The following is a 72,089-nucleotide window of genomic DNA, read 5'->3' as shown; positions in this document are numbered from 1 at the left end:
TTATGGCATGCTCTGAATCCACAGACAGGATGACCAACTTGACCTTTAATAACTATTCTCGAGCTTCAACGTCCTGTAAAAATTTGAACCTGAAACTTCCACATAAACTCAGATTTCCAAGTCCTAAAGTCGGAGCAACAACAACCCCGACTTAACAATCCAAGACGGCAGCAGTGATTGTAAGGAGCAGTTAAACTGTAAGACTCTGAATCAGCTGTTTGTGTGTGAGTCGCTGTGCAAACCACACACAGCAGTGCACAGGCTCAGTCTGTGACTGTGCTGCAGTGCTGTTAAGCACAAACAAACAAAAGTTAAAACCTTTCTTATGCTGTGGTGTTTGGATGATTCTACGTGCTGATAAGCAAAACAAATCCTGTTTTTCGTGTTTTTCCTGGAACATCCGAAATCCGATTTTGAACACGGCAGCTGTCAGTAACTACAGGAACAACAGTGAGGCGTGTGTGGGAGCTCTGCTTCATCCAGGGTCACCGGACTTTGTGGCTGCTGTGGTTTATAAAGGAGGATGAAGATGTTGCTGTTTCTCCTCCTGAGCGGTAAGAAACTCTCTGAGCTCCGTTTACCTGTTTAACCGGCGCTCAGTCAGCACAGCGCCATAAATTCATTCATTCCCAGAAAACAGCGACCTAATGACGTTTGAATTACCTGTGAGAGTGTGAATGATGTCTGAGAGGCTCAGGACCAACAGACTGCGGGCTTTCAGGTGAAAGTTTCTAGCAAGAGACACGAACGATACCAGCTATGTGCTACAGTAGCTCAGTGTGCGTGGGCGACGCTGATATGAGACATGCGCGCAGGGCTGATAAGCGTTAAGTCCCATGTGATTATTAACAATGTTTGGAGACAACGACATGAGGTCAGTGTGTTGCTTTCGGTCATCAGAAAGCAAACATCTCTTCTCTTCCCTGCTCTGCTGTGTGGGTTTCCTGCGATCTAAAGCTATTTTACAAATGCGGACATCCAAACCTAAAGAAATACTGATTACGCAATATATTAAAAACCTGAATGCATGTGAGGACGCTATGAGCTACCTGGATGTCCTAAAAACTCACTGAAAAGTCTTCAGCTAATCCAAAATGCTGCAGCAAGAGTCCTGACAGGGACTAGAAAGAGAGAGCATATTTCTCCTGTTTTGGCTTCCCTTCATTGGCTTCCTGTTAAATCCAGAATTGATTTCAAAATCCTGCTCCTCACATACAAGGTCTTAAATAATCAGGCCCCATCTTATCTTAATGACCTTGTAGTACCATATCACCCTATTAGAGCACTTCGCTCTCGCTCTGCAGGCCTACTTGTTGTTCCTAGAGTATTTAAAAGTAGAACGGGAGGGAGAGCCTTCAGTTTTCAGGCCCCTCTTCTGTGGAACCAGCTTCCAGTTTGGATTCGGGAGACAGACACTATCTCTACTTTCAAGATTAGGCTTAAAACTTTTTGCTAAAGCATATAGTTAGGGCTGGACCAGGTGACCCTGAATCCTCCCTTAGTTATGCTGCAATAGACGTAGGCTGCCGGGGATTCCCATGATGCATTGAGTTTTCCTTTCCAGTCACCTTTCTCACTCACTATGTGTTAATAGACCTCTCTGCATCGAATCATATCTGTTATATGATTGTTGGGTTTTTCTCTGTATCTACTGTACAATATGAAGCGCCATGAGGCGACTTTTGTGATTTGGTGCTATATAAATACAATTGAATTGAATGTGCACCAATGGCCTGATACTCACAGATCACATCAATTTCTAATTAAGTTTGAATCAACAGATTTCTAGTTATTTACAAATTGAAACAATAAAGGGCCGTTAAGTTCTAGATTTCATTTTTGTTTGGTCATTTGTGTGTTTGTACATCTGGTTTCTGCCTATAATGTCACTTTTCATTCATCATTTAAACTCTGGGTCAAACCCACAACATGTATTTGATTCATGTTTCTCTTTGTGTGTCCTCAGTTTCCCAGCATGCTCTGGCTGTGGTGGTGGAGGTGAATGAGGGGGAAAGGTCTGTCCTGCTACCCTGTCTGTTCTCAGGTATTACACCTGAGGACACCACAGTGATGTGGACTCGCAGTGACCTTGATCCCAAATTTGTTCACCTACAAGGAGAAAAAGGAGGAGACGATGTTAGAGGACAAAACCAGCGTTACAGCAGACGCACATCAATGAATCGTTACGCTTTCATCATTAAAGATTTCAGCCTCACTCTGAGGAAACCCACAAAGACTGACAGCGGCAACTACACCTGCTCCATCAGTGCTGGAGGAAAAGAACGGAGACTCAGAGACATCCAGCTGCAGGTCAAAGGTCAGCAACAAGCCCAACACCTGCTGTAATTACAGGTCAATACTCTAGTCGAAGGTCAGAGGTCAGACTGACACAAAGTCTTGTAAAAATACAGATGAAACCAGCAGCATCATTTAGCACAGATGTAACCTCAGTGTAAACAACAAAGCAGGAGATGACTGCAGAGAACTGCTGCAGCCTCTGGAAAATGTGATGTTAGACTCATGTAGGTCCTTCAGCTTGTGTGCAGAGTGCTGTGTGTTTACCACACACATTTCTGTACATATGTAAATAAATGACATTCTATGCATCACCCAGCACAAAACACTCAGAGCAATTTTGCTGCTGCTTCTACAGTTGATGTTGTGGTTTCTTGTCCTCTCAGACCAGCAGGTGGAGGTGAATGTGAGGGAAGGGTCACAGTCTGTCATCCTGCCCTGCAAAACAACACCTGACCTGCCCGAGGGCACCACAGTGGAGTGGACTCGCTCTGACCTCGGACTCATCACAGTCCATGAGTTTTCAAACAGAAATGATGACCTTATGACTCAGGATGAAGTTTACACAAATAGAACAAAGATGAACAAAGACCTGCTGAGAACTGGAGACCTCAGTCTGACCCTGAAATACCCCACAGTGAGAGACAGTGGGAGATACATCTGCACGATCTACAGGGACAAAGACATCCTGACACAGAAAGTAGTGCTGCAGGTCAAAGGTCAGTGCTGTAAGTTGAGGTCAGAGGTCAATTTTTTAGATACAGGTCACAGGTCAGAAATCTTTTTTTATGCTTCTCCACAGAACCTTTTCCTTCCTGGTCCAAAGTTTTAGTGGGTCTCCTGGTTCTCCTGGTTGTTCTAGGGGTTTCTGGAGGTCTTTATTTTCATTTGCGGCAGTATTTCATGTCAGGTGAGTGTCTCCTACTACACTACCCATAATGCCGATGGTTAGCAGGTGTCTGCTCATGTTTCAAACCTCTTTTCCCCACTCTGCGACACACCCGCCGGGGATAAAACCCTGGTTTGTGGCTCTATAAAAGGAACTCCGTAAACCTTTGACATCCTAGTATTCATCATTGACTGTAGAAAATTAAAAAATACTCTAAGTTTCTCTTCAGAACTGTAGCCAGGCTGACAAAAAGTCAGAGCACTCTTGAGACAACCATTCATTTAGTGTTAATGGTGATAACTTCATCAATTTATTCACAAATACAATAGAGAAAGAATTACCCACAAGATCAAGGTAGCACAGATAGAGGTTAGCCAAATATTGAAGGTGCAGAAAGGTGCTACAAGAAGGTGCCTAAGAAGTCCAGCAAGCTGTCGATGTGTGAGGCCTTGCAAACTGTCAACCAAATACTCACAGACTTGGCCAACTGCCAAAAAATATAGTCACATGGTAACAAAGAGAGGGAAGGTTGTCAGAACTGAGGGGACTGAACAACCAGAAGGCAACATTGCAGACATAGAGGACAGGTACAAGTACTTGGGGATCCCACAGGCAAATGGGAACCATGAAGAGGCTGCTAGGAAAGCTGCAACCACCAAGTACCTGCAGAGAGTCAGGCAAGTCCTGAGGAGTCAGCTAAACGGTAAGAACAAGATCGTCTATGAACACCTACGCCCTGCATAGGTACCCTGCTGGGATAATAAGCTAGCCAAAGGAGGAGATAGAAAGCTGGACTGAAAGACAGCACAGAGGCACTAATCATGGCAGCACAAGAACAAGCTGTGAGTACAAGATCCATAGAGGCTGGGGTCTATCACACCAGGCAAGACCCCAGGTGCAGGCTGTGTAAAGATGCCCCAGAGATAATCCAGCACATAACAGCAGGGTGCAAGATGCTAACAGGCAGGGCATACATGGAGCGCCATAACCAAGTGGCCGGCATAGTATTCAGAAACATCTGTGTGAGTATAACCTGGAAGTCCCAAGGTCAGAAACAGAAGAAGACGGCTGTAGTGATAGATGTAGCGGTACCGAGCAAGCTCAGGGTATGCAGTGTTATTGCATATGTATGTTTCTGCTTTAATCTGCTGATACTGCTTTGGGCTTGGTGGAATTTAAACACAACAACATTGCTGGCAGAGGTAAAGTGTAAATTGCATAAACCAGCACATCAAACAGGAAGTCTAGATTGATTCTCTCTTTAACAAAACCTAAACTCTGATCCAATTCAAAGCTTAGACTGATCTGATAGTTGAGTGGATTCGACATGTTCTCATTGCCTTGAAGCCTTCTAAATGTCTTCCTTTCTTCTTCTGATGAAAACCCAGACGTCCTGAGTAGTCTTTCAGGCATGGCATTCATCAGCCCCAGGCTGAGGCTCAGTCTGCCTGTGCTTGTGCTCTTCATCCAACATGTCTGCAGCACTTTACAGGACGCTGCAGACTAGTTACCAAAGAACGAGTCAAGAACACATCAGGAACAAACTGAGACACAATCTGAAGGAGACTAGAAGACAAGGAGGGGACAGGAAGGTCATGTGACCATCACAGCTGCTGCTGATGTCATCATGTTGTGCTTTGTTGTCCCCTCAGGTTACAAGGTGGTGGTGGAATCAGGGGAGGAGTCTGTCCGGCTGCCCTGCAAAGCTATAGTCCAATTACCCAACGCTGCTAAAGTGGAGTGGACAGACAATTCCATTTCCAACAGGAAGGTCCATGTGTCTGACCAGGTTGGAGAACAGGACGAGGTTTACAAAAACCGAACAGAGATGAAGAAGAACCTGCTGAAACCTGGAGACTTCAGTCTGAACCTGAAATACCCCACAGACAAAGACTCAAACACCTACACCTGCTCCGTCTACAGCCACGAAAGAAATCGACTAATCATGAGCAAGAAAGTGGAGCTCATTGTCAAAGGTCAGTTGTCTGTGTATATTCAGATCTCACATGTATTTCATATAATCCACATTTGTGACCTTTTACACACTAATTTCACTCCATGCTTATCCCCCAAACCAATGAAGGTTCTCGGTGAAGAGAAAAAGGTAGAACTTATTGATCAGTAGCTGGTTGGATGAAATACGCTAGCTTAAAGCCAAAGGTTGTTGGTTTGGTCTTCTCCAGTCTGCATGGGGCAAGATACTGAGGTTGTTTTATTCATGTGTGAATCCAGGTTAGTAGAGCAAACCAATAAATGACAGGACCCAGAACCATCCACAAGACTATAATACCCTCTGAAATCTGGGTTTCATTGTTAATATGTTGGTGAGATCTGACTCTGAAGCAAGAGTTAAAGATAGATAGATTTATTTTATAAACTTTTCTTCTGACGATGCTGTCTGTGTTGAGAGCTCAGTGGATCTGCGTTTGACTACTCACCTAGGCTACACTTTCGAGCGCAGATCCACTGAGCGCAGCGCAAGCTAGCGAGACAGAAGCTAAGCTCGTTGCAACATGGTAACTGCCTCAACCCTAGCCGAAACTGAACTTCCCCCACCCTCATTCAGATCCGGCGTTTGGAACTATCTTTGTTTTCATGTGAAGTATGACCCTGACGGTAAGCGCGTCATGGACAAAAATAAAACAGCCCCACGCAATAGGGCTGGGCCATATTGTACCGTTCACAGTAATACCTGTACAATGCTAAAACAATGATAAGAAAATGAAATATCACAATAGAATATAGGTAAAACGCGCATGCGCAGTGCCGAATAAGCACTGCGGTAAAGGAGATTGGTTGAACTTTGGTTAAACTTTCAGCAAGGAATTTGCATTTGCACTGTTAAATGTTTATAAAGCTTTAATGCACATAAAAAAACAGCAGCTTGTTTAAGTAAAATAATTGTGTTGCGCTAGTAAAGTTGTGGAGCTGTATTTTGTCTTGCAGAAATGATATCGTCAGTTATATCGTCATCGCAAAATTTCCAATATATATCGTGAAATATATTTTTGGCCATATCGCCCTGCCCTACCACACAGTGGGCGATCTGCGGTAGCTTGTTCAGGGAGATTTGTTGCGTCATGGCATTAACGTCATTTCAACAAGATTAACGCTGACAGCACTAGTGGGAACACAACGATTATGACTGCACATTTATGCCGACATCATCCTAGTGCAAAGACAAGTGGAAGCAGACAAAAACAACAAGCACGCATGCTACAAACTTTACCTGAGTCATTTAGACAGCCGTTAGCACATGATTCTCCTTATGGGGACCTGATATGTTTAATATGCTGCTGAGAATATATCCCAGAAGAGGCATATAGTATAGCTTTTATTTTGGAAAGAGCCATTTCTGTGTAATACACTCTCTTTTCCAAAGATGAGTCAGTCAGTGAGGGAGATCACCATGGTAACTGATGCTGAACACATCAGCTCGTCTGCAGCAGGTTATGTTCCGAGTTTGATGCTGAAATTGGCTCAAAGTGTCCGTATCTGACTAACAGCACCAAATGAAGCCCTGCAGTTATAAAGAAACAGTCGCACTGTTGCTGCAATTTACTTGCAACTGCTGATGAAGAAAAACAGGTTTTAGATTTTGTTGATCCAGCTAACACAAAGAAAGTCTGGATATGTTGATTTTGTTTCATAGTAAGTGCAGTAGCATTCTCTTTCAAAGACTGCAAATAAAGCTTTTATTCTAAAATAACACTGATTTCTTTAGGAAACAGCTCTGCTGCTGATTGGACATCAAAGGCAATGCTGTCAGAGAGGAATCAGTCAAACATCTTTTTAACTCCAAATATTTAACTTATTCTTTGCAATGCTTATTGTGCTCAGTGCTCTGTTGTCTTTTCAGTCCCCCAGGTGGAGGTGGTGGATTCAGGTGTAGAGTCTGTCCAGCTGCCCTGCAAAGCCACAGTTAATCTGCCCGAAGACGCTAAAGTGGAGTGGACGGACAGTTCACACAGGAAGGTTCACATATGGCAGAATAGACCTGGCAACCTTGAAGAACAGTTTGTGTTTTACAAAGATCGAACACAGATGAAAAACAACCCGCTGACAACTGGAGACCTCAGTCTGACCCTGACATACCCCACTGACTGGGATGGAAAGACCTACACCTGCACCGTCTACAACGGACAGGGAAACACCCTGATGAAGAAACAGGTGGAGCTTAAAGTTAGAGGTCAGATAATACTTTGTTTTTCACATGTGCTGTACATAATATGGACGTTTCACCTTTTTAACACTAATTTATCACCATACTTTATCCTCCTGGTGAGTTAGGAAAGATAGAGCTTACTGATCAGCAACAGTTTGGAAATCGATCAGCATGAAGCTGAAGGAGAAACTGTCAGAGCAAAATCTTAAAGTGAACTCTGAAGCTGATCTGCAGACATCCCAGGGAGGTTGTACAACAATAAATACACAAGGACGCACAACACAAAGAAACTCTACTTGGAAATATTTCTTAAGTGAAAAAGCAAGAGCGAACCAGATTTACCCAAACTAAAAGCATCAAAAGTCAACAAAAGGTTCCTGATTGAAAAATTAGTAAATGTGGAAAACGGACTTACGATATCATTTCCATTACCTTAGTTTCAACTCCGTTTGTGCTTTGTCTTTATTAAATTGGAGAAGATTCTCAGCAATCCTGCTTTTGATAGTCTAAGCATCAATTCCACATCTTTAACTTAGAAACATTTTGGGGCTTCAAAAAAAGAGACGTACAACTGATTGTCATCTGCATTGTGTAACAAGTAATGTCAAAGTGCCTGAACTCTGGTGAAGAGGAAACAGATATAACAAAAATAGTAAGGGTCTCCAAAACTGCTTGTTTTGCCTATGGTGTGTCACAAGGTTCAGAAGAGGACCTGTGCATCCACGTAACCATCAGCTGTGAACAACAGAACAAATCACTGAGACATGGACAGGCAGTAAAGTCCAAGCTTCATTAATCTCATATGAGAGGGAAGAAAAACAGTGTCAACTCCAAGAGAAATTTTGCCTCACAGCTCATGTTTGTTTGTTGTCCTCTCAGTCTGTCAGGTGCAGGTGGAGGAGGGGGCGGAGTCTGTCCAGCTGCCCTTTCAAACCACAAAAGACCTGCCTGCAGATGCTAAAGTGGTGTGGTGGGACATTCATGACAGGAAGGTCCACGTGTTTTCAGACCAGGCTGGAGAACAGGACGAGGTTTACAGGGACCGAACAGAGATGAATAACAACCCGCTGACAACTGGAGACCTCAGTCTGACCCTGAAACGTCCCACAGAGAGAGACAGTGGGACATACAGATGTAAAGTCTACGGGAAAACCAGCAGATACAAAAAAGTGCAGCTCATAGTCAAAGGTTTGTTTGTTTGTTTGTTTATTTATTTGTTTGTTTCTTAGTTCCTGTCTGACTGTGTTGTCAGTTGTCACAGATGATATTTGTGTGTGTGTGTGTGTGTGTGTGTGTGTGTGTGTGTGTGTGTGTGTGTGTGTGTGTGTGTGTGTGTCTGACTGTGTTGTGTCTCCTCTGCAGGGAGAGTTCAGGTCCAGGATCAAACAGGGGACATCAGGAACAGAAGCAGCTCCATTGATCCGACTCCTCTGATGGCTGATCAATCAGTTTGATCTGTGTGTTCTTTGATTATTGATCAGTGATGTCAGAGTGGAGTCAGTGTGATGTTGTTGTTGTGTGTTTGAGACTTTGTGTCCATGAAGGTCTCTGCTGCCGTAGATCCTCTGAACTGTGACAGAGGTCTCACTCTGGAGGAAACTCTCAGCACTTTCCAGCAGCTCCTCCATCATGGAGGACGTTCCCTCACTGTAACAGGTGGAGGAGAGAGGAGAGGAAGCACAGGTGGATCCTCTGAGGAGGAGGAGCGTTTTCAGATTATGTCCACATGTGCATGGGTATTTTTTGGACTTTCACCCACATGATTAGCGATTCACATGGATCCCTGAAAACCAAGTTTTTTTTTTCACTGCTAAGTGAAGATTCTCAGATTCAGAAGATTGTCTGCATGGACGTGAGGACAAAGCAATCAGATTTTGTCTCGCACCTTCAGAGTGTGCGTGTCTTTATCTCCTTGTTAGAGCTCAGTCTGCATCCTGTTATTGTTTGTGGGCTTTTGATTGGCCAACACTTCCTCACGGTTATGGTTATGTTGCTACCTGATGCTTCTGCATGCTCCTGGCAGCAGTTGAGTTTATGTATTATTGAGATTTAAAAAAAATACTGGGCAGCACGGTGGCATGGTGGTTAGCACTGTTGCCGCACCTCAAGAAGGTCCTGAGTTCAATTCCACCATCAGGCCGGGGTCTTTCTGTATGGCGTTTGCATGTTCTCCCCGTGTTTGCGTGGGTTCCCTCCGAGTACTCTGGCTTCCTCCCACCGTCCAAAGACATGCCGCTTGTGGGGACAGGTTAATTGGAAAATCCAAATTGCCACTAGGTGTGAATGGTTGTCTGTCCCTGTGTGTTAGCTCTGTGACAGACTGGCGACCTGTCCAGGGTGTACCCCGCCTCTCGCCCTATGACAGCTGGGATAGGCTCCAGCACACGACCCAGAAAAAGGATAAGCGGAAGTGAATGGATGGATGGAAAAAAATTCTTGGAAAAATGTGTTTGAAAAGGTATCATGTAATATATTAACTTTACTACATGAAAGAAAAACACAAGCGTGCCCTCACTTCAGTCATAAACCCGATCATAGTGTAAAAGTATTAAAGTTGTTTGTCTCAAACTGACCTGTGACCAGCTTCACTCAGTATGAGCTGTTCACTGTTTCTCTTTGCTTATTGGTTGGATCTGCACAGGGACTACAGATGAGGTCAAATCTGATATTTTTACATTTTATATTTTTCTAATGATAAACTGTGAAATAAAAACTTTGTCAGGTTTCATCTGATCAGTGTTGTTCTTCTTCTGTGGTGTTTCTGATGCTCCTGATGTGTTTGAGGCTGAATGTGGGCTTCAGGAAAGTTCGATTTTAATCAAGAATGAAATGTACTGTAGTGCTCCTTTTCACACTCCACAGGTTATCAGGTATGTTGGAGTTTCTCCACCTCAGTATCAGACTCAGAGCTGCTGAATCCCAAACTCTGCTCCTGTCTTAAAGGCCACCTGGTGAAATATTCCTCATATCCTGTGTCTGATTGGTCTGTGGGAATGTGATGATTTTAAAGTTTAAAAATCAGCAAATATCTGACCTCACAGTTTCCTCCCTCTCTTTTCACACATGCAGTGTTTCAGATATTTATAAATACATTCTTCTGAATATTAGCTTCTGCTAATTAGGCTAAAAGTAAAGTGTGACAAAACTAAGTCTCTTTCATTTTAGTAAAAGAACATCAACAAACTTATCTGATAAAAGGAGGAGTTCAGTTTCCTCATGGTTTCAAACCTGTTGATCCACTTTTCTGTTAGCCACGCCCCCACAGGTGAACCACCAAACCACAGCCTCCGTCTTTACAAATGTCTGATCTGTGGCCGGCCGGACTTCATTCCACAGATGTGCTTTAACAAAGTGTGAAGCTGAACTCTGTGACAGTGTGAGCAGTGTGAGAGTGTCAGTAGATGATCAGCAGAGGAAAGTGAGAGCTGCTGTGAGCTGATGTCCTGAAGGGCTTTTAAAGAGTCTCTGAGTTTGACAGGAACATGAAGATGTTTGTGGTGTTTGTGATCCTCCTGCACGGTAAGTACACCTTCCTCTCTCTGCTCTCATCATCATCTCTCTCTCTTTAATGTGTTGAAGTGCAGCAGGAGGAGATTTCCATCAAACACTGGATTCTCATTCAGATCAAACTAACAATCCAAAGCAGCAACTTTCAAATCACTGGATTCTTCTTGGTGGCTTTCAGATGAGCTCATGTTACAGTCAGCTGTGTGTGTGTGAGTGTGTGTGTTTGCTTCCTGTGTTTTTTGCATTGATCTATGAATGAATCATAGATTCCTGGAAACATGCCAAACGAAACTGAAGAAGTCACTTGGATAAGTGATGACTCACTTCTGCCACTGAAAACGCTACATATAGATGAATTGAATCAACTTTTTGGGATTTCTCTTTTCTCTCTTTATTCTCTCTGCATCATCTGTTTTTACTTCAATACCTCTAAATAACCTCTTTGTGAGTTATTTGCCTGCATCCTTGTAGAAAAGTTAACAAAAACAGCATAAACTGTATATTAGAAACAATTAGCTTCTGATAAAAAGCATCTGATTCAGACTTCAATACTCTGCCTGAGCACAAAATGTCTCTTTGGAGGGCACCTTGAAAACCCAATGGTCCGACAGTCATTGTTGTTATACTTCTTCACCGTGTGATGAAGACATTTATGTCAGGTCTGAGTGGACCTGAAAGCAGAAGCAGGATTTTAGTTTAGTGAGTTTCTGTCAGGTTACCTTAAAGTGTTCTGGAAAAAGCAGTTCTCTGAAAAAGTTCTTTAGGAAACACTGAAGCTCCATCAGTCTGCAAACAGCGAGAGCCTCTATAGTTTTATACACAGTCCATAGTTAAAAAACTACATTTCTATGTCATATATAGATTCTTAAGAACAACAAGATTCCTCCTTTTATTGATTTACTTTATTAAAATAGGATCAATGTAATTTTTCATCTCTTTTGTTCCTTGTTTACTGTCAGAGGATTTAACTCTGCTGGGGTTGCTGCTGAAAAAAAGTCAGAGACCACGACGCCAGCTGCTGTGGTAGTCGAGAATTCATCTTTGAGCTGTGATGTGTCTGTTAACTCTGACACAGCTCTAAATCGACATAATGTTTGAGTGGGATATGCATTTTGTACAATTCTTTGTAGACAAAGGTTTTTGAGATTTTAAACACCACTCTGGGGACATGGATGCTGGTATGGTTTAGCTGCTGCTGCTCTCTCTATACTCAGAGCTTGATATACTTAGCCTAGCTTGTTGTATCATCTGCACCGATACCTGTAATGGCTGCATGGTCTCCTTCTCCATGACTCGGCGTGGTACTGAAATAGAGAGACATGATGGAAATAATGAGTCTTGGCTGTGCCAACCAGCCTTCCCTGACACGGCCCCATAGACCCAACCATCTCCTGTAGCTCAGCCACAAACTACATCTCGCCACAGTGTGAATCTGCTGTAAAGAAATATGCCAGAAATATGTGGCTCTCTATTCTAAAAATGTCGGGTGATTAATAATCTCAGTGAAACTCTCATAGGAGAGTGAACCCATACTTTGGCTTCACCCTTAAACTACTGGTAAACCTCGCTATTTACATGCTGGCTTTCCAAATAAATTAACAGCCATATCGGCAACAATCACAGTCATGCCCGTTTGTTTTTAGCATTGCTCAATGAACGGCACATGTGTGATTTATTTGAATATACTGCCTCAAAAATTGTGTACTGTCAAAGCGACACTCTAAATGAAATAGTACTTTCTCCTCTCTTGGAGCACTCAATGTTCTTTATATATCACTCCTCATTCACTCATTCATACAAGCACTTTCTTCTATGCTCAAGTGCTTTCTATCTAACATTCACAGAGATTCACACTCCGATCGATGTATTGAAGAGCAACTTGGGGTTATCTTGCCCAAGGATATTTGGTATGCAGACTAGAGCAGCCAGAGATTAAATGGCATTATTTATATTGTATAACAAAGAGTCAAATATGAAAAAGTCATTTCAGTCAGAGAAAACTAATTTCATGTCCTACAGTAGAGAACTGTGAAAACTCCGACATCAAAATATTACTTTTGTTATCTTGGGGTACTTATGAGAGCATGTGCTTTCTTCAGGAGAAATTGGCGATTTCAATGAAAACAGGTTTTATTTGAACAAAAACAGAATATAATGTTGTAAAACTTTTAATTCATGGAATGTAAATTTATTGGTAGTCTTCTAATTTCCCATTTTATGGCACATTGATGCTGCTTTTTGAGTGATGCTATTGCACATTTCAAAAGGCGTCAATCCAACACAACAAAACTCAGTGCAAACAGCTGACAAGAGTAATGCACCCACCCACAACCACGATTTTCAATATTCCTCACTGTTTTTATAATTTTCTTTTCTTTTTTTTTAAATGGTAAATGACCTGTATTTGTGTAGCGCTTTTCTAGTCCCTAAGGACCCCAAAGCGCTTTACACTACGTGTCATCCAACCATCCACACACACATTCACACACTGGTGATGGCAAGCTACGTTGTAGCCACAGCCACCCTGGGGCGCACTGACAGAGGCGAGGCTCTGTCAATGTGCCACCGGGCCCTCTGAACGGGTGAAGTGTCTTGCCCAAGGATACAATGACTGAAACTGTCCAAGCCGGGGCTTGAACCGGCAACGCTTCTTCCGATAACGAGGCAAACTTCCAACTCTTGTTAACAAAAGGGTTTTAATCCATATCAAAACCTTAGTTATCCTTCATATCTCAGCTTCTTCAGCTTCCAGAGAGAGAAACATGTAAAATGCATGTTTTTGCCAATCCAATCACTCCACTTTTGTAAATGCAGGTTTGGGTTATCTTGCCCTGCTTAGTATCTGAGAGAATGTTTTAGAGGAATAGTGTTTCTCTTCACTGCTGCACAGAACTGATGATATTCTGATTCTCGGTGCACTGAGGTTATTCAGGGTGCAGCCTGTTCACTCAGTTTAACAATGTAAATAATAAAGAGTTCGTTCTTTGAATTTGATGCTTCTGATTACATTTAGTATTTCTTGTTTTTGTTTTTTTAAATAAATTTGGTTTCTTTCTGTGTGCACTCAGTTTCCCAGTACACCACATTGGCTGCTGTGGTCGAAGTTTATGAGGGGGAAAGATCTGTCCTCCTGCCCTGCCTGTACTCAGGTTTTACACCTGAGGACTCCACAGTTATCTGGACTCTCGATGATCTTGTTCCCAAACCTGTCCACCTACGAGGAAAAGGAGGAGATGATCTTAAAGGGCAGACCCAGCAGTACAAAGGGCGCACATCAATGAATCCCTATGCTCTCATCACAAAAGATTTCAGCCTTACTCTGAGAAGGCCAACAAAGACTGACTCCGGCAACTACACCTGCTCCGTCAGTGCTGGAGGAAGTGAACGGAGACTGAGAAGCATCCAACTGCATATCAAAGGTCAAACCCCAAAACCTGCTGTACTTATAGGTCAGAAGTCAGTGCTGTAGACAAAGGTCAGGTAAAGCTGAAGCTAACTAAATTGTTCTAAATATATTGATGGAACCAGCAAAATAAGGACCACGTGACTGTTGTGGAAGCCACACCAAAAAGCTGAGCTCACTCACTTCTGTAAAATATGACCTTTTATACATCAGCCAATTTGAAACATCCAGAATTTACCTTCCTTAGATGTGTCTGAAAAGTGATGTGATGACAAGCAGATTTAGCTGATTTAATGCCCAGAATATTCATTGTGATCTCTCACCCATTTGTGAGTGTAGCAATATTACATAAATTCCAGTTACAATAGAAAACAAAAGAGCCAAAGACTATTTTGTTACATCATTAATGGTTACAGAAGAGAATCAGAGATCAGGAATGTGGATAATGAGCCAAGCTCCATTTACAATCAGTGTCAGTACAGCTGCTTCTACAGTTGTTTTCTTGTCCTCTCAGACCAGCAGGTGGAGGTGAAGGTGGGGGAAGGCTCAGAGTCTGTCATCCTGCCCTGCAAAACAACACCTAACATAACTGAGGCCACCAGAGTGGAGTGGACTCGCTCTGACCTCGGACTAATGGTGGTCCATGAGTATTCAAACCAAAGTGGCCAACTTATGACTCAGGATGAAGTTTACAGAGACCGAACAAAGATGAATCAAGACCTGCTGAGAACTGGAGACCTCAGTCTGACCCTGAAACACCCCACAGAGAGAGACAGTGGGAGATACATCTGCACCATCTACAGGGACAAAGACATCCTCAGATGGAAAGTAGTGTTACAGGTCAAAGGTCAGTGCTGTCATTACAGGTCAGAGGTCAATGTTGTGGCCAGGTCAGAAAACATTCTGTTTCTTTCCATCACAGAACCATTTCCATCCTGGGCCAAAGTTCTCCTGGTTCTCCTTGTTCTTCTTGTGGTTTCTGGAGGCCTTTTATACCATTTCCATCACTATTTCATGCCAGGTGAGTGTCTCCTACTACACTACCCATAATGCCGATGGTTAGCAGGTGTCCTCTGGTGGCTCCTTGACTGCGGCTCACACAAACTTGTTCCAGAAGCTGAAAGAGTTGAGAGTTACAAACAGCTGATACAGAGAGCTGAAGAGAAACTTCCAGGTTTGTTCCTGTCAGTCAGAAAACCTCCTTCAGACTCAGTCATTGATCAGTGAAACAGCTCCACAACATGACTTTACTAAACAGTGTGTGTGCTTCACTGCATTGATCTGACACAGAGGCTGCATGTGGACAAGCTGTTCTTCTTCTGTGGTGGTAAACAGCAGGCTGACATGGAAACATGTGCTGACAGTAAATGTTGCAGCAGCTTCAGTAAATGTTCCTCCTTGAGTTGTGCTCAGTCATGTGGTGGAGAGCTTCAGATGTTCAGAGCAGACACATGAGATCTTCATGGTTTCTGTGCTGATGTGTGTGAGACATGGCCGACTGTGGAGGCTCAGTCTGTCTGTTCTTCTGCTCTTCATCCAACATGTCTGCAGCACTTTACAGGACGCTGCAGACTAGTTACCAAAGAACGAGTCAGGAACACATCAGGAACAAACTGAGACACAATCTGACTGAGACTAGAAGACAAGGAGGGGACAGGGAGGTCATGTGACCATCACAGCTGCTGCTGACGTCATCATGTTGTGCTTTGTTGTCCTCTCAGTTTACGAGGTGGTGGTGGATTCAGGGGTGGAGTCTGTCCAGCTACCCTGCAAAACCATAGCTCATTTGCCCAAAGATGCTAAAGTTGAGTGGAAGAACAGAGACAACAGGAAGATCCACATATATCAGAACGGCTCTGATCAGCCTGAAGAACAGGACGAGTTTTACAAAGAACGAACGAAGATCAAGAGAAAGTTGCTGCAACCTGGAGACCTCAGTCTGATACTGACATACCCCACAGATGAAGACACAAACACCTACACCTGCACCGTCTACAGTAGGAAGGGAAACATCCTGATGGAGAAAAATGTGAAACTCAGTGTCAGAGGTCAGTGCTGTTGTCACAGGGCAGAACGTAGTTAATGTTTGTTTGTATTTTGTTTGTATTTTATATGATATACATTTATGACATTTTTAACCTTTTAACCTATTTTAACCTTCAAGTCAATACAGTTGCTCAGTGATTTAGAACGTCAGAGGTAATTGATCAGAAGTAAGCTGGTTGAAATTTAATAGCATAAAGCTGAAGGAGCTTCTTAGAACATGTAAAAAAGGAGACAAAGATGGTTTGTAAACGTACTAAACGTAAATCATGTTCAGTGTTGCTGCTTTCTTCTGTACAACTCATATTTTTTGGTGTCCTCCCAGTTTACACAGTAGAGGTGATTTCAGGGGTGGAGACTGTCCTGTTACCCTGCAAAACCAGGACTAAGCTGCCTGAAGATGCTAGAGTGGAGTGGATGGACAGTGACTATGAGAAGGTCCATGTTTATCATAATGGCTTTGACCAGCTGGAAGAACAAGACCAAGATTATAAAGATCGAACACAGATGAATAAAGAACTGCTGAGAACTGGAGACCTCAGTCTGATCCTGAAGTACCCCACAGACTGGGACACTGACATCTACACCTGCACCGTCTACAGCAGGGAGGGAAACATCCTGCTGAGGAAACAAGTGAAGCTGAAAGTCAGAGGTCAGTGCTGTAGATCGTGGTAGCGGGTCTTGCCACTGTCAATGCTTTTCAGTAAAGATGAGAGTCGAGCTGTGGTTTGCACACACTATAAATAATTCTAATTGTCTATTTAACGTGCCTGGCTGTGGAGTACCGACTGTTCATGAACTCGCGAGTTTCCTGTATAAGAGGAAAAGTTTTACAGACACTGTTTCCACACCACTCTAGAGTTGAGCTCTTAAAGCACGCCCCAACAGCCACACAGGGCCGTGCAGAGACGTTTAAAGGGGCGGGTGCTCAAAGTTAAAGGGGCACAGTGAACCAGGCTGATCACATCATACTATATCACTGTTGTGAGGTGGTGACAAGGCAAAGCAAACGTAGCCTATTTTTACCTGATACAATGTTGCTGTTGAGGGGTTTCTGCTGCTCCTGCTGCTGATAGTGCTGGAGGGCAGGGCTGTGCTGATCTGAGACTGTAGACTGTAAAGAGTCCATAGGAGAGATGGTAGCTGATTAAACAAGTGTTATGAGATAATAACACAATGCAAAGATTGGTGACAGCGCTTGGAACCATAAAGCAACAAAAAACTGCCTGTGAATCACTCTTTCCCTCTCTTCCTCTATCATCTCCTCATCTCATCTATCACTCTCCACTTGCTGTCCATCTGAGATCAAGGCACAACCTGCTACTGCAATAAACTATACATATATATATCCTACTGTTTCCTCCTCATTTCCTTACCAGCCATGTCTGGACAATGTTATATCATGAGTAATAATTTTAAAAAAATATTTTTAAAAAATTTAAATAATTTAAAAAACCTATACACATAAAACACACACAAGCAAATACATACAGTGACATTTTAGACCTTCTTCAGGCCACAAGTTTCCATCATGATGCTGATCCAGAGTCCTTCCCTTTTTATTTATTACTAGAGCTACAGTGAAACAAATGGTGATTCCATTTGTTTCACTGTCCACTCTGTGCAGGCAGAAAGTTTATTAAACGTTTAAACTGCAGATATACAATAATTTTACTGCTGTAAAATCAGCATTTTGTCATATTTAAAATATAAATCTAATATAATCTATTTCTTAATTTATGTTCTTTAAAATAAATAATAATCCATAATTATGTGGACATGCATATTAGATCGTTTTAAGTGAAATATAAGCCCCCCAGAAAGGCAGGAAAAGCCCTGTAACTTACTTTAAAACTAAATATGTTCCCTAAAACGGTGACAGAGCTACAGACCCATGACAGCCTTACCCAGTGAGCCAGCAGCTATGACCAGCACTACTTGTGCAGTTAATAAAAGGACAGGTAATGTTTGTCGCGCTGTTGCACACACAGCACGCTCGTTTGTTTCAGTTCGTCAGTTGCAACAAGACAACTTACCAAGACTTACCAGACTACAGTGTGCGCTGTACACCTACTTACTGGTTTTGTCACATCAGTCTGTGTGTCTGAGGTAATTTGTGTTTCTCCTACAGCTCCGGACCGCGCAGGCAGAAAAGAATGCTTGTTTATAATGTTACAGTCTTGTAAAAAGAACCCAGTGTCACATTATATAAGAAGAAAGCTCATTTTCTGCTTTGTTGTGCTGTCAGGTATCAAGGTGAACGCGGTTTTAGACAGTGAGTCTGTCCAACTGCCCTTCACAACCACAGGAAATCTGCCTGAAGATGTAAAAGTGGAGTGGATAGACAGAGAGAACAGGAAGGTCCACGTGTATAAGAACGGCTCTGACCGGCTTGAAGAACAGGACAAGGTTTACAGAGACCGAACAAAGGTGAATGAAGACCTGCTGCAAACTGGAGACCTCAGTCTGACACTGACATACCCCACAGACTGGGACACAAAGACCTACACCTGCACCGTCTACAGGGGGGGAAACATCCTGATGAAGAAACAAGTGGAGCTGAAAGTCCAAGGTCAGCATGTGCTTGAAATCTGAACCCCATTTTTGACATTGAGTTCTGCATCCATTTTCTCTTGCCTATATAGATCAGAGCAGAGGTTAGTCACAATCTGTTGTTAACTCAAAGAGACAGATTCACATTCACATTTATGGGCAATTTATTTATTTATTTAGTTTCACACATGGTACAGCAGTAATTCATTTCCCAAACACAACCTTCCTTTCAATTAAAGTAACACTGTTTCCATGCATGAAAAGGAGCAGGAAGAAGAATCAATTCTTATTGACACCTGCCACCTATCTGTGACAATACAAGTAGGCAACCAAAATTACACTCTGACAATATTCTGCACATAACAAACCAAACCAAACCAAACAGAACAATATATTCAACAATGAGAAATACCACCAAATATATAAATAAAAGGATAATTTTTCTACAATTAAATTCTGTTATTTTCAACTTCTTCATACTGGTTTATCATTTTATTCTTATAGCAGATTTTAAATATTGTTATTATTATTTATAATTTATTATGTAATTAATAAATTAATATTCACGATGAAATGAAAATAATGATTGGAGGTGATTTTAACATCCATGTAAATACTAAATAAGACATGTCATTTAACCTGTTAATAATAAACTGCTGGTTTCTCTCACAATGTAAAAGAATCCACCTAACACTTTAACCACAGGCTGTTTCTCAGTAGGCGTACTTGTGTGTACTTGTGGGACATCAGTCACCTGCACTGCTTCACTTCAAAGTATGCATTAAGTCAAGTATGCTCAAAATGCTCTGATGTGTTCTTGTTCAGTCAAGCAAGCATTGGCCGTGACTTGTGTGTGTGCTTTGTGCAGCCAAGCATGCCAGAATGCCTTTCATCTGAAATGCAGCAATTATACATAACAGCAGCTAAAACTGTAAAATTGGAAAAATTATTGTTTCTGTGACACAAAATCAATGTTTGTTTTTACATGCTCTAAAGCAAGAATGCAAATGTGCAAACTTCAAATATATTTTTGATTCATTAGGATATTAGGCATGGACAAGATTTACAAAAGTGCTCTGACATTTTTGGATATGTCTGAGCTTGACCTGACCCGGTGAGAAACCCCCTCTGGGCTTCGCCACTCAGTGGGAGTGAAACAGAATTCATCTAGATGACTTTAACTTGTTTTTATTTTTCTTTAATTCAGTCTTTTACTTGTTCCTGAGTAAATCCTTTTGGCTGAGACTGAAGTTAAGCTTCATTCCACCGTTATTCTTGATTATAAATTATAATATACGTATTGTAACACTTTATTCTAAACTGAAGTGCGTTTTCACTCAAAGCAGACATATCTGGACCAGCATATTCATCCTGATGAGTGCTGCAGAAATGATCAGACCATTGGTGAGGGTAGGGACGTAGATTGACCAGTAAATTCACCACGACAGTCCGGTACAGTGTGCGCATCACTGTGGCCACTGCACCAATCCATCTGTCGACCTCCAGCTCCCTTCTCCCATCACTCGCAACCAAGACCGTGAGATACTTGAACTCCTCTACTTGGGGCAGGAACTCGTCCTTGACCCAGAGTGGGCACTCCAACCTTTTCCGGCGGAGATCCATGGCCTCAGATTTGGGGTTGCTGATCCTCATTCCCACTGCTTCACACTCGGCTGCAAACCGTTCCAATGTGAGCTCAAGGCCATCACCCGATGGAGCCAACAGAACCACATCATCCGTGAAAAGCAGAGATGAGATCCTGAGGCCACCTAAATGAAAGCCCTCCACCACTTGGCTGCGCCTAGAAATCCTGTTCATAAAAATTATGAACAGAATTGGTGGCAAAGGGCAGCCATGGCAGAGCCCATCACCCACCGGGGGGTGGGAATAAGCCAAGCTGAGCAGAGAGCTGAGCAGAGAGCCCATAGCAATAGCAGACACCCGACATGCACCAAACACCTTGCGGCCGCAGCTCAATGCAGCAGCAATGGAGATGCTGACATAGTCCATTCGGACTCAATGTCCCCAGTCTCCCTCGGAATGCTGTTGAAGCTCTACTGGAAATGTGCATTGAAGATCTCACGAACTGGGGCGAGATTAATAATAGATATTAGAGCAGGGCGATATGACCAAAAATATTTATCACAATATAAATTTGAAAATTTGCGATAATGATATAACTGATGATATAATTGACACTAGACAAATTACAAAAAAAATGCTATGCATCACCTATTCTTGTAAAGGTAAAATGATTGGCTAGAATCCAAAGTGTATGACATCTCAGGAAAAAAAAGCACCGAAATGTTTTACTGTTCCTAGAAAGTGAATTAACTGTTAAACTCTGTTCGAAAGTTGGACCCCCAAGGCTCTGAGTACAGTTCATTCCCTCTTTCACAGGAAGACAAAGAGATGTTTTTTCAGTTTCCACCTGTGACAGTGTCTCAGTCACCAAAGGGGCCAGTTCGGCCCTTTGCTCTGCATTTATAACAGAATTGTTCATAGAAACATGATTTATCTGTTCATGGCTAGTTTCCTGGACATCCATTAATTTGGCACAACTGGTCAAAGAAGACTCATTCACGTTCATTTTGCGGTCATGTGGTGGACCTTTAACCTGATCAGAGTCTGTGCTTACACATACAGCAGTTACACTTACTTCTGATGGGAAGGCTGGCACTAGGTTAACGCCAAGAGTCTGAATAAACTCTTCTGTGGTTGGTTTGACAGAGCCATTAGCTTTAGCAGTAACCACATTAGTCACAAACAAATCAAGAGTGACGTTGTCAGAGGGGATTGAAGCCTCATTATGCTCTGACTGACAGGAATCATGGGGCTCAGCCTGATAGTTGGCAGTCTCACTCCTGCATTCCCCAGCTAGCCCCCCACCAGAAGCTGACTTAGACAGAGACTCTGAGTCACCTATGAAGGGAGGTGCAGCTAACACAGTGTTTAAAAGAGCTTTGGCTGCCAGTGGTGGTGCAGACTGTGAGCTTACTATGTCAGTAGTACTCCCAACCATCACCCCATCCTGAAATGATTTAGAAGAAACAAAAGAGCATGATTCCAAATTTACACAAACTGAAGGTAAAACATGATCATTAGAGACAGTATCGGAGGCGCAAATCTCAACCTCAAGTTTTAGATTGAGAAACATTTATACAACACTTAAGATTGAGAGAATTTCAGTTTCTTATGCCTATGACTGTTGGACACATTTGCCTTTGTGTGGTTCGAGCAAACCGATGTTTAAAATAAAACTTCCTTCTGCCGTCCCCATTTTCTGAACACAATACAAATAAACTTTGTAACTTAAGAGGTAGTGTTTTATTTTTTGCCCTAAACATAATAATTAATGTCTGTAATTTCACTATATCTTCTAGTTTTAATAATTTTGATTTTATGAACAAACTATTACCGTGTTCTCAATATTTAACATTATGCATAATTCGAAGCGTTTCATAATAGTCACGTATGTATTCCCCCCATACTTCAACACAATATAAATATAAATACTTTTATCCAACTTTTTTTTAACATGTTCAGTATGAGGTTTCCATGCTAACTTGTCTACCACTATTACACCCAGAAAACAGAATTCTAATCTTGATCTATTATTATTATTATTATATTATATTATCAATGAATACTCCCTCTATAGATAATACTATCTCTTCCTCCTTTACACGGTTTCTGAATATCATAAACTTTGTTTTTTCCAAATTCACTTATAACTTATTTACATCAAACCATTTTTTTTTTTTACATTTTTTTTTCATTTCAGTAACCATAATTTTAGCCAATTCTTTCAAGTTCTTTAGAAGTCAACCTAACAATAATGTCTTTTTCCTGTGGAAGGAAGCCAGAGTACCTGGACAGAACCCACGCAAACAGAAAGAAAATGCAAAATCTTCACAGACAGGCCCCAGCCAGGTGGTGGAGTCAAACTCAGGCAACAGTGCTAACCTTCTCGCCATTTAAGCATATTAAATTGTTCTCAGGTGGTGCTTGATTCTTATATCATATTAGTGATGGTATTTCTGTGGCCTCGGGGAGTGTCTGGAGGTGGGAAGAAACCCAGTAAATTATTCAGTTCGCTTTGAGGAAACATCTGATGTTATCAGATCATCATTGACTTTGAAAGGATTCATTTGGTTTTAATGAATTTCATTTTCAGTGATGCTGTTTGATCCTGAATCTTTTTAGGAAATACACATGTTCTTATATTTAATGATCCATTTTATATCTATGACAAAAAGACCCAGACAAAAGCTCCACACTCACAGGAGAAACTACCGTAAAGCAGGAAATAGACAAAAAATAGCACCATCAGACTCTGAGCATCTCTAATATTTTGAAGTTGTTTTGACTTTCTAGATATCTTTCCTGTGACTACACTTCTACTCTGATATGCTTCTGTCCCTCAGTTTTCTCTGCAACACTGAAAAACCAGCTGCTGTCTGAACAGCTCATGTTGTATTTGTTGTCCTCTCAGTCTGTCAGGTGGAGGTGGAGGAGGGGGTGGAGTCTGTCAAGTTGCCCTTCAAAACAACAGAAAACCTGCCTGAAGATGCCAAAGTGCAGTGGAAGGTCAGTGGTGATAGGATGGTCCATGTGTATAAGAACGGCTCTGACCAGCCTGAAGAACAGCACCAGGTTTACAGAGACCGGACGAAGATGAACAAAGACCTGCTGAAAACTGGAGACCTCAGTCTGACCCTGAAACACCCCACAGAGAGAGACAGTGGAGAATACAGATGTAAAGTCTACGGGAAGATCAATAGATACAAAAAAGTTCTGCTCAAAGTCAAAATCACAGGTTGTTGTTTTTTCCTTTGCTTCTTCGTGTGTATGTGTTGTTGTTTTGTTTTTTTAAAACTAGAATCCCTAAATTATGTTTGATGGTACACATGTGTGATAGAAAACATTTTAAAGACATTTATATCAGGAATAAGTTGGCTTGTTTTTATATGTATTTAAATGTATGTATGTATGTATATGTGTGTGTGTGTATATATATATATACATATACATATACATATATATATACGTAGATATATATATATATATATATATATATATACATATATATATATATATATATATATATATATACATATATATATATATATATATATATATATACATATACATATACATATATATACATATATATATACATATATACATATATATATATATATATATATATATATATATATATATATATATATATATATATATATATATATATGTATATATATATATATATATATATATATATATATATGTATATATATATATGTATGTATGTCTGTATATATATATATACTTTTAACTTGAATTGAAAAGGAGTTGAGATAAGCAATTTGTACTTACAGCAATATTTCTCATAAAGATTTAATATAATTGAAGGTTTATTTCTATTAAGTGGAGGCTCCGACGATTTATTGCTGCTTCATTCCTAAAGCTTAGAGTCTAAAGAACATTTATTTATTAATTCATTGAAAAAAGTTAGTACAGCAAGCCATAAAATAAATGTTTAAAAAACCTAAACTAAAAACAGGGCCATTCACTGTTCTGCATCATGGTAACTGATGCTGAACACATCAGCTGGTCTGCAGCAGGTTATATTCTGTGTCCCATTTTCACTGATTGTTTTCCCGACGATATGCTTCAAGTGTGATATGGATCCTCTGCTGAAGGAATCTGCTTTCTATCCACAACCTGTTGATCCGTATCTGACTAACAGCAGCGAAGGAAGCCCTGCAGTTATAGAGAAACTGTCTGAGTCGCATCCAGTTAATGGAAAATGCTGCTCAGTGTTGCTGCTGCTGTCTGTTCAGCTCATTTTCTGCTTTGTTCTATTCTCAGTCCCCAAAGTGGAGGTGGACTCAGGCATTGAGTCCGTTCAACTGCCCTGTAATATCAAAGCTCACCTGCCCGAAGACGTTAAAGTGGAGTGGAAAGACGGTTCATACAGAAAGATCCACATACATCAGAACGGCTCTGATCAGTTTGAAGAACAGGACCAGGTTTACAGAGACCGAACAGAGATGAATGAAGACCTGCTGAAAACTGGAGACCTCAGTCTGACCCTGAAATACCCCACAGACTGGGACACAAACACCTACACCTGCATCCTCTTCAGCAGGGAGGGAAAGATTCTGCGGAAGAAAAAGGTGGAGCTGAAAGTCAGAGGTCAGTGCAGCCTCGTGTAAGCATTGACTCGAAATCTCAGGGCCAATTTTGACATTGATTTCTTACAATATGAGCCTAACTGTGACGACCAGATGTTGTCGGTACTTTGCAGGGACTTGTTTCCATACAGAAGAATATCTGATGAAGTAGAACATAAAAATACCAACACACATTATCACTGCAAAAGTATATTAAATGAAATCCAGGTACTTATCAGCTGTGAACAATGGTTTATTCTATTATTCCTGAACAAAATACAGAGTACTGGACCAACACTGAAGTCCAGGCTTTGTATTATGAGATGGAGAAAAAACACTGTGTACGTAGTGCTGCCATAACACAGCTCAGCTGTTCTGTCCGTGACACACATGGACACACACAAGATTGTTTAACACACACTTGGAGAGTGAGGCTGCTTTTTCAGACATTATACTGATTTGCAAAGACAGAAAAACTTCTCTTAGTAGTATAAAGAAAACCAATTCAAAGCAAGACCGATAACAGCCACAAAATCCTATAATGTAATATTACTGTAATCCACTGTATCACAAGCTGAGCTGAGATTTAATCAGACTTTTACAATCCCCACCATCTGCTGCCATTATAATTGGAGCCCAATCACTAACACTGTGAAGGTGTTGTTGTATCTGCTCTGTTTATTATTTTATGCCTTAACATGCTCAAAAATACATGAAATTTTGCACATGCTTCAGGCCTGGTTGACATATTTTACTGGTGTCATACATGGGCGTTACAAAATGGCTCCAGAACACCACCTATATGATAGATTACAGACCCATACTTTGAACATACATATACCTCCTTTCAACAACAACAACAACAAAAATCAGCCCAGGCAATAGGGGGTGATGCATCCATGGGTTGTCCCCCATGGAGCCCAGACCTATAACTTCATCCAGGCTTTCCTGCACCCTCTGTGATAGTCCTAGTTCACACTGGTGCCTGCATCTTTATTTCATTTGAAATATCTGGCCTCCTTCCTGTGTGTGCCTCCCAAATCTTAGCTGCTGTCTTTAGATATTCTTGAATTGACTCGACTGGTTGAATCTTTAACTCTTAATAGTCTTAATCTTTAATTCCTGGATGGGTGGCTCTAAAGTGCTGCCAAAGTAAATTTCTAAATTGAATGAATTTGTTGCTGCCCCGCCCTCTGGGTCCAATGCCTCCATCCAACATTAATATCATGGTCACATCAACTCCTCCAGTGCATGACAACATTGCACAAATGTCTCTTACAGCAAGTGTTTCACCAGCTGTGTTATCTTCCAGAGCTGAAATCTGCACGAATGGTTATTATCACCAGAAGATCTCTCTTATCATCCATATCAGCTGTCCCCAGACCCCAAATGTTTTCTTCCTCCTTCTTTCCATGCAACACTCGCCTTATCATATTCCACTACTCTACAATATAAAGCGCCTTGAGGTGACTGCTGTTGTGATTTGGCCCTATATAAAAATAATTGAATTGAATTTGTTTGATGTAGGCACCCAGGTTATAAACACTTTCATTGCATGTGGCTAAACAGAGTCTTAACATGATTGGTCAAAAAGTTGGAGGTAAGCCTTTAAGATGCTTCACATCAGCATGGCAACCACCATAGGGGGTTAGAGCTTTCCCTAACACCAGAATTTATAGCCCTGTTTTTCTCTGGGAGAGTCAACCTTAAATTTTTATGCTTTCTGGGACCATCACCAGTCCACGCAGACAGTCCCACTCAAAACATATCAGTGTGCAGTAAAGAATGAAACAAATGTGTGATACAAATTGTGAAGTGATTGCATAAAATAAAATAATGGGGTATATGACCCTTGAAGATTAAAAAAAAATACTAACACATTTTTGTCCTTCAGCTTTCTCTATCGCTCTGAACCTGCTGCTGTCTGTCTTTTGTTTGTTGTCCTCTCAGTCTGTCAGGTGGAGGTGAACAAGGGGGTGGGGTCTGTCCAGCTGCCCTTTAAAACAACAGAAAACCTGCCTGAAGATGCCAAAGTGCAGTGGAGGATCAGTGGTGATAAAATGGTTCATGTGTATAAGAACGGCTCTGATCAGCCTGAAGAACAGCACCAGTGTTACAGAGGCCGAACGGAGATGAATGAAGACCTGCTGAAAACTGGAGACCTCAGTCTGACCCTGAAACACCCCACAGAGAGAGACAGTGGAGAATATAAATGTGTAGTCAAAACAGACAGGATCAATAGATACAACACAGTATTGCTCACAGTCAAAGGTTTGTTTGGGGTTTGTGTTTTCCGTTTTTTATTGTTTCTTAGTTCCTGTCTGACTGTGTTGTGTCTCCTCTGCAGGGAGAGTTCAGGTCCAGGATCAAACAGGGGACATCAGGAACAGAAGCAGCTCCATTGATCCGACTCCTCTGATGGCTGATCAATCAGTTTGATCTGTGTGTTCTTTGATTATTGATCAGTGATGTCAGAGTGGAGTCAGTGTGATGTTGTTGTTGTGTGTTTGAGACTTTTAGTGTCCATGAAGGTCTCTGCTGCCGTAGATCCTCTGAACTGTGACAGAGGTCTCACTCTGGAGGAAACTCTCAGCTTCTTCATGCTATTTACAGCAGTTGAGATTATTTATTTATTATTGATTATGTTTTGCATTTTTATGCTGATAGAGAATGTTTTAAAAAATATCTGTAGTGTCACATTAATGTAAGTGTGCCCTCACTTCAGTCATAAAACCTTTTCATAGTGTAAAAGTATTAAAGTTATTTGTCTCAAACTGACCTGTGACCAGCTTCAGTCAGTATGAGCTGTTCACTGTTTCTCTTTATTTATTGGTTGGATCTGCACAGGGACTACAGGTGAGGTCAAATCTGATATTTTTTACATTCTATGTTTTTATAATTATAAACTGTGAAATATTTTTTTAAGGTTTCATCTGATCAGTGTTGTTCTTCTTCTGTGGTGTTTTTGATGCTTCTGATGTGTTTGAGGTTGAATGTGGGCATAAGATGTTTTTTTAAAAACTTTTTAACATCTCAGAGAATTAAAATTAGGGCAATTTTAAAAGGTTAGATGGAAACTTTGGCATCTCTGTCCATGCTTTGATTCTGTCCTGAGGGCATTATACACCTCAGAGCCTGCAGAAACAAACTGTCTCACACATTAAAATCTATCTGAAATCTGAAAAATTAAAATCTTCTTCCTTTACAATGACTTAACAGGAGAAATTGGATCAGATTAAAACAATTTGTGCTGCCAATAGTAAAATAAATAACTCCCACTACATTCAGGAGATTTCCATCAAACACTGGATTCGGATTCAGATCAAACTAACAATCCAAAGCAGCAACTTTCAAATCACTGGATTCTTCTTGGTGGCTTTCAGATGAGCTCATGTTACAGTCAGCTGTGTCTACATCCTTTCAAAACTAAACATATGCAGGATAAACTGTGTTTATTACAAACAAAAAGGCACTGATCCAAAGCATCTGATTAGGACTGTCATGGTCTGGGTGAGTGGCATGCTTGTCTGCTGTGTTTCAGGTCTCTTTCCCTGGGTGGAGACCTTCATTACCCGTGGGAGCCGCACCTGTGTCCAGTTTAATTCACAGACCACGTCTGCAACCTGCTGCAGTTAACTCAGTCCAATCACTGGTCATCTCTGCTACTGGTGATGGCCAAAATGAAGCTTTCTGAAGCTTGTATTGAAAAACGGTTCATTACTCGAAGCTTTTCAACACAGTCCTCTCTGGTGACATCAGGTGGCCAAAAATACAAAGAGCAGGTTGAAGCTACAAAATAAAACGAACTGCTTTATTAAGATTACCCAGTTCTGTTTGATATTGGGACACCGTTGTGTTGCTTTGAACGTTTATTTTAAAAATTGTTGTTTATTTATTTAATAAATAATTTTAAACAATAAACTTTTCTTGGTTAAACATGCGCCATGGCGTGGTCTTTCTCTACTTCTTGATGTTGGTAAATTATTAATGTACAGCACATTATGGAGTGTGCCTCTGCTGTCAGGTCCTGCCTCCATGTACTTGGGCAATTAATGACTGGACACTGACATGAGCAACTGGAGACCTGATGGTCCGACAGGCGTTCCTGTTATACTTCTTTATAATCCATGTGAAGTCCTCTGCTTGGGTCAATGTGCAGTTGGTGCATTTTAATGTAAATTCTCTGTGGACCCGTGTGCTCGGTGTGATGAAGACATTTACGTCAGGCCTGAGTGGACCTGAGAGGCAGGACTTGAAGTTCAGTGAGGTTCAGTCAAGGTGTTCTGGAAACAGCAGTTCTCTGGAAAAGTTTCTTGGGAAACAGTGAAGCTCCGTCAATCTGCAAACAGCAAGAGCCTCGATAGTTTTATACACACAGTCCATAGTGAAAAACTACGTATACAAATGTCAAAGGAGTTTGCAAAGAAAAGCGTCTGGACTTCTTTGAGTTGCTTGAAGACGTTTCACCTCTCATCCGAGAAGCTTCTTCAGTTCTAAGGTCAAATGGCCGAGAGTCCCAGATTTAAACCCAGTGGGAGTATCCCCCCAAGGAGGGACAAAGGACCCCCTGGTGATCCTCTAATCACATGCGCCCAGGTGTGAAAGCGGGTGTGGGACCTAATCAGCCAGGGTTTCGGGTGAGCCCATTGTGAAACCTGGCCCCACCCTATCATGTGAATTCCTGAGGTCAGATGGCCCAACGTATACAAATATTTCTATATGAAATACAAATTCTTTAGAGCAACAGGATTCCTCCTTTTATTGATTTACTTTATATATCTGATATCTGTTAAGTCTGACACTGGCTGTGAATACACGGTCACATAAACAGACATAATGTTTTGTTTTCAACAGTGGAATATGAATATGTTTTTGAGATATTCACACATACATGATTCTTCTGAACAATGACTTCAACCAATCAAACTAACAGTTATTAATGTTGCTGAACAAATATCGTTCCAAATGAAGCTACAGCAACATTATTACAGCTTAAAATAAAACGATTCTCCTTCATTTAAGTTTACATGCAAACATCAATAATCTAAACTCATTGCTGCCATCATATATTCACACATGTATTTGAAGAAAACTATAATAATAAAATAATGATAAGTTTAATATGAAATATTTGGATAATTTAACAAAGGTTTCAGTCCCACACTGAGGGGTTTTCTTACATTTAAAAAGTTGTTTGTTTAACCTGTGAAACCAAAAAAACTAAGAAGAAAACATCTGTCAATCCAGATTTTGGTTTTTCTTTCTCTTATCAGCACTTAAGGTTTAGGTGACGTCTCACTTAGTGTCTGTAGCCAAAAATCACATCTGAACAAAGATGATGCTGAACATTTCATTCATAGTTTCACTTTCTTTCAGCCTGAAGCTGCCTCACCCTCACAGCTGAACGTGAATCTGAAGCTCCCGTCAGAGGTGGGAGTTTAGCAACTAGTCCACGTCACGAAGGACAGATGGTACGTACACAGGCTGGCCAGACGATACAAATCTTAGTGACATCTGTACCTTTGGAGGAAAGCTCCAAGTTTGTTCCAACTGTGTCTAAGATCTTGTGAAGTATTCTTGTGATAGGGCGAATCTCTTCTCTACATCTTCGTCTGACTCTTGAAATTAAGAATAACAGTACTCTCTTTCAGGGTGTTCTGTCTCTAAATCATCAGTTTTTCCTACTTTTATGGTCCCACAAAATCTCCCATTCACTCTCATTCCCACAGATCCACTGTGGTTCTTCTTCTCTTCTGTTTTGTTCTGAAATCTCATGTTGCTGTACACACTTGTACTTTTTCTCTTTTTCAGGGATTCTTTGCTCCTCTGTCTCTGACGATTGATGAGTGATGGGTCTTTTTCCATTCTACCATTGGGGGCATGTCCACCAAAGATAATGCTCGTGATGATAGAGTGCTAAAGTTGTTTAACTTCCATTCGCCAACAAAGCTGAATATAAAAGTGGAGATGCAGCCTCTACAGATGCTGGTCTGGCTTCAGTCACCTTGAGACTCTGGCTTTGAGTTGGATGTTGCTGCCTCGTCCCTTTAATTATTTATTATTATATTTTACATTTTTGTGCTGATAGAGATTTTTTTCAAAAAAAAAGTTTATAATTGAACAAAGATATCTTGTATCATGTAATATATTAATTTTACTACATGAAAGAAAAACACAAGCGTGCCTTCACTTCAGTCATAAACCCGATCATAGTGTAAAAGTATTAAAGTTGTTTTATGTTTTACTCAAACTGACCTGTGACCAGCTGTTTCTCTTTGTTTATTGGTTTGTTTACCTTATGAAAACTTGATAAGGTGTTGTTCTTCTTCTGTGATGTTTTTGATGCTTCTGATGTGTTTGGGGCTGAATGTGGGCTTCAGGAAAGTTTGATTTAAGACTTTTTTTAAAAAAAAAACTTCATAACATCACAGAGAATAAAAATTTGGGCATTTTAAAAAAGTTAGACAGGAACTTTGGTATGTATGTCTATGTGTTGATTCTGTCCTGAGGGCATTAAATGATTTAGTGCCTGCAGAAACAAACTGTCTCACACAAAACATCTTCTTCCTTTACACCAATTTGATCAGATTAAAAGTTTGTGCTGACAATAAAAATAAATAACTCCCATGAGATTCATTGTTACCTGTTTCATCAGTTAAAACTAACAGCTTATGTTTAATAATTGAGAGTTATATTTGCTTTTACTGAAGTCAGTTTCTTTGCATAATAAGAATATTATCAGTGGTGCCTGGTGATGACCACACTGAGCTTTTTTTCCTATACTTACATAAATCACTGTCCTGTTTTCCTCAGTGATCCTCGTGGCCTCAGAACAATCCTGCTGTGCAGCTCTCTGCTGTTGTTCTGTGAAAGCAGCAGATCCATAATGCAGACTTCTGTTTGTGTCGTTAGAAGCTCTGAGAACTGGTTTATCACGGTCCACACGGAGCTGTTTAGTGTCCACTTCAGGAGTGATGGCTGCCACTAGTGCCCTGCTTACCTGACCTCTGCTGGATTGTTGGTTCAGTCCACATAACACCAGGTTATCGTGTCAGGCCTTTATTTGACATGAACCCACAGAGACTTTAAATCAGCAGGAATCCAGATGAAGCCCTGAAACAGCAACATGACCTCATTGATGGGCAGCTACCTTGGTGATGAGGAATTTGCCTCAGGGCTCCTCAGTTCTGAGGCAGACGACAGCATGCTGTCTCCAAAACAGGAGAAGTCATAGAAACCTGTCTGTGGCTGTGTATCCAGTGCAGGGCCATGGTATGTATGCAGTATGTGGCCAGGGTGAAATGTACTGTAGTGCTCCTTTTCACACTTCACAGGTTATCAGGTATGTTGGAGTTTCTCCACCTCAGTATCAGGCTCAGAGCTGCTGAATCCCAAACTCTGCTCCTGTCATAAAGGCCACCTGGTGAATAATTTCTAATATCCTGTATCTGATTGGTCTGTGGGAATGTGGTGATTTTGAACTTTAAAGATCAGCAAATATTTGACCTCACAGTTTTTTCCCTCTCTTTTCAGACATGCAGTGTTTCAGATATTTATAAATACATTCTTCTGAATATTAGCTTCTGCTAATTAGGCTAAAAGTAAAGTGTGACGAAACTAAGTCTCTTTCATTTTAGTAAAAGAACATCAACAAACTTATCTGATAAAAGGAGGAGTTCAGTTTCCTCATAGTTTCAAACCTGTTGAGCCACTTTTCTGTTAGCCACGCCCCCACAGGTGAACCAGCAAATCACTGCCTCCGTTCTCACAAACGTCTGATCTGTGGCCGCCCAGACTTCATTCCACAGATGTGCTTTAACAAAGTGTGAAGCTGAACTCTGTGACAGTGTGAGCAGTGTGAGAGTGTCAGTAGATGATCAGCAGAGGAAAGTGAAGCTGCTGTGAGCTGATGTCCTGAAGGGCTTTTAAAGAGTCTCTGAGTTTGACAGGAACATGAAGATGTTTGTGGTGTTTGTGATCCTCCTGCACGGTAAGTACACCTTCCTCTCTCTGCTCTCATCATCATCTCTCTCTCTTTAATGTGTTGAAGTGCAGCAGGAGGAGATTTCCATCAAACACTGGATTCGGATTCAGATCAAATAATACGACTGCTGGAAGTTTCAATAACTACATACTTCATCAAAAATGTTCATAGTTTACCATGCTTCAGTTTAGCTCTTTGTTCATCAAGTTTAGTTCTCTCACATGTTTGGTCACAGTGTTGTACTGTGCAGTTTCAACAGGAGCTATTTTCTTCAATACCACTGCTTCAGCTGTTTTTACTTCAATTTCTCTTTAACTCTTCACAAATTAGCTTTAATTAGCTTCGTGAGTCATTTCTAGTCTGCCTACATCAGTGTAGAAACATTTATACATATGCAAAATAAACTGTGCCCATTAAGATTCAACTGGTTCAGACTTAAAACTGAACCTTTATTACAGTCTTTGTACACATTGGCAGCTGGAGACCTGATGGTTCAACACTTGATCCTGTTATAGCTCCTTAAAGTGTGAAATGTAAATTGTCAGTGGACATCTGTGTGTTCACCATGTAATGAAGAGATTTATGCCAGGTCTGAGTGGACCTGAGAGGCAGGATTAGAGGGTTAATGAGGTCCTGTCAGGTTTAACTCTGAGTTCACAATAATATGAAGTGATCCACTTCTTACCAGGTTCAGGACTAGAGATAAAAGTTATCTGGAAAACAGTGATTCTCCATCAACCTGCAAACAGCGAGAGCCTCTATGGTTTTTATATAGAGTCCACACTGAAAAATTAAAGATTATTTATTTTTTATATGGAATATAGATTCTAAATAACAGCGTAATCCGTCCTCGTATTGATTTATTTTACATAAAATCAGCTTCATTATTATTTTTCATCGCTTTTGTTACTCATTTGCTGTTGAAGGATTTAACTCTGCTGGGTCAGAGAGCGCGGTACCAGCTGCAGTCACAGTCGGGCATCCCTCTGTGAGCTGTGATACTGACATCTGTTAACTCTGACACTGCGTCTGAATACACGATCACATAAACAGACATTCATGATGTTAGTTTTATTATTTGTAGACCAACGTTTTTGAGATAGTCGCACATACATGCATTTTTCTGAATAATAACTTCAACCAATCAAACTAACAGTTATTAATGTCCCTTATTGGTCCAAACAAAGTTACAGCAACATTTTTACAGATTAAACTAAAATGATTCTCCTTTATTGAAGTTTACCTGCAAACATCAATAATCTAAACTCATTGCTGCCACTAATTTATTCACACATGTAATAGTCTGTACAACTGATGCTGTTACACTGTGTTTGTTGTCCTCTCAGTCCCCCAGCTGGAGGTGGATTCAGGAGCGGAGTCTTTCCAGCTGCCCTGCAAAACTACAATAAACCTGCAAGAAGTTGCTAAAGTGGAGTGGAAGACCAGATTCAACAGGAAGGTCCACGTGTATGAGAACAGATCTGACCAGCTTCAAGATCAGGACCACCGTTACAGAGATCGAACACAGATAAATGAAGACCTGCTGAGAACTGGAGACTTCAGTCTGACCCTGAAGTACCCCACAGACTGGGACACAGACACCTACACCTGCACCGCCTACAGCAGGGAGGGAAACATCCTGCTGATGAAACAAGTTGAGCTGAAAGTCAAAGGTCAGTGCTGTTTTGTGTGTGTGAGCTGCAGACGCCATTGAAACTTCAGAAAGTGTAATAACTCCAACTGTACATATCTTGTCCATTTAACACATTTATTGCTCGCCATTGGTTGTATTCATAGTTTAACAGTTCCTCTTATTATTCAATATCATTGAACATTGATCACAACAACATAGTGGTCACAGACCTTTAGGTCCAACTGACCAACAACACCTGAGACTAATTAAATGGGCCTACCTTAAAAACTGCGCCAAAAAGACATATCATAGTGTAAAAACAGAGGCACACAAACATAAATGGCTCCTAAAGCCCGACGCCTTATTGTAAAAGCCACAAGACTCGACAATTATAAAGAAAATAAGAAACTACTAATAAAGTCTATTTTAGACACACAAAACCAAACCAAAGCCCTCTGCAGAAGAATCTTTCAAAACAATGATATCTCCAGGTTTTAGATTTTGATCTGCTTCTGTCCTTCAGCTTTCTCTACAACTCTGAAAACCTGCTGCTGCTTCAGCTCATGTTGTGTTTTTTGTCCTCTCAGTCTACCATAAGGAGTTAGAGGAGGGGGAGGAGTCTGTCCAGCTGCCCTTCAAAACCTCAGAAAACCTGCCTGCAGATGCTGAAGTGGTGTGGAGGGACAGCAATGACAGGAAGGTCCACGTGTATCAGAACGGCTCTGATCAGCCTGGAGAACAGCACCTGCTTTACAAAGACCGAACGGAGATGAATGAAGACCCGCTGAGAACCGGAGACCTCAGTCTGACCCTGAAATACCCCACAGATGGAGACAAAGGAGGATACAGCTGTAGAGTCTACGGGGAGATCCAGAGATACAAAAGAGTGCTGCTCAGAGTCAAAGGTTTGTGTGGTTTCCATGTGGGGTGCGAGGCAAATACTGATGTAATTATAGCAAAAGGGATGTTGTAGTTCTCTGTAGTTGATAGGCTCTATAAGAGGAATATCTGAAGAACATAAATACATGTTGCCACAGCACAGGATGGATTTCACTTCAGTATATGAAGTGAAATCCACGTCATCATTAACTGTGAAGAACAGTTTGCTCTAAACTGGAACAAATTACAGAGAAATGGACCAACAGTGAAGTCCAAGCTTTGTTAGAGATCCAGGCCTGCACACACACACAGTGTAAACACAGTGAAACTACAGAGTACTGTGAGGAGGTACAAAAGCTCCTCCTTCTGTTCAACTCAGAAACCCACTGCTGCTGCTGTCTGTACAACTCATCTTTTGTTTGTTGTCCTCTCAGACTGTCAGGTGGAGGTGGATAAGGGTAAGGAGCCTGTCCAGCTGCCATTTAAAACAACAGAAAACCTACCTGAATATACCAAGGTGCAGTGGAAGGTCAGTGGTGATAGGATGGTCCATGTGTATGAGAAGGGCTCTGACCAGCCTCACAAACAGCACCAGGATTATAAAAAACGAACAAAGATGAATGAAGACCCGCTGAAAACTGGAGACCTCAGTCTGACCCTGAAACAGCCCACAGAGAGAGACAGTGGAGAATACAGATGTGAAGTCGACGGGGAGGTCAAGAGAAACAAAACAGTGCTCCTCAAAGTCAAAGGTTTGCTTGTGTCTCTGTGTGTTTACATGTTTTGACATCTTTGTGAGGACACAAACCTGGCATGCTACAATACTTGTGGGGACAAAATGCCCATTTCGATGAGCTCAAAGGCATTTTTGAGTCTCAAATTGTGGTTTAAGTGTCAGTGTAGCTGCAATCTTCAGTCCTTCATTTCCGCTTCCACAGGACATAAAGTTTCTGACTCGTGCTTTTCTAACATAGTTTGTATGCCGCTGAAACTGAAAACTGCAAAACAAATATCTCCAGTTGGAGTCCAGTTTGTATTTTCCTGATATTAAACCAAAAACAACTATAAACAGCAACGGTTAGAAAACTCTTGCTCCTGATTACTTGCCTAACCTTTCATCAACTCGTGGCAGCTCAATACGACCACTTTTACGACACCTACCAACACTTTACATCCACACAATAGATGAACAAATCAGAACAAATTTACAGAGCATAATATATCAGATTACAACATAAAATAACCAAGATTAAAATTAGAAACGGTGGTTAGGTTTAGGATTAGGACTTCATTTTTGATGTTTAGGGTAAGCAGCTAGAGAAAGCATTACGTCAATGACATGTCCCCACAAGGATGTAAATACATACAAACGTGTGTGTGTGTGTGTGTCTGACTGTCTTGTGTCTCCTCTGCAGGGGGAGTTCAGGATCAAACAGGACAACCAGAAGCAGCTCCACTGATCTCTCCTCTGATGGCTGATCAATCAGTTTGATCTGTGTGTTCTTTGATTATTGATCAGTGATGTCAGAGTGGAGTCAGTGTGATGTTGTTGTTGTGTGTTTGAGACTTTTAGTGTCCATGAAGGTCTCTGCTGCCGTAGATCCTCTGAACTGTGACAGAGGTCTCACTCTGGAGGAAACTCTCAGCACTTTCCAGCAGCTCCTCCATCATGGAGGACGTTCCCTCACTGTAACAGGTGGAGGAGAGAGGAGAGGAAGCACAGGTGGATCCTCTGAGGAAGACATTATTCTGTTAAATGAGAGGAAACACAACAATATGATTGCGTCGTCTGAGTCCAATCAGATCTGTTTTCATGTGTACCTCAGTGTGATTGTTTATGTTTATCTTTTGTATATTGTACAGAGTCATGTGATCTGCCCCAGAATGGCAAATGTAAATAACTTTATTATAATCAGGCAGGTGTAGTTATCTTATATTTATATTAATGCCCTTTAACGTGCTGTCCCTGTTCAGTGAACAGAATAAAAATACCGTCTTTGATCTTCTGTGGTTCTTCTTCTGTGGTGTTTCTAATGGAGCAGCTGCTCCTGATGTTTGAGGATGAGACCAGGGTTCCTACAGCTTCAGGTCAGAGAGACTGAAGCTCTCCAAGAGCTTTCTAATTGGAGTATTTAAATTTCAGGAACAGGGCCATTCCTCCAATCAAGCATCTTGCAGTTCCTTTCTATATATAATCCCCCAGTTCTACAAGCTGGTCATTCTCATTTTCATGCCCCATCCACCCTTCCTTCTTTCACTTCTTTAACTTTCTACCTTACAATTAGTAATTGGGAATCTTCAGAGGCGAGGCCTTCCCCAATCCACAGCTCACTTCATGTTTAAGCCATTCACCTTGATGGATTAAAATAATATCAAACCTAAAATGACGACGTGGGCCCACTGAGTGAAAGTTCTTATCTGGCCAGCTTCAGTAAGAAATACAGATAATTTAAACAAACGTTATTAACCCGATCAAAACAGGGAATGTACTTAATGACTTCATATATACTTTCATGTAGACTGAATTCAGTTTTTACATTTTTTTAAACTCTCAGAGTATCAGAGCCCACCACAGCTAAACAATCAGTCTCACACATCTAAACTCAAATTTACTAGATAAACAAATTTCAAATTTCTCATCTACTGACATGCTTTTCTTATAATTCGGCAGGTTGTTCCAAAAATTAGACTAATTACATATTTTTCATTAATATTTAAAATCCTGGCCTGTACCTGTTGGTTAGATCTGCTTTAAGTAATGTAAGTTTTTCAGATTTAGTTTAAATGTGATACAGCCATTTAAAAAGTAAGGAAAGTTCAGGCACATAGAGCCAAAATAAAAATCATCATCGCTCTTTACATCTGATTTTTATAAGGTCACTGTGAGTAGGAGAGCTGTATGTTTTCCTGTGACTGACAGTCATGCAGTATATATACCAGCAGTACTAAGATTAGAAACAATTACCAGATGTCTCCAGCAGGGGGAGCGTGGAGCTGTTAAACTACTACATAGTTTCTTCTCTTCAGTCGTTACACATGAGCTGAGGAACATTTGTGTCTGAGCAGCTTTCACAGTAAACATGCATGTTTATGGTAACTAACATGTATCTGTGCTCACATGTTATAACAAAGGTAAACACTCCCACAGATTTATTTACTGTACATCCTCACAGTGTTACTGGAGCCAGGTTGGATACCACATTTATTATATTTGTGGGGACAAGTACAAGAATTTACTCAATTTATCTGAATTTCGAAGAAGAAGATTAGAGGTCATCCAACTCTTTAAGTCTCTAATACAGTAATTTAACTAGTTTGCGTGTATTATTTGACTTCTTTTTTTCATTTTATTTTAACAGGGCAAAACCTATACAGGACATGACACACAACAAGAACAAGCTGAAACAGACGGGGCAAAAGACAGACAGTGAGTGGGGTGCTGGGATGTAAGTCAGGTCAAATGAGATGGGATCCTAGATGTATGTCATTTATTATTTAATGATTTAATTTTAAACAAAAATAAAACATCTAAATCAATATTCATGAATTTCAGAAAAGCAGAATTAAACTTTCAATAAAAACCTCATTTCAAAAACCATTTTTGCGTTCTACATTCAAAAATTGATTTTCAAAAATGTTTTTAAAAAACAATTTTTTTTAAAAAAAGGCCCAAATCTAGACTCCAAATGCTAAATATAAACTCAAAAACCTCAGCTTTATTCCTGACACAATCAAACAGAAAACTAAACTGTGGAACACTAGAAACAATATGACAGTGTGACACGACACAGAGCAAAGAAAACACAGGGTTTAAATACACACAAGAGTAATCAGGGAATGGGAGACAGGAGGGAAACGCAGCTAATGAGACAAGGGAAGCAAAACCAGACACGCTGCACACAGGACAGGGACTATACAAATAAAACCTGAAACAATTCACAAGGACAAGTACTTGAGGCTGAGAAACAGACTGAAGGAATGTTACACATGGTACACAGGGAAATTACAGTAACCCAAACTGGAAGCAAGAACATATAACATTCAGAAAACCAAAACCATGAATGACCAATAAGCGAACACAAAACACTGGGTCAGACCTACGACCATGACAGTCCCAAAGCAATGCAAATTAACCACATGCTGCTTGATGTAAGACGCTCTGATTGGTTGGACAGACACAGGCTGGCTGCCTGGATCTTTCTACACTGCTGTTTGTGCTCATAGCTTTCCCGTTCAGCCTCGGGATTTACACTCTGACCAGCACGGATATGTGAAGACTGAAGCTGGAGCGGTCCCCCCACAACTGATGGAAGACTGATGAATGTCTTACGCCCCAGCAGTACAAGCTATCTACCATTTTTAGTAAGCTAATGTGCTCTTCGCAAATAAAACTTAAAACAGCTCAGACTATTAGAACTAAGGCTGGGTTTGAAAAATTGATTTCAGTTTGAATAGTTATATCGATTGTTTAAATCCTGAATCGATTTTTAAATATAAACCTGTTTTGCCAGAAACACCAGAATCTTAGGTTAAAGCTGACGAAACAATTTCAACAACCACCAAACAGGAAAAACACCAACAGGATTAAAGAGCAGGTAAACAGAAAAGGATCACAAAACGCTCAGCTGTGTCTCTAATCAAACCTGCATGACTTTGCTCTGCTTCACATCAACAGCATCAGGTAATGTTCACGGTTTTCTTCTGTTTTAGTTCTGCAGAATATTTTTGAGGTTATCTGCTGTAAAAAGTCAGTCCAGGGCATTTTCCTTCATGTTTTTCTGTGTTTTATCCTCAGCTACTTTGACACAAAGGCATCTGCTGTAATGTTTACACCTCTGATGAAGTCTCACAAGTGTCAGCTTTGTTTTTATACACAGATATAAGATATAGATTTCTCAATCTAAACAGTGAATGCATTTAAAGCAGGAACTGCACACCTAGCCATCAAAAGTTTGGTAAAGTAGCATGAGTACTGTGAAGTTTTACCTGAGACCATGAATCATGTTTGATGATATTACACTCTGACACTTAAGTTTGATCAAATGTGGCAACTTTGTATTGTGCTGTAAGATAAACCCACTGTCTTCATGAGCACACCTTTTTAAAAACACATCCTGTTCAAAGGTGATTTCTACACGGTCAAACTAATAGGAGAAATAAAAATACAAACACCAAATGAGTTTGGATGTTAGGAGATCTGTAATTGGTTATGAGATCAAACACTGATGAAAGGGGTCAGTTTCACTTCTATTGAAAGAGCCTTCACTTTCCCTCAGCTTTGGTGAGCATTTAAGCATTAAACTACTCTCCTTAAAAAGTCGATTGAATTTAACGGTTTTCAAACATTTCATCACTCATCTGTGAGACTGAAGAAGTCACTTGGATGAGGGATAAAACAATTTTCCAAGGAAACATCCAGTGGAGCTAACTTTTTGGGCAAATCCTTGCCTGTAAGTTATCCATCAAGAGATTTTTTTATGTATACATTGTTTTTCAGTTATTGTTCATCTTGTTTTTCTTATTATCTCCTATTTTCAGTCTTAGCAGCACCTCTCAGAGTAAACCACTGTAAACTTTCTGCCATTCATCAGACAACAACATCATTGAGCCACGTGGTATTCTTAGGAGATTAAGACCAAAAGTGACACAAAAATGAAGACACAAATTAAATGCCGAATTAAAATCTACACACATGTTTAGGAAGGCTTAAAAGCCAGTTTTCAGGTATTTATTTGTAAAGAATGTTTGGAATCATGTATGATTTTCGTTCCACTTCTCACGTGTACACCACTTTGTATTGGTCTTTCACCTGGAATTCCAATAACATTGATTCATGTTTGTGGCTGTAATGTGACAAAATGTGGGAAAGTTCAAGGGGGTCGAATACTTTTGCAAACCACTGTATTTCCCACACTTCCATCCAGCCTCAATGTGCACAGTACAGTCCAGAAATAGCAAACTATTATTAGTATCTTCCTTGGTAAACGTTGTTTCTATCCACTGAGTTGATGTGAGCAGTGAAACATTCTACTTCTTGGGTTTTGATTTTGATACAGATATCTCTGGAACACAAACTCAGGATTATCAGGACCCCACAGAGTGCGCTCATAGGTTGCTACTACTACTTGAAGTAAAGAGTTGGGTGTTTTGTTTTCTTTTAAAATTCTGTCATGGGGGTCGACAAATCCAATAACAACTGCTTTTCAGCTTATCTTTCATCCAGCCATGTTTCAAAAAATCCTTGGAGCACAACAAGTTATACTAGCCTGGGACTAGATTAAAATATAGATTAATTTTTGTCTGATTTGATAAATGACCGTTAAATTAATTCCCATGGATTATTGTGGTTAACCAATGAATACAGAATGTAGTTAAGGTAATTACTTTTTATGACTCAGAGGTTTCTTAAAGTGTGCGGAGAAATCACTGATTAAAATAAACATAAAGAAAAAGCTGTCAGGGTAGTTCAGCCTGTCACATATTGAAAGGTTTTAGTCTTAAGTTTTCAGCTGTGTTTGTTTACATTTCAGATTTAGTGCGTGCAGCCAGACATCATGGCAGGCTGCCAAAACTGACTCCTAAGAAAAGGGGAGACCGCTGTGTGCCCTCATAGTTTTACACCTGTTGATCCACTATCAGCCACACCTACAACCTTCTAATCCCTGTAGCTTTGTCAGCGGATCACTTCTTGTCCTGTGTTTGTATGAGCGCCATGCCTTCTTTCAGTGAAATTGTAAAGAGGGATTGAGACAGTGTGAGGGTTTGTGGAGTGCCACAGTGCTGTAATGAATACTGTAGTGGAAGAAGTTCTTTGTTCATGTTTTTTTGTTACTACAAATAATGAATAGAAGATGCAAACAAAGAGAGTGAGAGGGGTAGGAAAAGTTGAAGGTGGGGCTTTGTGTGTGTTAGGCTGAGGCTGCAGCAGTCACCTCCAACCAGAGCACTTGGGTGCGAAAACTACGACGTCCTCCTCTTCCCTCAGAAGTGATCTGTGGCCGGCAGGACTTCATTCCACAGATGTGCTTTAACAAAGTGTGAAGCTGTGACAGTGTGAGCAGTGTGAGAGTGTCAGTAGATGATCAGCAGAGGAAAGTGAGAGCTGCTGTGAGCTGATGTCCTGAAGGGCTTTTAAAGAGTCTCTGAGTTTGACAGGAACATGAAGATGTTTGTGGTGTTTGTGGTCCTCCTGCACAGTAAGTACACCTTCCTCTCTCTGCTCTTATCATCATCTCTCTCTCTTTAATGTGTTGAAGTGCAGCAGGAGGAGATTTCCATCAAACACTGGATTCTGATTCAGATCAAATAATACGACTGCTGGAAGTTTCATTAACTACATACTTCAGTTACAATTTCCATTTTGTATCATGTTTCTGTTTAGCTCTTTGTTCATTACATTTAGTCCTTTCACATGTTTAGTTACAGTGTTGTACTGTGCAGTTCAACAGAGTCTATTCTCTTTGATAGCACTGATTAAGCTCTTTTTACTTCAATGCCTTTTTAACTCTTCACACATTAGAATGAACCAGCTTTGTGAGTCATTTCTAATCTGCCTATGTTTGTGTAGAAATGTTTAAACATAAGCCGGATAAACTGTATGCGTGTACAGTGGTCCCTCGTTTATCGAGGAAGTTAAGTTCCAAAAATAACCCGCGATAAGTGAAATCCGCAAAGTAGACAACTTTATTTTTTACAATTACTATAGATGTTTTAAGCCTGTAAAACCCCTCACTATATGCTTTATAGACTTTTATCAAAGAGGCATGAACATTGCACCAAAAAAATCAGCGAAACAGCGAGGCCGCAAAAGATGAACCATGTTATAGCAGGGACCACTGTATAACATGGTTCATCTGGTTCGTCTGGTTTTCGCCCCTCCCATAGCACTGAAACAGCACTTATAAATATAACCAATGATCTTCTTATGGCAGCTGACTCCGGTTTACTTTCCATTCTTATTCTCCTCGATCTGAGCGCTGCCTTCGACACTATTTCTCACTCCATTCTTCTCAGTAGGCTAGCCTCCATCGGTCTCTCCCATACTCCACTAGCCTGGTTTAAATCATACCTGTCTGATCGCACTCAGTTCATTCAACTCAAATCCTTTACTTCTCAGTCCTTTCCTCTGACCACTGGCGTGCCCCAGGGATCTGTCCTGGGGCCCCTTCTTTTCATTATCTACCTTCTACCACTTGGACACATTCTCCGTAAATACAATATCCATTTTCACTGTTATGCCGATGACACCCAGCTTTATCTGTCCACTAAACCTGATTCTGCTCTTCCCCCATCCTCCCTCACCTTCTGCTTAGCTGAACTAAATTCATGGTTCTCTTCTAATTTTCTCAAACTCAATAGTAATAAATCCGAGCTCCTCTTAGTAGGCACTAAATCAACATTATCCAGAACCAACAGTTTCTCTATTACTATCAATAACTCCATCTCCATTTCTTCCTCTGTGAAAAGTTTGGGTGTCATCCTCGACAGTACTCTATCTTTCAATTCACAAATTAAAAATGTCACTCGGTCTGCATATTTTCAATTGCGCAACATTAATCGTCTCCGTCCTTTTCTCACCCCACATGCCACTGCCATTCATGTCCACAGCCTTGTTACTTCCCGGATTGATTATTGTAATTCACTTCTTTTTGGTCTTACTCAAAAATCCATCCACAAGCTTCAACGCATCCAGAATTCTGCTGCCCGTATCATCACCAGGACCCCTTCTATCCACCACATCACTCCTGTTCTGCAGCAGCTTCATTGGCTCCCGGTCAAATATCGTATCAATTTCAAAATACTCTTGTACACATTTAAAGCTATTCATCATCTCTCTCCTCCATATCTCTCTGATCTGGTTAACATCACCGCCCATCTCGTTGTCTCAGATCTTCTTCTTCCTTTCACTCTCCGTCCCCTCCCCGTCTTGTCACCATGGGGAGCAGGGCTTTCAGCTGCTCTGCTCCTCGACTCTGGAATTCCCTACCTCCTGATTTAAGAAATATCTCTACCTTCTCTCTTTTAAGTCCCAACTCAAAACCCACTTGTTCAAAATAGCTTATCCCACATAACCTCTCCATTCGACTATTTTAAATTTGTTTATGTCTTATGCTTTTATGATTGTGTAAACTCCTTGCTTTTATCTTGCTTTCTACTCTACTGTGTACAGTGACCTTGAGTGTTTTGAAAGGCGCTTTCAAATAAAATGTATCATTATTACTATTATTATTATTATTATTAGAATCAATAAGGCACTGATAAGAATCATCTGGAGCAGACGTAAAATTAAACCTTTATTACAGTCTCTGTGCACATGGGCAGCAAGTGTGGATCCTGTTATACTTCTAAAATTTTAACTGTAAATTCTCTGTGGACATCCGTGTGTTCACCATGTGATGAAGAGATTTATATCAGATCTGAGTGGACCTGAGAGGCAGGTATGTATACGCAGATATAGACATGCACAATCGCACATGCGTACCAGTATATCTGTATGTGGTGATGTAATCATTTAATTCAGACTCCATGATTACAAAACGGAAGGAGAGGTTTTGATGGGATTCTTGAAAATGTAAAGAGTGAAAACGAAGGGAGCGAAAGAAGAAAAATGCCCACAGAAGTCTTATGGGTAGCTAGAGGTGGCATGGTAAAGTAAATTGATTTTAGTTTGGTTTATGTAGAGCACCCGGTGACTACTCTCAATTTTTATCTTTAGTATTTTTCTTGATCCAGTGAGCCCTGAGTTGTTCCGAGCCCTTATCGGAGCAGACCAGTCCAGAGCATGACTGCCATGAAAAAAAAACAGCCCCCGGACCCTGGGGAAGGGGCTTCTTTTTATGACTTCCAACTAGATTAGTATGAATTTAGTGTTGTAAGCAGAGCTTAGTGATGTGAGAACCTCTTGGGATTGACCACTCACACAGACTGAGATATCCCAAAATACTACTTGGAGCTAAAAAACAAATATATATATAAATAAATAAAATAATAATAATAATATTTCCTACCCGTCTCACTCTCTTTGTTTGCATCTTCTATTCATTATTTTAATAGTATGTGTGTATACATATATATATGGTAGTTGGTTCCATCCAACTACCAACCACCTCAGTAGCACATGGAAACTCCTGTCAGGCATCATAGCGGCTAAGATGAACAGGCACACGACTCAATTCATGAGTGTCGCACAGAAAGGAATTGGTAAGAATACCAGAGGAGCAAAACACCAGTTACTGGTAGACCGAGCAGTCAGCCAAGACTGCAAGACCAGGCTGACCAACCTGTGCACTGCCTGGATTGACTATAGGAAGGTCTACACATGCCCCACACATGGATCCTGGAAATCAACACAAAATCAACGGGATCCTAAGAGCCTTCATCAGGAACTCAATGGGGATGTGGCACACAACACTAGAGGCCAACTTCAAGCCCATAGCACAAGTCACCATCAAGTGAGGGATCTACCAAGGAGATGCTCTGTCCCCACTGCTGTTCTGCATAGGCCTGAACCCCCTCAATGCGATCATTGACATGACTGGCTGTAGAGTATGTTTAGTCTTCGGTTTGTTCAGCTATCTGTGTTTGTTTTACGTTTCAGATATAATGTGTGCAGTCAGACATCATGGCAGACTGCCAAAGATGACTTCTTAGAAAAGGGGAGACCACTGTGTGTCCTCATAGTTTTACACCTGTTGGTCAACTTTCTGTCAGCCTCACCTAGAACCTTCAAATCCCTGTAGTTCTGTCAGCTGATCACGCCCTGTCCTGTGATTGGCTGAGCTTCAGGCCTTTTCTATGTATGGATTAGTTTGTATGAAAGGGTCAGTTTGTTTTACTGTTGTTTGTAGTTGTACTGTGACTGTTGGGAGGTTCAACTACATATTTCAGCTATACTTAATACCTCTGTAACCCTTTACACATTAGCTTTACCAACTGTATTAGCCATTTCTAACCGACATACGTTTGTGTCGAAAAGTTTAAACATATGCAGCATAAAGTGTTTGTGTGTATTAGAAACAATAAGGCTCTGATAAGCAGTTTTGGGCAAGTTATTTAAAAAAAACAATTAGTGAACTAGTTACTTCTTCAAAAACGTAACTGAGCTAGTAACTGAGTTACAATATTAAAAAATAAGTAATAAGTAAGTACTAGGAAAAGTAACTACTGTGTTACTTTAAAACAATGTTTAACCCTATGGCGTATAGGGCATAATTGGCCGTTTTTGACTACTTTTGATTTTACCTCTACATTTCATCTTTTAAAACTTGAAACACTTAAAAACTGTTGTCTTGTTTGGTATTATTCTTATCAGCACAACCTTTATGGCACAGACACGCAGCTCTCGCTCTCACTCGTCTGTACTGAGTTTCAGAAGCAATACAACCAGAACAATATTCGTATGCATGCACTCAGTCTCAGGACAACTGTTTCTAAACTATGTCACCCTTATACGCTGCATTAGCTGATGAGAATAGTTTAGGCAACATGAACTGTAACATTAGACAAAAACATCTTTCTAACTTGCAGATGTTAGCGGACACATTCACTAACTTTCCACAGTAACTAAATTATACTTACAGTACTGTATGTTGTTCAGTAGTTAACCTATACAGACAGGAACGGAAAAATCATGACACAATATGGCGGAGTACCAGCGAAAGCTAGCATACACAGCAAAAGAGTTTAACTGGAAAATAGTGCACAATTCACCTCTTTTGTTACAATGAACAATGATAATGGGCTAATAATCAACAGTAACACATGCTGCCGCATTTATACAGTTCTGTGCATGGCAGCTACCTTGAACAGGGGAAATGGTGAGGAGAGGTGAAAGAACGGCACAGACACGCAGCTCTCACTCTCACTCGTCTGTACTGAGTGAAGGAGGAGACTCGCCAATCCACCTACTGGAGCCCTGAGGCATAACAAATGGATCGACGCACAACCAGCCCAGGCAAAACAATACTTATCTCCCTCTACAATCCCACTGCATATTCTATAGAGCAAACAGTCAAAACAACAAATAAAACAATGATAAAGGCATGACATGAAATATAAGGAACAGGGATGTACAACTCCAAAACTAATCAAATTTATGAACCACCACACAGCCAAGGCAGTTTATAAAATCAACAAAAACATTTCAAACAATTTACAGAACAATCAGGTGTTCTGCATCAAATTAGAAGTCACACAGATTAGTTGTGCCACTCCATGTAAGACAGAGAATCACATCACAGCCTGATACCTGCAGGCCTGACAGCAGGAGATGTATCGCTCCTGTTTTTTACTTGGATAGTGTTTACACTGTAATCTGCTTTTGGTGGCTTTTTGGCAGCAACTGTGACATTCAGCAGTCACCTTATTGTTCTGACACAAAAAACAAAACCATCCACTAAACTACACACTAACTACACTCCAAACATGCTACACGTCACAAATCTCTCAAATCTCAAAACTTTCTCTCTGTCTCGTTCTGTCACTCGATTGCTCGATCTCGCTTGCCGCTGTCACTCTTAAAACTTCCCCCTCTTCCTAAACAACCAAATGCCATCTAATTTTTGACTTCTAAACTCTAAGATGCATAACGATAGTATTCAAGAAAAAACACCATGTATATATTTTTTATCATAACTCTGGTTTTATGTGTTTATGTTATACGTTTGAAGTCCCCGCTTTTAACACAAAAATGGAGACTGGGTTGTCTTGGGCTGACATAGCATCTGGTTGCAATATCATCTTAAATTGGTCATGTGATTGGTTTACCATGACTATTTTATTCTTCCTCAGCCAATCAGCAGCACTTGTGCAACTGCTTCACCCCATTTATGTCATGTCTGAATGGACCTGAGAGGCTGGTACCAGAGACAGGATTAGAGGCTTAGTGAGGTTCAGTCAGGTTTAGCTCTAAGTTTAAGTGATATGAAGTGATCCACTTAACAGGGTCAGGACTAGAGGACAAAGTTTTCTGGAGCAGTGAGGCTCCATCAACCTGCAAACAGCCAGAGCCTCTATAGTTTTTAGATACAGTCTACGCTGAAATGGAAGATAAAAATATTTCTATTAAAAAATTGATTCTTACAGGCAAATATTCCTTGTTGCCTCTGTAACATGCATCGGAGCATCTATTGATTGTTGTAGTGAAGGACAGTCAGGTTGGTTTGAGCTGTTCTGATCGGAGTGTGACTGCTCATCTGTCTCGTCACACAAGCTGCACATCACGCTCAGTGAGGTTTCTTATAATTCTGCAAGTTCTGGGTTGTTGAAAAGAACCCAAGAAAACTGAAGCTGTTTTGTGTAGTCAGGCAGCACGGTGGTGTGTTGATTATCTCTGTTGACTCACAGCAAGAAGGTCCTGAGTTCAATTCCACTATCTGGCCTGGGCCTTTCTGTATGGAATTTACATGTTCTGTATTTACATGTATGGTTGTGTGGGTTCTCGTCAGGTACTCTGGCTTCCCACCGTCCAAAGACATGCAGTTAGTGGGGTTAAGTTAATTGGCAATTCTAAATTGCCGTAGGTGTGAATGGTTGTGTTGGCCCTGTGAAGCTGGTGACCTTTCCAGGGTGCGCCCTGTAGTAGCTGGAACAGGCTCTGGACAAGGATCAGAGAATGCTTTAAGTTAATGTTGGTTATTTTTTAACTCTGGGTCAAACCTACAACAGGAACTTGATTTGTGTTTGTGTTTCTGTCCCTCCAGTTTCCCAGCATGCTCTGGCTGTGGTGGTGGAGGTGAATGAGGGGGAAAGGTCTGTCCTGCTGTCATGTCTGTACTCAGATTCTATACTTGAGGACAATTCAACAGTGATGTGGACTCGCAGTGACCTCGATCCCATATCTGTGCACCAACGACGAGAAGGAGGAGATGATCTTACAGGACAAAACCAGCGTTACAGCACACGCACATCAATGAATCGTTACGCTTTGATCATTAAAGACTTCAGCCTCACTCTGAGGAAACCCACAAAGACTGACAGCGGCGACTACACCTGCTCCATCAGTGCTGGAGGAAAAGAACGGAGACTCAGAGACATCCAGCTGCAGGTCAAAGGTCAGTAACAAACCCAACACCTGCTGTAATTACAGGTCATATTCAGTACTGCAGGGAAAGGTTAAAGATTAAACGAAAGCAAAGTATTTCCCAAACGGTTCTGAAGGTCTTGATGAAACAAGCACAAACGTTTGTGGAAACAGCAAAACATGAGAAACAAAGCAGATAAAATGGGTTCTTAATGCTATAACTTCTGAAAGACACAAGCTCTGTTTCATGTAGGTTATACTGCCTGTGTGCAGATGTTTGTGTTTAGCTCAGAGAGGTTCAGCACACTCACGTCTGTACATATCTCATACATGCATTAAAATTTTATGCACAGCCCAACACAAAACTTTTAGCGGTATTTTGCTCCGGCTTCTACAGTTTATGTTTTGGTTTCTTGTCCTCTCAGACCAGCAGGTGGAGGTGAAGGTGAGGGAAGGGTCAGAGTCTGTCATCCTGCCGTGCAAAACAAAACCCGACCTGCCTGAGGACACCACAGTGGAGTGGACTCGCTCTGACCTCGGACTCATCACAGTCCATGAGTATTCTAACAGAAATAATGACCTCATGACTCAGGATGAAGTTTACAGAGACCGAACGATGATGAATGAAGACCTGCTGAGAACTGGAGACCTCAGTCTGACCCTGAAACACCCCAAAGTGAAAGACACGGGACGATACATCTGCACTATCTACAGGGACAAAGACATCCTGAGACAAAACGTCATGCTGCAGGTCAAAAGTAGGTGCTGGAGATAAAGGTCAAAGGTCAATATGGTAGACACAGGTCAGAGATTAGAAGTCATTTTTTTTATGTTTCCCCACAGAACCATTTCCATCCTGGGTCAAAGATCTTCTGGTTCTCCTGTTTGTCTTTGTGATTTTTGGGGGTCTTTTATATTATTTACGTCACTATTACATGTCAGGTAAGTGTCTTTCCTACTACACTACCCATAATACCAGTGGTTAACCCTTTAAGACCTACCATAGAACCAAGTCCGCCATAGTGATCTTTATAATTTTTACATGCTTTAGTGCCATTTTTGGGAGCATTTCAAGTTGCTATACATCAATACAACCGTTATAGCCCAAATTTTAATAATATGTATGCATTAAATCTATAATAACTACATAAATTCTGAAAAAGTGCAATAAACTACAAAAAAATGAAAGTCTTTTTTTTTTTTTACATATATTTCTAGTTAGAGAAATTTCAGAGGTTTATCCTTCAAAACTGTAAATACAAAAAAGTTGCACAAAATAGTTTCCAACAGGAAATTTATTTTGAGTGTCTTCATAGTTTTATTTTTGAGATACATCAATTTTTATATACTGCTGGAAAAACGAAAATAAATATTATAATCCAAATTTGCAAAAACAACAGCATGTGCATTAAAAATAAAATATTTCCAGCAGTGCAATTTGAGTTCTAAGCATCCCAGAAACTACTCAGAAAAGCATAAAGTAAAACATGGCCTTTAAAAACACCAGTGTAGGCTTATAAGACAGCGAAGGTAAAAAAAAAAACTACATTTTCCACAAAAATGACGTCACTTCCGGTTTCGGGCAGGTAATGGCAGACATGCAATAGTTTGCACTGACGTCTATTCCAACGTAGGAAGTGTTATGAACAGCTGATCGGATCGGCAAAGCGTGTTTCTGGAATATTATGTTTTTGTTGCTGCAAGTGCTTTTATGCAGTTTTTGCAAAGCTATATGTGGAAGGAAACCGTGACCTAGGACAAGCTGATGGCATAAGATGTAAGTACAACTCCTGCAATTTCATGTGCAAAAAAAATTATTGTGCTAGCTTACGTGGTTCCGGTTCTACAGGGATTTAAAAATATTTATGCAAAACGGAGCCTGCCTGCTCCGACCGGCTTTAAAGGGTTAACAGGTGTCCTCTGGTGGCTCTTTGACTGTGTTCAGAGCAGACACATGAGATCTTCATGGTCTCTGTGCTGATGTGTGTGAGACATGGCCGACTGTGGAGGCTCAGTCTGTCTGTTCTTCTGCTCTTCATCCAATATGTCTGCAGCACTTTACAGCACGCTGCAGACTAGTTACCAAATAACGAGGGGAAGGGGACAGGGAGGTCATGTGACCATCACAGCTGCTGCTGATGTCATCATGTTGTCCTTTGTTATCCTCTCAGATTACCAGGTGGAGGTGGATTCAGGGGTGGAGTCTGTAAAGCTGCCCTGCAAAACTATATTTAAATTCCTAAAACACACTAAAGTGGAGTGGAGGGACAGAAACAACAGGAAGGTCCACGTGTATCACAATGGCTCTGACCAGCCTGAAAAACAGCACCGGTTTTACAGAAACCGAACAGAGATGAAGAGGACATCTCTGCTGAAACCTGGAGACCTCAGTCTGACCCTGACATATCCCATGGATGATGACAACTCCACCTACACCTGCACCATCTACAGCAGGAAGGGAAACATACTGGCAAAGAAAAATGTGCAGCTCCATGTCAGAGGTCAGTGCTGCTGATACAGGTCAGAGGTCAGAACATAGTTTTGACCTTGTTTTTCCCTTAATACCACACAGTGCTCCTGTCTGTGGCGTAAATCGTGACAACCCCAACCCCAAATCTGTACAGGGGCTTCGCTCCCGTAACAAACTCTGTTCCAAATACCAGTGAGAAAACACATCAGTTAAACTGGCAAGCAACATACACACAAAGTTCTCACTAACAAACCCATCATGAACTCAACGATCCAGCACCGACTGAAGCTCAGCCAGTAGAGCTGGCTACATTTGATGAGCAACAGGTGTGTCTGGCTTCTCCTTGTCTTAATGACGCTTGAAAGCCAGCCTTCCTGATACACACACATACACACACACATCGAGACATACACAGGGAAACAAGGGACCTTGAGGAGCCGAGAAAAAACATACGACAGCAGAGTATCCTTATACAGACACACAGGCAGGGCGCATCATGAGGACCGCCAGCCCAGGATAAACCCCAAACCCAGAAATATCAACAAGTCCAAAACACAAGAGCCCTGGATCATCAGACCCAGACCCATGACAATGCTGCCATCAAATTGCTTCTCTTTGCTTTGACACTGTCTCCAACATGAATGGAAGCAGATGGTCTTTATATTAATGGAATCACTGACACAACAGATCACCCAAAAATTAATAATAAATCTGCTGGAACTGTCATACCCCAAAAAGTTGATCCTGTTCATCTGTATGTAGTGTTTTCAGTGGGAGAAACATTTCATCTCTCATCCAAGTGACTTCTTCAGTCTCAGCTGACTGCAGGTTTCCCCAATCTTATAAACAGTACATTTGCACTGAAACTAGCACCACTGAATGAACAATGGGCTGGGAGGTTGATCCTTGATCATTAGTATGCAAATTGTCATGACCATTGATCAACAACCACTGACCAAAACCCACTGGTCAAAGACCACTGATCAATGGCCATGAGTACCATTCACAGAGAGTTGGGGAATGGCTGCAATCACAGCATTGTAAGATGGTGAAAGATGTACCCTTAGGCCCCCTCCTCGATTCAGAGATGGTCTTTCCTTTTCACGTAAATGGCCTCCTTGACTCCGGCGCTCAAACCAGCGTTCCTCCCTGTCCAGGATGTGTACATCCTCATCATTGAAAGAGTGTCCACTGGCCTGTAGGTGTAAATAGACTGCAGAGTCCTGGCCTGATGAGGTCGCTCTTCTGTGTTGTGCCATCCGCTTCGCCAGAGGTTGTCCAGTTTCCCCGATGTATAAATCCTGGCAATCCTCCTGGCACAGCGTACACTATGTTACTCTGTTTGTGTCGGGGGACCCGATCCTTGGGGTGGACCAATTTTTGGCATGTTTTGGGGTTTAAAAGCCACAGAGACCCGGTGTTTAGATGCGTCTCAGCTGTTCCCATACTCCTGACACATATGGGATCACTACAGGCTTTCGCTTACGCAGCGGTTGTCCTCCATTCCTGGATCGGCTGGAGCTTTCTTTAGGTGCCTTCCCAGCTTTGACAAAAGTCCAGCTGGGATAACCACATTTACTCAGGGCCTTCTTGATGTGCTGTTCTTCTGCCTCCCTGGCCGCTGTGTCAGTGGGGATGGTGTTCGCTCTGTGTTGTAGCGTCCTGATGACACCAAGTTTGTGTGCCAGTGGATGATGACAGTCAAACCTTAGATACTGATCCGTATGTGTAGGTTTACAGTACACGTCAGCTTTTAGATGTCACTTGGTCAATACTGAGAGAGGTCCTGTTGCTGAGGTTGGGGTCATCCTGTAATCTCTTACTGACTCCCTCCAATGCTTCCGTGACTGGGATGCAGGTATAGAGAAATGTAACATCGTACGACACCATGGTTTAATCTACCTCCATAATGACATCTCTCACCTTCTCAACAAAATTCAAGGTGTTCTGGATGTGGTGTTCAGAGCTGCCTACCAGCGGGTTTAAGGATCAAAACCAGAAACTTTGAGAAGTTATAGGTGACCGAGTTGATCGTACAGACAATCGGTCTTAAAGGTGACCCTGTTTATCTATCTTTGGTAAACCATACAGTCCCCCCAGACAAGCTAGAGGAGGTGGCTGGGGAGGGAGGTCTGGGCTTCTCTGCTTAGGCTGCTGCCCCCGTGACCCGGCCCCGGATAACCGGGAGAAGATGGATGGATGGGAAACCATACAGACTTGGTGTAGATTCCCCTGGGAACAGCCTGTGGTATGAGGTCCGGTCAATAGCCTTGTCTTGTTCTAACTGCTTCAGACAGTCTATCACCCTCTTCCTGTAACCTCATCCTGGGTCTCGTTTCAGGGGCTCATAAGTATTTTTGTTACAGAGAAGTGACAAAATTTTCTCATGGTAGTCTTTCTGGTTTAGCAAAACTGTGCACCTACCCTTGTCTGCTGGAAGGATGATAATGTTGTGATTACTAAGTGATGTTGGATGCTGTTTCTGTGGCTGTGATCAGCTCCACTAGTGGGATTTTTCTCTGCGTCACAGCAAAACTCAACCCTTTAGCAAGGATATTTTTCTCTGTTTTGGGTGAGCTGTCTGTCAGACAAATTTTTCGCCTACTTGTCCACATCCTCAGTGTGGCATCCTTCTCCTAGCACTCTCCGTATTTTGCTCTGGTTTCCGACGTATAACAACTCAAACTTTCTTTGTTGCCTGGTTTTAGACATCTGAATTAGAAGCATTGGAAGTGTCTGTCGGATCCGCTCCTCTTCAGATTTTAGCACGTTGGTGGTAAAATTTGTTTGCCTCACTCATTCATTAAGCAGCTGGTGCTGTGCCTTCTGGAAGATTTTTGTTGCTCAGAAGCCCTTAACTGAAGAGCTCATTTGCAGACTTTGGGAGTAATCCTGTTTTGTCACAATCTGAGGCTGAATCTCAGGTGGTGGATCATACGTGCTGTTGTAGAGCAGGGCGACATGGCCAAAAATATTACGCATGATACATATTTGAAAATTTGAGATAATGATATAACTGACAATATAATTGATGCAAGACAAAATACAACTCCACAACTTTACTAGCGAAAAAACCCCCATCCATGTATTTTCACTTAAACAAGCAGCTGTTTTTTATGTGCATTAAAGCTATATAAAAATTTAACAGTGCAAATGCAAATTCCTTGCTGAAAGTTTAACCAAAAGGCATTTCCAGTAGAAATGGGCTGACATATCCTGAACATAACCATGTATAATATCCACTAAAGTTAAAAAGAGGTGCTTTGCAACATTAAACTGCAGTGTGCCAAATAAAAACTTCTACGTATTTTACGGACCATAAGGTGCACAGGATTATAAGACATATTAAGCGAAACAAAGCAGTCAGATAAATCAAACTTTATTCAACTCATTCTTCTTGCTTCCTCCAATTCTGTACCATTGATTCATTAATGCTGTATTCTAATCACAGCTGCTCTATTCCCATGTTGTTGCAGTATATTAGTGACTAACCTCGTATTGTGGATGGATTAGCTCAGTTTTTCTTCTGACTGAAGTTTTGGTCCGTTTACAGCATCCTGCCATGCCATTGCATTTGTCTCTAACCATCAGGAACCTTCACGTTAACTTTTAACGAGTGGAAAAGTGTTCGTGTTCATCCTCCAGCTGTTTATGTTATGCTAACATAGCTGTGTCACTAGTGATCACGTAGCACATCATTGTATACCAGCTAGCCCAACTTCAGTAACCTTACAAACGTCACTGCTGTTTAGTTTCCTGTGTTCATTTATGTTGGAAGTGATAGCAGAGCTGAATGTTTGAATTTGTTTCAGAAATCTGTCAGAACATGCTATGTCATGCTTAGGTAACTAGCTAAACTAGCGAGCTAACTTCCTGCTAACTTCTAACTCCGTTAAATGTAATCAGTTTTCATGGATGCCTGGATGTTAAACTTCATAGTTACACCTGGTAAAGCAGCAATGCTGATCGTTTTATTAAAGATGAAAGAATTTAAACAGTTTTTAACTCTCAGTGACGCTGCAGTGTTCGTTTGACTTCGAGACCTGAAAAGGACAGAGTTTAGGACCCAGATTACTCCCAAATTTACGAGCACCTTAGTCGGACAAATACGGCAATAACGACAGCCCGCTTGCATGTTCTACAAAAAAAAAAAGTGCTTATGTGGGTATCTACAGACAAACACCAAACCAGTTCCACACCACTGAAGTGGCACCATTTTTACGAACCAGTTCTGGTTGATCTTTTTCATTCAACAATCCGCTTTCTCCCTGCTCATTCTCCGTTGCCGCCATGCTTTTTCGGCCACGTGCGTATGAAAACAAAGACGCTGCGCATGCGCGTTTAACCCACGTTCTATCGCGATATTTCAATTTCTTATCATTGCCAAACATTGTACCGGTATTACCATGAACAGTATAATATGGCCCAGCCCTATTTGAAATAGCACATTTCTCCCACTGAAAATGCTAAATCCAGATGAACAGAGTCAACATTTTGGGATTTACTTACCTGGATGATTGAGCATGCATCAAGATGGAACTGTCATGGCTACTTCATGGACTCAAGCACAGGCACAGTTCTTTGCAAACAAAAGAAGAGGTTTTATTAACAACGGGGAACACCTTAGTGTTATATATATATATGCAGAGTGAGTTGGAAGGGGGGTACAGGGCTCCAGGGAGAGGAGGTAAACCACACACACACTTCCTGTTCAGCACAGTCACAGCTCCACCACAGACACTCAATCCTCTTCAGCCGCACTTGCTCCAAAACTCCACTCATCCCGCCACAAATAGGCAGGGTCCGTAATCTGGTCCAGGAGGGGGTTATCTTCACACAGAATACAATGGTTAGTGTTAGAGTTGTGACTTTGCCGTTTGGGCAAAGTCACATGACCAGTGCTAATATGGTTGTCACTGTCCAGAAAGAGCTAGATGATTAGAAGCTTTATTTTCATCTTTAGAAATGCAGTGCGTGGGCCAGGAGCAAGAGCCGGTAACGACCTCCACCCAGGAAGAGAAGAGCGAGGGAGAGGCAGAGAGGAAGAGAAAAACCAAAACATAACCTGTAGCCAGCGTGGGCCATCCAGAGAGACGCAGGAACCATAACAAGAACAGATGTCTTTACTGATAAATTGTATTGATTAGTCTGTATTTCTTTCAGCTGAGCTCCGTTTCTGAAAGAAGAACTCGTCCATGTCACTTCTTTATGACACATCTGGCATGCAGAGAATCATGTTCATTTAGATTTTGCTGACATTTAAAATTCAGTTTTGCTTTTATTTTGAAACGTTTTTATTTTATTTCAATATTTTTTTTAGTCTGAATAAATCAAACTTGCTTGATAGGACAGCTCTCAGGCAACAAGATAGCATATAAATCTTTGACTCTGAAATAAAACAGCAGAGTTCTTTAAGACAGAGCTCTGCTGCTGATTGGACAGAAACCAAATAACAGTTTCTGTTCAGAGCAATGGGACATGTTTCAAACTGGAACCAGTCAAACTTGATTTTATTGCAAAGATATAATTTTATCTAATCAAAAAATTCTCAGAGCTGCTTTTGCTGCACAGCTCATGTTGTGTTTTTACTCCTCTCAGTCCCCCAAGTGGAGGTGGATTCAGGGGAGGCTTCTGTCCTGCTGCCCTGCAAAACTACTATAAACCTACCTAAAGATGCTAAAGTGGAGTGGATGACCAAATTCAACAGGAAGGTCCACGTGTATAAGAACAGATCTGACCAGCTTGAAGATCAGGACAACCATTACAGAGACCGAACACTGATGAATAAAGACCTGCTGAAAACTGGAGACCTCAGTCTGACCCTGAAATACCCCACAGACTGGGACGCAGACATCTACACCTGCACCGTCTACAGCAGGGAGGGAAAAATAATCCTGATGAAACAAGTGGAGCTGAAAGTCAGAGGTCAGTGATGCTGCTGGGTGTGAGCTGCAGAAGAAGAAGAGATGATGAGATCTTCATGAATGCAAATCTTATTTTGTGCTTTAGACTGTTTATGAAATATGTTGTCCTCTCAGTCTGTCAGGTGGAGGTGGAGGAGGGGGCGGAGTCTGTAGAGCTACCTTTCAAAACCACAGAAGACCTGCCTGCAGATGCTAAAGTGGTGTGGTGGAGCAATGATGACAGGAAGGTCCACGTGTATAAGAACAGCTCTGATCAGCCTGGAGAACAGCACCAGGTTTACAGAGACCGAACAAAGATGAAGAGAAGATCTCTGCTGAAGCCTGGAGACCTCAGTCTGACCCTGGAACAGCCCACAGAGAGAGACAGCGGGAGGTACAGCTGTAGAGTCTACGGGGAGATCAAGAGATACAAAAGAGTGCTGCTCAGAGTCAAAGGTTTGTGTGTGTGTGCGTGTGTGTGTGCGTGCGTGCGTGCGTGTGTGTGTGTGTGTGTGTGTGTGTCTCTGACTGTCTTGTGTCTCCTCTGCAGGGAGAGTTCAGGTCCAGGATCAAACAGCGGACATCAGGAACAGAAGCAGCTCCATTGATCTGACTCCTCTGATGGCTGATCAATCAGTTTGATCTGTGCGTTTGTGCATTTTTCTACCTTAAATGTCCTGTATATTGACTGTTACCTGTAATGCCACTTTCTGACCAACAGCTGGGACTCTTACAAATACCAGATCTGATTTGACTGCAGTTATATCAGAGGAAATTTGGCCTCAGTCAGATGTGACTTGTGTCCAGTCACATCTGTCAGTGACGTGTAACACTGATCGCTAATGAATTGATACACGTTACGTATTAAGCAGAATATTGGGCAAGTATTAATCTGAAGATTTAAGAACTGCTACTGGAGCTGATGCTCAGTAATAAATAAATACACACAACACAAAATGCTTTTGCAGGTACCATGTATGTACAAAACCAAGGAAAAATAAGGGAAGAAAAGGAAAAATGTAAACAATCACTCTTTTCTTTTTTTTTTCTTGTTTTTTTCTCCGCCTGTCCTGTTTGGTTCTTTTGCCAGCAGAATTATTGTCTAAAGGCCAAAAAAGATGCCCATTGCATTTACTTTACCGGATGGACCATCCCAGCCTTGCCGTATTGGTCTATTTGATTCACCTTTGCTTTTATTGTTTATTTTATTGTATTTACACTTGCTGCACACGGGACAGACATGACTAGGGGAAAGAAAAGGGAGAAAGAAAGAGGGAAAGAAAAACATTTGAGAAGAGGAACGGTGATAAAGAGCAAAAAACAAAAACCAACAAAACAGACAAAAAATACATATATCAATCACCTGGATCACCTGAGAAAGAAAAAAGAGAAAACAAGCAAAAAAAGAGAGCAATATAATAAATAACATCATCGCGATGATCTATGTGAATATAATAGTAAATACTAAATATTGAATATTATTGTGCAGCACGTAAGATCAACAGCGCACAGTGTGCTTTGTTTTGACAGTGTGAGCAGTTGTCGGTAGACGTAAAGCCCATCTTGAACATCCGATGACCTGTATAGTGCATTCCATGTAGTATTTTGTATTGAATTAATTGAAGACTGGGATTTCTAATTAAATAAAAGGTTTTTAAGCATATCTGAGACCAGAAGTTTTGGTCTAAGTTAACTGATAAATCCGCTTCCCATTTTGCAATAGGAAGTGATATTGATTCATCTGTTTTAGAAAGCATTCTGTATATTTTGGAAAGTAATTTGGGGGTTTTAAGAGTAAGAAATTGTACCACACTTGATGGTGTTTGTAGTTCAGCTTGACCAGGTTTACATTTTTTTTTTTTACTATGGATTTAATTTGTTGATATTGTACAAATCTTTTCTTGTTGATCCCATATTGTGTAACTAGTCTGTCAAATGGAATAAATTCTGTTCCTTCTAATATATGTTCTAAGTGTTTGATTCCTTTGCAACTCCAATCTGGAAAGTTTATCATATTATTGTTTTGTAATATGTCAGGGTTGTTGCAGATAGGTGTACGTTTGCATGGGATTAATGAAAACTCCGTCAATATTAGAAACTCCCACCATGCTGTCAGAGCAAATAGTGAATTGCACCTTTATAAAATGCAGCTCAATTAAACTTAGCTCCAAGAATAATTTTCACCGATAATTCTGAGATAAGCTGCATGTTATTCTTGGATGCGCTTGTAGGACCAGCTTTAAAATAGCATGACAAAAATATTATACACATTAAAACCAAACAGTATCATCAACGTAGCCTGGACAACATTTGCTAGTTAGATGAAGTCAGCTATCTCATCGTAGCAAAAGAGAGGCACCACCTACCGTTCTTTATGCAACTTCAACTGTCGGACAAAGTTGGAAGTTGTTCCATCTCCGTCTGTGATTCTCTTCTTGCATGTTTTGCATATTGCTTTTCGGTTTTTTGTTGACTACTTCGTAGTTTATGTACCTGAACAAAATAACTCCTTGCAGCATTTTTGATTTTTTTTTCTTTTAAAAAATCTGGTTAATTTGATTGGCTGTGCTACAGCTCATGCACACATACATAGGGAGTGTGGTTTGAATAAATGAATGAATGAATTGAATTAATGGTGCACACTTTCTATATAATATGCGTGTTAAATTTTATATTTGGGGTGAAATATCAAGTCTTTTCAAGTAAACCGGTTCAAGTCCAATTCAAGTCCCAGGTCACTGGTGTAAAAGTCCAAGTCAAGTCACAAGTCTTAGAACATTTTTTCAAGTCAAGTCTAAAGTCATAAAATTAATAACTCGAGTACAAGTCATGTGACTGGAGTCCACACCTCTGTTGTCCATAAACTTAAGAAATGATGTATATGGTTGTGGTTGTGAAATTTAACTTTTTGCATTTAAAAGTGCTTTGTAAAGTTTTTATCTGATGAGCTTCAGTAAGAAATACAGTTTGTCTTTTCAAATAAAATGTATTAACCTTATCATAAAACAGGGAATCTGTTTTGTACTTACTGACTTCATATAAACTGTCATGTACTTTTTATATTTTTCTTTACTCTCAGAGTATCAGACACCAGCACAGCTGAAACAATCAGTCACTCATCCAAACAGGATGAGTTTAATTGTTAATTTACTGGATTAGCAATTAAAATCCACCAGTGAAACAGCTTCCAAATATAATGTATAAAGAAATAAAAAAAGACAGATTAGTAATTTAATATGATACATCAATTAAAAAGGTATTAAATCACCTCATCAGCAAAGTTGAGGCACATTAAATGCTAAAATAGACATTTCCTGTCTGATTGGTTCAATACAGTATTATACCTTGTTGTAACATCAGCAGTCTTTACAAATCTCAGTAGGTGGGGTCATCACCATGGAGATTGGCGGTTTAGACCGGTCAAGTGATATCTGATGTTTTTAATGTCACTGTGAGCAGGAGAGCTTAGAGCACAGTATCTTGTATGTTTTCATGTGACTGACAGTACAGTCATGCAGTATATATACCAGCAGTACTAAGATTAGAAACAATTACCAGATATCTCCAGCAGGAGGAGCGTGGAGCTTGATTTTGTGAGAAAACACAAGCAGCGCATCATGGTCAGTGAGGTTTCTTATAATTCAGCAATTCCTGGGTTGTTGAAAAGAACCCAAGAAAACTGACCCTGAACTTGACAAGGAGCCAATGCAGTTGAATCAGCAGGGGAGTGGCATGGGAGTATTTGTGATGCTTTATCACAAGCCTAGCAGCAGCATTCTGAACACCGTGCAGTCGTTCAAGGGAAGCAATACTTAATAATAATTACAATAATCTAAGAGAGATGAAACAAAAGCATGAATAATTATTTCCAAATCGGAGCGTGACACAATGGGACTCAGCTTAGCAATATTTTTTAATTGGTAAAAACAAGAGCGAGCCAAAGATTTAATGTGTGTCCAGCGTCAGAGCTGGGCCAAATGTAACACCAAGGTTCCTAATGGAGGGTTTATTATAAGAAGCAAGAGAGCCTAAATTTTCAACTACAATTCGAACAAATTTCTCAGGAGCAAAGACAATGATTTCAGTTTTCTCAGCATTTAGATGAAGATAATTATCAGACATCCAATCTCTCGTGGAATCAAAGCAGGACTGGAAGATCTGAAGCTTAGAAACATTGGGTGGCCTAAAAGAGATATATAGCTGAATATCATCTGCGTAACAATGATATGAAATATTCAATTCAATTTTCTTTATATAGCGCCAACCTAGTGAGGGTTTACTCATGTTGTAGCTCAGGAGGTAGAGCAGGTCACCTACTGATTGGAAGGTTAGTGTTTTGATCCCTGGCTCTTCCAGACTGCATGCCAAGCATGTGAAACTGTATGAATGTAGTTAGACAGCGTGTGTGATTGGGTAAGTATGTGTCAAGAGATATATTCTAAGACAGCGGTCCCCAACCCTCGGACCGGTACCGGTCCGTGAGTCGTTTGGACACCGGGCCGCGAGAGTTGAGGCTCAGGTGTGAAATGTATGGTTTTCAGCGTTGTTTTTATCGTTAACTTGGTTTTCCTGGGTCTTTTCACGTGTGTTATGAATAAATCTTCTTTTTTTCGGTACCGGTACTAGTTTTATTTTGTTGTATTTATCCGCGACACCTTAAAGGCCGGTCCGTGAAAATATTGTCGGGCATGAACCGGTCCGTGGCGCAAAAAAGGTTGGGGACCGCTGTTCTAAGACACTTCTTCAGCTGAGAATCAGAGAGGCGAAACACATAGTTTTACTTGCATGCAAAGGCAGTACAGAGCACTGACACTGAGAGTGAGAGCTCTGAGACTCGCACCCTGCCACTGCCCTGGTCTTTATTTATTTACATCGGTGGGTGCGTTCGTTCATTACATTGGGATGTGGATTCGTATATGTGTGTCTGTATGTGTGTGTGTGAGGTCAGAGTGTGACCCCATGAAGACTTCCTTAAACCTGCTGGTCTGGAAGTCCAGCAGTTCATCTAAACAAAAGGCACTTAGAGTAAAACAGACATAGATACTGTTAAGGTTCATTTTAAGGATGTGAGAGATGTGGGAGATCGGAATAACACCCTAACCCAGTCAGGTGGAGTAAACGAAGATTTTAATGACACACGTGCAGAGAGATGAATCCTGTACACAGACAGCATTGATCTTTGCCCAAAAAGACACTTCAGATTGCTTTTATACATCAGGGTATATTTCTTGACATGCCCTCATGCGTCATTTAGATACATCAACTCAAAACCAAATGTTCTATTTGACAACTTGTGACACAATTAAAAGGACACTGGCTTCCATCTTCTCTCCGGTGGTTTCCCACAAGCCAGCTCAGATCTCGCATCGTGCATCTGCTTCTTCATCAAACAGTCACAAGCATGCTCAGACTTTCACTTACAAATAAAACTCCCTAGCTGTATGTGGGTGTGTGTGTGTGCATGTATGATCCTCGCGCTGCACTTTAATTGACCTCAGCTTAGGCAACCAGGCTAAGGCCATCCTATGTGTACTGATCTTGACTTATATGTAAAATGTATTAAACAACTGTTTCAATCAAGAACCTCTACTAAAAGCTTAATCAAAAGATAGAGATACATAAAAGATACTAAAGAACACCCTGATTGTTCATAACCTGCTCAAAATAACTTGCACTCAGACTCTGCTTTCAGTTTCATTTCTGCAGGAGCAAGCCCTACACACAGAGTATACTTCCTGTCACAATGCAGTCTGCATAGAAACATTTAAGATTATAGAAGCATTCAAAAGCCTTTAAAATTATAGATTCAACTCAACAGTTTAAAGTGGTTCTTACTGGACCTGTAATAAAGGCTAATATGATACCAATATGTTTGAACATCTGAATGCAATATCCATAGTGTTATTAATGGAATGGTGATGATGATGATCAAAATAGCAGCAAAATATCTTACTACTCCTGACATTCCCTCTCTTGGTGACTCTCTTTAGAGGGTCACCACACTTCACTTGTGTCATCTCTCTGACCCTCTCTAGCCGTCCTCAGACAACAACCTCATGTCATCTAGTTGGTCCAGTAATAAAACGCCAGCTCCCACTTGATAACCCTCCATGCGTAAGATCAGGGTTTTTCCTCGGTCCCTCTCTTGTGGTCCATCAGGCCTCCTGCAAAGGAAACAAAACACCTTTTCCTCCTACGGCTCGCTAACTTACTCTGTTCCTCAATTGTTCTCTTTATTCAAACTTGGTTCAACCTATTATATTTGGGATTCTTTAATCAAAAGCATGAACCTAATTATCTTCTGGCTTTTGTTCATATATAGTCTTAAACATCACTCATCTCAATCCGCAGAATTTTAACAGTCTTACTGCGCTGCTTTCACGCCCCTGCACATGTTTCCTGCTGCTCCCCTTATCTGATCATTGACATCCTGTACACAAAACTGTCGCTGCTGCTAGTGCCTCCACTCTGATCTAAAATCACCTTTCACAATAGATCATCATAAACACTTATTCTACTAAAGGATCAAAGAAAAAACAACCATTTTAATCTCCAAAAGTTGAATCTGTTCATCTGGACGTAGCGTTTTGTGGGAGAAACGTTTCGTCACTCATCCAAGTGACTTCTTCAGTCTCAGCTGACTGCAGGTTTCCCCAAACCTTATAAACAGTACATTTGCATAATGACTGAAACCAGCCCACTGAGGGAACAATGGGCTGTGAGGTCAGTTCCTTAGTCATAATTATGCAAATTCTCATGACCATTGATCAACAATCACTGACCAAAACCCACTGATCAAAGAACACTGATCAATGGCCATGAGTACCATTCACAGAGAGTTGGGGAATGGCTGCAATCACAGCATTGTAAGATGGTGAAAGATGTACCCTTAGGCCCCCTCCTCGATTCAGAGATGGTCTTTCCCTCTTCGCGTAAATGGCCTCCTTGACTTCGCGCTCAAACCAGCGTTCCTCCCTGTCCAGGATGTGTACATCCTCATCATTGAAAGAGTGTCCACTGGCCTGTAGGTGTAAATAGACTGCAGAGTCCTGGCCTGATGAGGTTGCTCTTCTGTGTTGTGCCATCCGCTTCGCTAGAGGTTGTTTGGTTTCCCCGATGTATAAATCCTGGCAATCCTCCTGGCACTTAACAGAGTACACTATGTTACTCTGTTTGTGTCGGGGGACCCGATCCTTGGGGTGGACCACATTTCCTGTTTCTTCAGACTAATCGAACTCTTTGTTTTTTCTTTGTATTTATAGTCTATAGACCCTCTTCAATTCTACTTAATCTTGATCTAAAAACAATACACCCTTATTTCACGCACACACACTTTTAAATAGAGCTCTTTCAGACATTCAGGAATCATCACACACACTGCCTTTTCTCTCAAACTTCATCTTTTCCACTGACTTCACTATTAACCTTCCTAGTGTTATTATTATAATAATTTAGCCATTATCTACGGTGGCCCTGAAGTGCAAATCACACCAACAAATTGCTAAACACAACAACAAAATTGAGAAACACAAAAACAAATGGAGAATCACAAAAACAAATTACGAAGCACAAAAACAAAACTGAGAAGCACAAAATCAAATTAAGAAGCACAAAAACAAAATTGAGAAGCACAAAAACAAAACTGAAAATCACAAAATCAAATTAAGAATCACAAAAACAAATTGAGAAGCACAATTACGTTAAGAAAACCGGAAAGGGTAGGTACCAGTCGGCAACAGGAGACATCACTGATTGGATGTCCGCGCTGTTCGTCTTTGGAACCGGAAGTTACTCTGCCTGTAGCGCATTTCGTTTGATGAAGAACGGCGGAATGTTTTGTCCTAGCTGTGGGAAAAAGCTGGTTGAGGAGTCACCGAACTTTTGCAGCGGCTGTGGCGAGAGGCTTTATCACGCATCTTGCATCGGAGACACTTCACTCCCATTGAGTAAGTTAATAAGCATAATAAAATGTTTGTTATTTATTGATTTATTAGCCTAGCGTTAGCTGTTTCCAGACCATAGCAGACCAGAGGGCTGTTCCACTAAGCGAGCTCAGAAAATCGAGGCTCATTTGAAAATGCACGCAGCTGTCAAAATGACTGCTCAAGACCTTTCTAGTAGTGAAGGTTTGAATGGCCGTTTTTATTTGTTTATAGTTTTATGAAAGGAGAGGTAAGGAAATAAATTTTCTGTAATGTACTACAGTGTTTACTTTCTTCTTTCAGAGAAGGCAACAGCAGTGTGTCTGGAAGATTTGATGATGTTTGCCACAGGGCTGAGGGCAGTTCCACCGGCAGGAATGACACCACCACCATGCATCCAGTTTTTAAGTGATTCGCCTTTTCCAGTTGCAAACACCTGTGCAAATACTCTGAAGCTACCCATCTGTGACTCATACAGCATCTTTAAGGCCAACATGGACTTTGGAATTCAAAATGCTCCAGGATTTGGATGTTCTTAAATCAGCAAGGTCATCAAGTTACAGTTACTGAGTTACCCTGTTAGGTTCAGCTGCCGTTGGCATACTACTTAACACATTCATGTGACAAGCAATTTCCATATTGTTAAACATTTAGTTGTTTTTTCTGAATATTGTGTATGTTGGAAAAGTGACAGAAATGCTGGACACTATTTGTAAATGGTTTTATTAAAGAAAATTTTAAATGTTTCCTTGTGGTTAAATGTTAATATTTAAATCCATGCCAGTTGCTGTATATTATGAACAATATTATATTCAATTTAGCAAGAGGAAAGGAAACACTACTAACATTAAAAATGAAGGAAAAACAGAAGGGCTGGAGCACTCAAGTAAGTCCAAAGGTTTTATTAGGTGCAAAAAGGAAAGAAACTAACGTTTCGACACCGTGTGTGTCTTCGTCAGAGTAACTCTGACAAATGTCATTACAAACTGAAGTTCAGTTGGTATCTAAAACCCAGCTATGTCCTTCAGGGCCAAATACAGTTCTGTGGCCGATTCCCAGTCTTGTGGCTGCTGCAGTGTGTTTTGTTGTACAGCCTGTTGTAAATATTCCTCAATGTTTGGATCACCACACAATCCAACCGGTAGCCCCCTCCTCGAAACACATCCAGTTCCCTCTCCTCAACAGCAAATCCACAGTCTCTTGAACCATATCTGCAAAATGAAAATAGAACAGTGAAGGATTTTTTGCTGACAATATGGAACTATATAAATCAACGCATGCAGTGACATGTTATAAACTGCTCTATCATACTTATGTGTAAAATTATGAATATATATTAACCAACTTAAGCAATAACAACACCTTGCATTTAGTTTGATGCAAAAGGTTAATTAATTTTGTTAAGAACTCAAATACCTGTGAGGCAAGAGATAGAGTTTGTTTGGAATCCCCTGGACACGATGCAAGTCTGCTTGGCCGGATCCTGTGTTTGTTCCAGAGGTCTTTGCATTCATCCAGGTCTTTCTGTAGAACCCCTGTGAAACAGAATCTCAGCAAGCATTACGTTCGTGGCTTCCATTGAAGTTTCCAGAGTCTCTTAGGTCTCCAAAAAGTCCATCCAAAACTGAGACCTGGGTATATAATTAATATTTAAGAATCAATTTAGCTTTGTTCTTGGTCATTTTATAGGGTTTGTTACATTTTGGTCCCATTTAAAACATGCCACAAATGGATGTCAAACAAAGTAATGCATATTAGTTTTCCATAAATATTGTAGCGACCCTGCAGTAATGTTCTTGTTAAAATGCTGTATTCTTTTCACTCTGTTCTGTGTGTTGATTGTGAGGAGTGGAGAGTTTGGTCTGAGTTTTTCATTTTGTATTGGCGTCGTTAAATCTAGGCAAGCATGCTCATTTCGGCACAACAGCTGACAATGACCATTTTGAGTTCCTGCAATAAAGTGACGGCTGTTAACGTCTATCTCATCCAACTTTTCAACACGTCCAGCAGGACGCTACTCTATTTTCTTAAATGCATGTAAAAAAACAACAATCTGATCAGCTTTCACTGTAGCTTACACCTACCAGACACAAATGTACCCACCTTCCTCTTCTGAAATAAGACCACCATGACTCGATGCGCTGATTCCCAGTAGATGATCTGTAACTGTGGCTTGACGATCCAGCATAATAGTCCGTGTGTGCGTGACGGAGGGTACACTGTATTGCTGCCATAGTCCCATTCTCAGTCCCAAGTCTGTTCGTAATCTCATTGGTATCACACCAAGACTCTTTACACAGTTTATATAATTGTGAGCTATAACAGCCGGGTTGTTGTTTGTTGCTCCACACACAAGCCACATCAGTCTTCTTGAAAAGCCATCTATACATCCTGACAGGGTTTCAGTTTATCATAGCCATCTACATGCCATATGTAATTGGGCCCCATGGAGTGATACGTGCGTCTTGTGAACCTCCTTCGAGTTCTCAAGGCGATTCCTTGAGGATTTAGTTGTCTCAACAGCCTCATAACTACATCACGCTTGACACGCAGCTTGTGTTTTTGTTTGAGAACTTGCCACATGGTCCGATATCCAAACAATTGTCCTGGTCCTCGAAGCTCGGACAAAATGGCACGCCTCACCTCAGGAAGTGGAGAATAGTTGCCTCGTCTGTACAGTCCAGATTCTTTTAAATGTGTTTTCAGTGTACGCATACTAATTGAAATGTCACGATTACACTTGAGCATATCCAGTATCACCTCGTATGTATGTGCTGAATCAAAATATTCTCGAATAGTGACAGCTATGTTTGGGTCACCGCTAATGTTCATGTTTGAAAAAAATGCGCTACAGGCAGAGTAACTTCCGGTTCCAAAGACGAACAGCGCGGACATCCAATCAGTGATGTCTCCTGTTGCCGACTGGGACCTACCCTTTCCGGTTTTCTTAATGTAATTGTGCTTCTCAATTTGTTTTTGTGATTCTTCTTTTGTTTTTGTGCTTCTTAATTTGATTTTGTGATTTTCAGTTTTGTTTTTGTGCTTCTCAATTTTGTTTTTGTGCTTCTTAATTTGATTTTGTGATTCTCAGTTTTGTTTTTGTGCTTCTCAATTTTGTTTTTGTGCTTCTTAATTTGATTTTGTGATTCTCAGTTTTGTTTTTGTGTTTCTCAACTTTGTTGTTGTGTTTAGCAATTTGTTGGTGTGATTTGCACTTCAGAGCCACCGTAATTATCCCGTCCCCGGCGGTGGCCCGATTGCTATTGCCCTAACTGAATTTGAAAGCGTCACCAAAGGACAGTCATTCTTTGCGGTATGTGGGCCATGTGTAAGAACATTGTGTGGGCCAGGTCCAGGCCATACCAATTTTGCTATGTGGGATTCTGCTATAAACCATACATATATGTGTGTAACATCTATACGTTCTGTTGGGGGGGGGTTGTCAGCTCTCTTTTCTCAACCTTCCTGTTTCCACTACAGCTGCTATTTTTGTTTTTAGATGGTTAAAATCACATTCAGGACTTTTACATTTGAAATGTATTTAAAATCAACCTCAAATTTACACAAAGAGAAAAAACTACAGAAACAAAACTTTTGTGTCAGACTAGGTTTAATTTCATGGATCTGTAGCAATGTCACCTGATTTATCACAGAGTAAAAGCCCACAAAGGACTCATTAATTTAACAATGTATAAACTCAAAGTACCTACACCACACCTTAGGTTAAAAAGGAAAAAAAAAAGGCACGGCTCCAGTCCTTATTTTCATGACCCATGAGTATAGAGAAATAAAAACTACAAAAACAAAAGTAGGCAAACATGTTAATACAGAGGAAAATATAACTCTTGGCAACACTCGTGGAAACTTTATCTACCGCCTTGAATTACTAGAGTTAGGTCTCTGTGACTATAATATGAGATAATGCGAGTTTGGGATGGTATGGTCTGTTGGGATAAGGCTAATATCTCATTATTAGCATCACATATTTGTGTTTTCTCCTTTGTTGTACACGGTGTATTGTAGAGAGCTTTGATTACTGTTACGCTGATGCTAGCAGACATTACAGGGAGAAAGATGTGGGCTATGCTACATACAAGACAACAGGGCCATAAATCTCCTGTTACCCCCCTTTTTAACTCTACGGGGCTGACCGGAAGAAAAGAGGTGGTTGCCATGGTAATAGGACGTTGTCTGTAGAAGGCTCATCTTCATATAAGGAGATGTCCAGAGAGGTGCAAAAGAAGAAATGTGAGCTGATACCAGGTGTGGAATTACAGGGATTATTTTACATAACCATCATCTTATCATTGCATTAATTATCATTTCATCAAAGCGTTTATTGAAGCTGCTGGCATTATGTTATAATTTATATTATAGGGGTTATCATAATCAAATATTAACATGTTTATTACAGGTGCAGTTATAACTACTTTAAAATGATTGAGTTAAATATATATGTATCATAACTCATATGCTGAGTATATTGTTACAGTAAAATAGTAGCTGAGCAAAGGCCTTAGGTCATCACCATATTCGGAAGAGTATGCCACAAGGAGGAACCTCTATGTTGCATTTAATTCTTAAAATACATGAATGTTCTGTACATGCAAATTATGTGCTTGTAAACGCAAGAAGGGGCGTTACAATACCCTGATGTTATAAAAGCAATCTAGAGTGTATTTTGGATAGAGATGTACAACTGTTTTGCAGATTGCACCTCTCCACGCTGCGTGCATTAAAATCAATTGTTTGAACAACCTCCTCTGGACTATCATTGTTTTGCTCTCATCCTCAATTTCGAACCCGTAACATTTGGTGCATTGGCCGAGGTTGAGGGAGAGAAGTTGGAGAATGAGACTGAGAGGGTCCAAGGTGCTCAAACAGGCAGACACGAGTCAGTGGTCGAAGTGAGTGGACATAAGCCGGCTTATTCAAAGGTAAGGCACTACCTGTTGAATTATTTCCAAACAGTGCTGAATTGGTTCTGACAAAATTGAAAGTCTACTCACTGAAAATTACTGGTAAAGGTCTGTTTTGATTTTGGTGAAAATCTCATGAGAATTGAAGTTGAAGTAATGGTAATGTAAGGTTAAGTGACAGTACTGATTAAAGGAAATGCAGTTGGACTGCGAAGACAAGAGGATTTAGAATAAAGAGAATTTAGAATAAAGAGAATTTAGAATAATAGGTAATTGGTGAAGGTTGTGACATTAAAGTCTCAATTGAATATAAAGCCGGGCTTGGACACCGATATGGTGGGTTTGTGATTTTTGGGGTGTCTTCAAAATAATTAAATTGTATAGAACGGGACTCTGGGAGTCTAACAAGTGCATTGCTCAGAGGTAACGCTTGCCAAGGTCAAGGACGCTTAGACCTTGTCCTCAGTTGAGGGATAGTCAGTTGGTCACTGTGGAGCTTGGGGCACTCCAGAATAACTAGTGGTTGGACCACTTTACCGTCCGGGACGGTGGTTTGCACTTTTTTGGTTAGTAGAAACCGGGTTTCGGGCGTGTAACTTTTAACTTAAAACTTCGGGGAAGCCTGGGATGTGAAATGTCCCCAAAACAGAGCTTTTCGGCAGGGGTTGAGTTGGTTGACGCTTTTAAATTGTGTAGGGTCTTAGATATGTGACCACGGCCCGGGGCCGAGACTGGTTAAATTGATGACAAAAAACTCAGGGAGTTTGTCCCTTGGAGGGTTAACTTAAAAATTGTCTAAATTGTGTAGGTTTTGAAATGAGAGGCCTAAAATCTGTGCAGTTGTAATCATAGGACGTCTGTGTAAATATATTAAGAGACTTGTTTGAGTCTGTGAGTCAGACTGGTATTATTTTTAGATTGTGTGTGTGTGAGAGAATGCAAATAAGGCAGCTGAGAGGTCCATAGAGTATGAGGAAGTTAATAGGGACTGCTAGACATTGCTGATGCATGTACTTAAGACGCTGGTTTTGTTTATTACAATATGTAAGTAAAGTTTTATTTCTTGCCATGACTGTATGACTTTTTGAGGGGTTTTGAGATAGGATACATAAACTGTTGATACTTAAGACCGTTACCTGGGTTCTGAGAACTGAAATTGAATTTGAGATAATTTAATTAATAAAGATGTCTGTAAGCGATGTGTGTTTTGGGGTGTCGAAGTAAGATGTTTTAGGATTTTTAGATGGGTTTTGTTTCAGTTTGAGATAATATATACAGTTACATTTTCTGTGTGTGTGTTGTTGAGTGACAACATGCGCAGTTTA

General features: G+C 40.8%; 1 protein-coding gene across 1 annotated transcript; it reads left to right on the top strand.

Annotated features, from left to right (window-relative positions):
• Nucleotides 1-32,987: 32,987 nt before the first annotated feature.
• On the top strand, nt 32,988-59,182 carry LOC120434554. The gene is made up of 8 exons (XM_039602813.1): nt 32,988-33,024; nt 49,231-49,581; nt 49,976-50,308; nt 50,394-50,492; nt 51,722-52,051; nt 57,619-57,945; nt 58,059-58,379; nt 58,474-59,182. Exons 1-8 carry the CDS (start codon nt 32,988-32,990, stop codon nt 58,563-58,565), a joined length of 1,890 nt encoding a protein of 629 aa, XP_039458747.1. The 3' UTR covers nt 58,566-59,182.
• The last annotated feature ends 12,907 nt before the right edge of the window (nt 59,183-72,089 follow it).

Source organism: Oreochromis aureus, linkage group 3, assembly GCF_013358895.1.
Source record: "Oreochromis aureus strain Israel breed Guangdong linkage group 3, ZZ_aureus, whole genome shotgun sequence".
Taxonomy (NCBI): domain Eukaryota; kingdom Metazoa; phylum Chordata; class Actinopteri; order Cichliformes; family Cichlidae; genus Oreochromis; species Oreochromis aureus.
This window is presented reverse-complemented; position numbering and strand designations above follow the sequence as displayed.

Excerpts from the sequence above, each read along its gene's own strand:
- LOC120434554 (XM_039602813.1), top strand. The coding sequence starts at position 32,988 with ATGAAGATGTTTGTGGTGTTTGTGATCCTCCTGCACG. Across the intron at positions 50,493-51,721 it reads ACGTCACTATTACATGTCAG|ATTACCAGGTGGAGGTGGAT; the intron begins GTAAGTGTCTTT and ends TTATCCTCTCAG. Across the intron at positions 57,946-58,058 it reads AGTGGAGCTGAAAGTCAGAG|TCTGTCAGGTGGAGGTGGAG; the intron begins GTCAGTGATGCT and ends TTGTCCTCTCAG.